Below are 62,673 nucleotides of genomic sequence, written 5' to 3' on the forward strand. Positions count from 1 at the left end.
ATCAATGAAAAAAGATTAAGATATTTTATTTTAGTTGATTTCACTGTAATAAGCAAGAAAGAAATATTTATTGAGACTCACTGTGTTAGGTACTAGGAAAGTTCAAAGTAAAAATTCTTAACTTTGTTGTTTCAAGGATTCATTTCATAGTGCAGTATTAATTTCTTCTTAGAATCATGCTTTTTTTTCGCTTTTTGCTTTTTTTGGAGGGGGCAAGGCAGGGCAGTTGGGGTTAAGTGACTTGACCAAGGTCACATAGCTAGGAAATGGTAAGGGTCTGGGGCCCAATTTGAGCTCAGGTCCTCCTGATTCCAGGGCCAGTGCTCTATTCACTGCACCACCTAGCTGCCCCAGAACCATAATTTTTTAAAAATTCATATTTGAAGTAAATGCAAATTTTCATTTAGAGATTAAATAAAGATGCATTTTTCTGATCCAATATTATAAACCTACTGAAATTAAATGAGAACAAATATATATATATATATATATATATGTACATACATATGCATATATATATTGTGTATATGTATGCATGTAACATCATCTTTGCCTTTAAGGAAAAGCTTTATCTAGGGACACAAGACATAAAGAACCCATTTTAAATTGCAGTATCAGTGGGAGTATTCCTAAAGTGAAAATTTCCTTCTTTGACATAGACCAGCAAGTGCCTTCAAGAATTATCAGTTACCCAGGTCCCTAAGAAGCTAAATGACTTTTCTATGACCCTACAGGGTCAGTGGCATATGTGGCAAAACTTGAACCCGGGTCTTCCTGACTCTAAGGCTTGCCATCCTCTATCCTGCCTTTAAGCTATATATCAGAATAAAGAAATAATTACTGAGAGATGAAATTAAAAAAAAACAAGCATTATCACTTTTCCTGCTCTCTTCCCCTCCTCCCCCCCTCCAAAAAAAGTCATAAACTTGCAAGTAGAATGGGATAAGCTATGAGGACCTACTATAGTCTTCTTCTAGCATCTCTAAAATTAGAGCTAATAGATATCTACTTGAATGATTTATAAAGTGTGTGGGAGAAAGGGAGTGGACTCAATTGTTCCTTGAATCCTATTACAGCCTTAAGATAACAGAATGTCCCCTATATTAAACATAAACCTCTTTCTTCAGATCAGTTAACTTCAACAAATTATTAAGCAAGCTCTGTGTGCTAAATATTATAATGGAAAGAGTTTCATGATGCTCCCAAACGAATCAACTGAGTAAATGCTAAAGTCGGTTCCTAATTATTAACCAGTATCTTATTAACTTCCAGCTATTTTGACTCAGCTACCACCAACACAGTTGATCTTGATGGAGATGTTCCATGTGATTGGATTGAGGAGACAATTATCTGTTGTTTTAAGGCAGGATTTTTCCCATACAAACTGGCTTGTCTTCTAAAAAAAAAAAAGGGTGATAACAAAACTCTCTCTCTCTCTCTCTTTCTCTCTCTCTCTCTCTCCACATACAATATATGTGTATGTGTGTATACACATGTATATGTACATATATTCATACACATACATTTCATGGTACTGAAGAAAGGAAATAAAAAATGCCCATCCATTGGGTAATGGCTAAAAAATTGTGGCACACAAATATAATAAAACATTACTGCTATAAGTAATGACAAACATGATATTGAAAATTAATATGAATTAATACAAAGTGAAAGAAGCAAAACCAGGAAAACAATTCTATGATGAATGTGCAATAGAACATAAATAGAAAGAACAATTTCTATGAAACAATTGAAAATGAAAGCTAAGGAATTACATTTTTAAAAGCTTGACTTTCCAAAGAAGAGATATGAAAATGTACCTCCTTTCCACTCTTTTCACCAAGGTCTATTGCATATAACATCAGATTGTTTGACTATTAATTAATTTAGCTCGATTTTTTTCTTTCCTTCTTTTTCCTTTTTTTTTAGAGTGTTTACCGTATGGGATGATTCTGATACCATCAGATCATTTTTAAGTCTCGATCAATTTTGCTAAATTTTTCTTTTTCTCTTTTTTACAAAAGAATTCTTTGTTATAGCGGATGGATATCGAAGAGGAAAAAGAAGCCGTGTGTCCTAGGGCAAGTCACTGAACCCCAATTGCCCTGCCCCCCAAAAAAAAGAGAGGACAAAGAGAGAGGGATAAAGGGGAGGACATGAATAATGTAAAATATAGGTATATATATATATATATATATATATTCATTCTTCAATTTTTCTAGTCATGTACAACTCTTCATGACCCCATTTGAGTTATCTGAGGCAAACAAGTTAAATTACTTGCCCAGGTTCACACAGTTAATACGTGTCCAAGGCGAGATGTGAATTCAGGTTTTCCTGATGCCAAACCCAGCACTCTATCCACTGTGCACCTAGCTGCCCCAACATATGTGTGTATAACATGTATATGTGTACATGTGTGTGTTTGTGTGTATACACATATACGTACATATAAACACTATATGTATATCAATAAAATATTTTAAACGGGGGGGGGGAAGGAATAACATCCCCAAGAAGGAGCTGGTAGTCATAATTTCTGGCATTGAACTTGGAAGGCGGAAGATAGAATGTACTCAGAAGCACCTTCTTGACAAGATATAATTTAATTTTGTTGCACTCTATTACCTACAGCTAAAAGTGGCGTGAAGACACAAACAGATGCTTTGCTCCATTTCTCTTGGTTTGGCTCCCTTCCAGGAATGAAGCGTCATTTTGTTTTCCTTCTCATGCTTTCCCACACATCCAGGATACACTTCAGGCTGACTCCATCAGGTTGCTATCTGTCATAAATAACATACTTCTCTCTGCTCTGTCTTTCTCTGCCTGGCCAATAACCCAGTCACATCTCACTGTGCACCCTCTGTTTTTTTTTTAATCCCACCTTCTTTTTCTCCTCTTATTAATGGTTTAGATCATAGCTTATTGTCAATTTTTTTCAGTGTTGCAGGAGTATACATATGTATATTTGCCCTTACTATTATTGTTTGAAATATATTCCTCTTCATAAGAAATATATGTAGATACACACACTATTACTGTTATTGCCTAATACATTCTTAATATATAGGAATTATTTTCCACGGACGTTTTGGACTGAGTTAAACATTTCCTTGAATTCTCAGGTTTTCATTAGTGACCCCTTAAAGAACCCATTTTTAAGGTAAGTCATATTTGCCTTGTCTCAGTGAGATCTACTACAACTTCTTATTAGACAAATGTACAGTAAGCCTAAGGATCTTTGTCTGAAAAGCGAAGTTGAATTGTATATCAAATCCTGTCCCCCAGTGGCATCTGTAACAATGACAAAGTGAGATTCTCAGTCACCAATTTGTCTTCATCCATCATTAGCTATGCTACTTGGAGGCTTACAATAATGATATAATCACACTACTCCCATCTTTTTGTTATCAACAAGAAGTTTTGAGTGGCCTTATGTGCCAGACATGTGTCAGTCATACCACTGACCCAGGATAGTACAGATGCCAACCAGAGCCATACTATGATAAGTGGAGTCCATTGTCCCTTTGGCATAGAGTTATAAACTCCCTGAAAGTGGGGACATTTGCAATTTTGTCTTTTTTTATTTCCAGTGACAAAAACATATTAGACACTTAACAAACACTTGGTGAATAAATGGTGCCTCTAAGTCTCCTGCTCAGATTAGCATAATTTTCATTTGCCAAATTTTCTTTAGGAGATTTTTCTGTGCTAAATGATGTAAAGTTATCCTAACAACACTATCCTCTACCTACTTCAAAATGGAGTTTCATCCCACTTAGATGTCTATCAAACATTTTATTTTTCTGGGTATCTGGGATCTCAATTTCTTTTCTCAGACAGATAGCTTTATTTCTGTCCCTTTTTTCCATCATATTCTTCTTAGTCATGGTGTCAGACATACAAACTAAAACCCAAAGAAGTGGCTATTTCCCCCAAGATCACACAGTGAATTAATTAGTGGCAATCTGGATTTTTCCCCACCATTTATATTGTATTGTATAGTATTCAATATTGTATATATTATATAGTATTGTATATATTACATAGTATTATAAATATTATGTAGTATTGCATAGTATTGTATCATATTATATAGTATCATATCATATCATGTCATGTCATACAGCATGGATATGCCCTGACTTAAATTTCACTATATAGAGTACATTTTGGGAGGTGAAGGAAAAGGGGAAGTGAATTATAAGAGAGGTCACTATATCTGTGATTTCATTAATGTACAGAATTCTGTGTGGAATTTTTCCTAATGATATGAATGGGCAACTCTAACTTGTCGATAATTAATGGAGTTATAAAGTAACCTAGCAGATTCAGAGGTGAAATGATTTGTTATAATCATACAGCAAATATGCAAAAAGAACTGGAATGCAGGTTTGCCTCACTGTACTTCCAATCATCTAACCATTAAAACATATTGTTTAAGTTCATGAGTATACACAAAATACATGTCAATATTTTATCTATGCAATAAAAGAAAATGAAATTCAAATCATTTATTTAAAAAGGAGAAAAAATTAGGCTACTCAATTAGTCTAACAATTCCTACAGTATTTATGTAATTGTATTTTTTATTTTTTTCCTATTGCATTTTTAAAAACATACAACATGGGGTGGCTAGGTGGTGCAGTGAATAGAGCACTGGCCCTGGAATCAGGAGGACCTGAGTTCAAATCTGGCCTCAGAAACTTAACTAAAAAAAAAAACTAGCCATGTGACCTTGGGCAAGTCACTTAACCCCAATTGCCCTACCTTTCCCCCTCCAAACTGCAAAATAATAATAATAATACAACAAAGAAAATTATTTGCACCCATGGGCTTGAAAAAGACATTGATCACAAACCAAAATAAAGGTAAACACATGAGACCCAACCCAACATCGCAGTCTTAGAGTTTGCTTCACAAGCATTTGTAGGGGTGTTATAAAGGAAATTCTCCATCAGAAGAATGTTGAATTAGATGACTTTTCAACTCCAAGTTTTTGTGATTCTTAGCAGAAAAAATCTAACCCCTCTCATATGACAAATAGGCATATACATATCATTTCTGTCCTAAGTTTTTTCTTTTTCCTGCTAAACATTCTCATTTCTTTTTTTAAATTTTTAATTATTGGGGTGGCAAGGTAGCACAGTAAGAGCACTGGCCCCAGAGTTGAGATGACCTGGGATCAACTTTGGGCTCAGTAGTAGTAGGCACCACTCCCCCAAAAAATCACTTTTTCTAAAGAGGTCAAAGCTATCATTTTCAAAGAAGTTTTTCAAGGAGTGGACACAAAATTAAAGTTTATTGGAGTAAAAGGTGGGCTAGCACCCACCCAGAAACACCTGGCCATGTAACCGTGAGCAAGTTACTTAACCCCAATCGTTTTAAAAAATTTTTTTTTAATTATTATGAATTTGACAAATGAACATTTCCTCATACACAGAAGAACAGGAAAAGAGGTATTATGCATGATACTGTTAATCTCTACTACATACAACTTGGTATTTAAATACACGAATATGCATAAATATACATATATATCCACATACATGTGTATATGTTCACATGTATGTTCTCTATATGTATATAGATACATGAATTGCATGTGTGTATGTAGGGACATCCAACACAGTGGATTCTCACACTGCCTTGCTTGTCAGTGTCCCTTTCTAAACTTTCTGTACTTTTTCCTTATATATTTTAAATATTTTATTGAAGTTCTTTTCTTTTTTCCTTTTTTCTTTTTTTTCTTCAAAAAGGGAAGGTGTTACTTCCATGTTCCCTGTTATCTCCTACTTCTCCATTAAGAATATGAGCCCCTTGAGGGCAGGGCTTATGTTTTTGCCTCTCTTTTCATCTCTAGTGTTTAGAATTGACCTTGACATATAGAAATACTTATTGACTGACCACCCCCCTCAATACCCATTCCTCCCAAACTCCCTAAAAGAAATTAAAGCAATCACCTAGAACAAATAAGTATTTGTATGCAAAACAGATTCATATACTAGTCATGATTGAAAATTTATGTCTTATTCTGCAACTCTAGCCCATCATTTCTCTGCCAAGAAGTGAGATGATTCAGCATCTTTCTTCTGGTGTTGCAATCGGTTGCTGCACTGATCAAGGTTCTTAAGAATTGTTTTACTTCATAGTAATTTTTGATATCAAGGAGACTTTGGCAGTCTAGTAAAACCTAAAGACCCCTTGCAGAATAATGTATTTAAATGCATGAAATAAAATACAGACGATTACAGAGAAATATAATATTATATAAATATAATTTATATATTTATATTATTATTTAATATATTATTATATAATATATATTTATGTTCTATATAATAAATATAATTTATATAAATAAAATATAAAGCATGATAATGCAGATGTGGACAGACCAACATAGAGGATGGGGAGCTCTCAATATAGGCCTGCATCTCTCTATCTTTTGCACACATGATGTAATGGTGATACTCTCAGTGGTTATCAAGGTACATTGTCTCTGCCCCCATACATCCTTGAGCATGTAAAATCTGTGATTTTCCAATACAGATTACATTCTCATCTATGACTTAGCAGATGCATCTTACAGAGTGGTATATGAAACACTAAAATTAAGTGAATTACCCAGGGTCACCCAGTCAGCAAGTTTAAAGGCTGATTTGGACTCACCTTCCATAACTTTAAAGCTCACACGAAGTTTGGATTCAGTCAAAGGGCTTAGAGGGTCACATGTGGCCTTGAGGCCACAGGTTCCTCAACCCTTCGTGTTAGACTTCCTTTACAATAATGGCCCTAAGTAACAATATTTTTTTTCCATTCTTATATCCATTTTTAAAATTTCTTCTTCACAGTCCTCATCTCCAAGTACAATTAGGAAAGGGGTAGGGTGAGGCAGGAAGGAACAAGGCCAGTCAAAGAAACTGAACTCATCCCTCATAAGCCCCCTGTTACTTTTTACAACATTCTCTATAGCTTCCTGAAATGTTGCTGTTCACTCTTCTTTTCCAAATCATAATTCCTCCCTGGTGCTTGGGCCTCTGGCCTAGGAAGACTTGATCTGCCCTCTCTGAACTACTTGAAGCTAATGAAAAAGACAGAGAGACATCTGCCTCCTCTCTTCTGCCTTAGGGTTCAACTGGAGTTCATGTTCTTGGTGTAGTAAGAAAAACACTAGCCTGAGAATAAGGGGAAATCTAGATTCAGATGCTAGCCCTGGTACTGGCTGGTTGACCACAGCTAGGAAACAAATTTTATGCGTCTTAATTTATGTATATGTAACATGGAAATGAGAGTATTTGTAGTCAGGGACCTCACAGAGTTGTTGGATGGACCAAAAGAGATAATGCATATAATATAAAGTGCTTTGCATAAATGCTACCTATTATTATTGGCCTTTGTTACACCACTTAAGGGACCTCTTTTAGTCTTTACAAAAAAGCAATACTGACTATTATTTGTATAAGTCAGGAGCCAACCAGATTCCCACAAGACTCATTTTTATCTGAATTATTGAAATTATCCCTGCAGAAATGTTTGGGCTTTTGCCCAACCTACCCAGCATCCTTCTCTGCTTGGCTCTCAGCTTTAGAAGTAAATGAAGTTCCAAATGCTAGGTTGTATTGTGCTTCAGAATCCCTCTTTTGCAAAAGTGGGGCTTAATGTGGATTGATTTGGATTCTGGCTCTAATTCATTCTAACTAGCTAACTAGGGGAATCATTATATCAATATAAGTCAATTTCTTCCTTGTAAAATGAGGAAAATAATACTTTCCTCACAACAACCCTGTGAAGTTTTATGTTTTAAAGATCTCTTTGTAAACCTTAAAAGAGCTATACAAATGTTTGTTATTATTATAAGTTTCTATACTAGATGTGAGATTTCTCATTTTTTAAGATGGAAATTGAAGTTTTGGCTTTATTAGCATAATAAATTATATGCAAAGATATAAGAATATTAACTACTTTTTAACAGAAAATAATTAATCTTCCTTCATAGGGGTGAAATGTCAATCCCATAACCTGGGCAAGAGTCTTAATACCTAATAGGAGTTGCAGAAGAAAGCTAGTATTTGGTCAAATGTAGTTGTTCATGGTTGTAATCTCTGATACTAAGGAAACTGAGGCTTGGGAGAAAATGAGCATTTCTATAGTACTTACCACGGATCAGTCACTAAGCCAAGTGATTTGTGAACAGTATTTCATTTGGTTCTTACAATAACCCTATTACATAGGTGCTGTTATTATGCCCATTTTACAGTGGAAGAAATTGCAGCAGGGGGGATGGCCAGGTAGCACAGCGAGTAAGAGCACTGGCTCCAGTGTTGGGATGACCTGGAGATCAAATCCCAGGCTCAGACACTTAGCACCCACCCAGAAACACCTGGCCGTGTAACCTTGAGCAAGTTAATTAACCCCAATTGCTTAGGGGCGGCCAGGTGGTGCAGTGAGGAAGAGCACCAGCTCCAGTATCGGGATGACCTAGGATCGAATCTGGGCTCAGATACTCAATACCACACCCAGAAATAACTGGCTGTGTAACCTTGAGCAAGTTACTTAACCCCAATTGCTTAAAAAAAAAAAGAAATTGAAGCAGGGTCCAGGGTCATGTAGCTAGTAAGTATTTGGACCAGATTTGAACTCGTCTTCCTGGATCTAAACCCAGTGCTCTATATTCTGTGCCACCTCACTGCTTGGTGGATCCCTTGAATTTGAGAGTTATGAGCTAAGAGGGTTAAAATGCATGTTGCATATACAGACCCCAAGTCTGGCATCAATATGATAAACCCCAAAGAACAGTGGACTGCCAGGCCATCCGAGGAAGGATGAAATGAGCCAACTCCAACTTCAAGTGCCAATTAAGAGTGAGATTAAGTCAGTGTGAGTGGTGACTGCATTTCCAGCCTGAGCAAGGTAGGGAGACCCAGTCTCAAAAAACAAACAAATCACATGTATTTATACTCTCACTTTCTTTTCTCTTCTTTACCTTTTGTTTTCTTTCCCTTTTTTGAAGTACAGGAATAAGTACTTTTCAAGTGATTTTGTTAGTCATTTATTCCTCACCCTTTCACCTAATTATAATAAATATCTTATATATTTGGCTTTGATAAGTTATAGGATGGCTGAACACAATAAGAATTCATTGACCTTCTCTAAAAAACTATTTTTTGAAGGCTCTCCCTCAGAGTAATGACAAAAGGCTGGTGCTTATGGATTGATTTCCTTTATACACTTAAAAGCTGGAATAATTGTACCAATATAAAATAGGAAATGATAGGATAGATGTAATTAAAGTGGTAAAATGATCTAAGAGGAAGAGTGGATAATGAGTTGACTATGAGTCAACCATATAATTGCGTTTTTTGAAAAGGAACCATGCTCGTGGGGATTAAACATGTAAGAACCATGAAGCAACCTTCCCATTATACTCATTTGCCAGAATTTTACTCAATTTCCATGTCCATTTCTGGGTCCCACCATATAACAGGCATATGGGAAACAGGAAGGGTTTAGCTAGGAAAATGCTACTCAGCGATCTTTCTTGTTGCTCTGGCTGATTCAACTGCCTGTAGCTAGCTATGGATCCATGGGACATTGTCTGATATTTAGAATAAACTGGTTCTTCTCTAAAAACTTAGCTTCAGGGGCAGCTAGGTGGCTCTGTGAATAGGGCACCAACCTCAGAGTCAGGAGGACCTAAGTTCAAATCGGGCTCCAGACACTTAACACTTACTAGCCAATTGACCTTGGGAAAGCCACTTAACCCCAATTGCCCAGCTTTTCCCCTCCAAAAAGCAAAGAAAAAAACTTAACTTCAGATCAGGATTCAACTCAATGTGAATTTGATAAATACTTCCTATATAGGAGGGTGTGAAACATCATAACAAGCACTTAATAAATTAGTATCCATTCACTCATTCATACAATACACAAAGCATTGGTCTAAGCGCTGAGCACGCAAAGACAAAACCAAAAATAAATCATTCTTGCCCTCAGAGAGTTTACATTCTACTAGGAGAATAACATGTATACATACATGTAAATAAAGTAAAAGGCAAGGTGAATCACTAGCACCTGTGGCAGTTTCCAGACTCCTCAATCCACAGATACCAAAGAGAAAATAAAAATCAGTTGGGAACTCTTTTGTAAGGCTGAAGGAACAGCAGGTTCAGCCCCTGCCCTCAGGGCAAGAAGCAGCAGAGGCACAGCAGAGCCACTTGGCTACTTCAGAGATACTGGCCTGCAAATTGCAAGTGACCATTAAGAGGGTAATTGCTTTTGCTTTGACCTTCCTGGATCTGGTTCACAGTCTTGGGTGGTGGTCCTGGGGTGTGGCCAGGGAGCCAGAGCTTGTGGGAGTTGTAGAGAGGATGCCCAACTAACAGCTCTGGCAGCTGCAAAAACCCCAGCAATTTGGGACAAAACTCTGCTCATTCTGTAAGAAGGGTTTTATTGTGGCAAAGAGCTCAAAAGTCAAGTAATTGGCAAGATGAAGAAATGCAATCAGACCATAGAATCCTTTTTTATGGGACAAAAATGATCAAAGCAAGGAACTGGAGGAGGGCAATGAAGTCAGAACTCCTGCATCAAAAGCTTCCAAGAAAAATATGAACTGATCATGGGCCATGAAGGAGCTCAAAAAGGATTTTGAAAATCAAGTAAGAGAAGTGGAGGAAAAACTGGGAAGAAAAATTAGAATGATGTAAGAAAATCATGAAAAGTGAGTCAACAGCCTGCTAAAGGAGACCCAAAAAAATTCTGAAGAAAATAACACCTTAAAATGTAGACTAACTCAAATGGCAAAAGAGGCCCAAAAAGCCAATGAGGAGAAGAATGCCTTAAAAAGCCAATTTTGCCAGATGGAAAAAGAATTTCAAAAACTCACTGAAGAGAATAATTCCTTCAAAATTAGACTGGGGCAATTGGAATCTAATTGCTTTATGAGAAATCAAGATACTATAAAACAGATCCAAACAAATTAAAGAGTAGAAGGCAATCTGAAATATTTCATTGGAAAAACCACTGACCTGGAAAACACCTCCAGGAGAGATAATTTAAAAATTATTGGACTACCTGAAAGCCATGATCAAAAAAATAACCTAGAAACCATCTTTCAAGAAATTCTCCAGGTAAATTGCCCTGATATTCTAGAACCAGAGGAGGAAATAGAAATTGAAAGAATTCAATAATCACCTCTTGAAAAAGATTCCAAAAAGAAAACTCTTAGGAATATCATAGCCAAATTCCAGAATTCCCAGGTCAAGGAGAAAATAAATAAATACAGAGAACGGTGCCTCTAACCTAGGGGCCAGTGATCTAGACTTGAATTTCCAGGAAAATTCTATAAACGATCATTAAAGACATTGCCAAACAGAAAAGAAAGCAGTTGGGTGGCTAGGTGGTGCAGTGAATAGAGCACTGGCCCTGGAGTCAGGAGGACCTGAGTTCAAATCCGGCCTCAGATAATTAGCACAAAAACTAGCCATGTGACCTTGGTCAAGTCACTTAACCCCAATTGCCCTCCAAAAGGCAAGAAAAAAAAGAAAGCAGTAATTACAATGACCCAACATGGCTTCATCAAGCACAGATCATACCTAGCTTCATTTTCATTTTAATAGGATTACTTATACCAGTAGAAGAGGGGGACATGTTGAATATGGTTTGCCTAGATTTTAGCTAAGCTTTTGATAAAGTAGTTCATGCTATTATTGTGGAGAAGATGGAGAGATACAGATTAGACCATAATACAATCATAATACAATAATGACAATACAGTCATTAGATGACGAGCCTCAAAGAGAAGTTACTAATCATTCATTGTTAGCATAGTAGGAGGTCTCCAGTGGGGTACCCAGGGGATCTATGCTTGACTTTGTGCTATTTATCAGGGTTACCAACAATGAGGATAAAGGCATGGATTGTAAACAGCCAATTTGCAAATGACACAAAGCTAGGAGGGCTAACTTACACTGAAGATGATGAAGTCAAGATCCAAAGAGATCTTAACAGGCTCCAGCACTGAAGTAAATCTAATAAGAGGAAATTCAATAGAGGAGAGATATATAATCTTGCACTTGGGAACAAAAATCAGCCTTACAAATAGAAGACAGGGGAGACACAGATGTTAAAAAAAAAAGATCAATACAGATGGGTTAGTTAGTAGACCATAAGTGCTCTCTCTCTCTCTCTCTCTCTCTCTCTCTCTCTCTCTCTCTCTCTCTCTCTCTCTCTCTCTCTCTCTCTCTCTCTCTCTCTCTTTCTGTGTGTGTATGTATGTGTATCAGCAGTTATGATACAGCAGCCAAAAAAATAAAATAACTAATACAGTCTTGAGCTGAATTAAGAGGAGCAGAGCTTCCAGGAATAGAGATAATAGTTTCTCTTTACTCTGCCCTCACCACATCTCATCTATAGTATTATGTTCTGTTCTGGGAACCATGCTTTAAAAATAATGCACATAATCTGGAAAATGTCTGAAGGATGGCAGCCATGAAAGGCTTTGAGTCTATGTCATACATGTTTAACTTGGAGAAGAGAAGAATTGGAAGAGGAGGGGCAGAGAGAAATGATTGCTCTCTCTAGGCATTTGAAGACCTGCCATATAAAGGAGAAACTGGATTTGTACCATTTGGCCACAGAAAGCAGAACTAGAAGGAATGGGTGGACAGTGAAGAGGTGAATTAGGCTAAATGTCAGGGAAAACTTCCAATTAGAGCTATACTAAGGCAGAATGTGTTCTACTGTTCTGCGTATAGTAAGTACACAGCACTCACTGCCATGCACTCTTCCATCCGCTGACCCTGACTTCCTAGCTTTCCATCTCTCCACTCTGGGCATTTATTTCCTCTCATTGTCTCCCATGCCTAGAACACTCTCCCTCCTCAATTCTGCCTACCAGTTTCCCTGGCTTCCTTTAAATTGACAATAAAAACCCACCTTCTACAGAAAGTCTTCCCCAAACCTTTCTGAATTCTAGTGCCTTTTCTCTATTAATTATTTCCTATTTATCTAAATTAGGGGTAACCTATATATGGTATATATGTGGTATAATATATGGCATATATTACTTGGTTTTGTGTTGTCTCCCCCATTAGACTTTGATATCCTTAAGGACAGAGATTTTTTTGTATCTTTTTGTATCCCTGAGGCTTAGCACAATGCCAAGCACATGATAGGCATCTAACAAAACTTGACTGATTGACTGATACGCAGGTAGGTGGTGAGTTCCCCCTCTTTGGAGGTCTTTAAGCAGAACCCAGGCAAACACCTGACTAGTATATTATACTGAGATTCCTTTTGTTTATGGGTTGGCCTGGATGGAGGGCAACTGAGATCCTCCCAAACTCTCAAATTATGTGATTACTTCTACATCCATATGTTTTGTATATATTTACACATGTACTGTGACCACACATGCACACTCACTTCTTGCAAAAACAAAGTAATGAGGGGCGGCCAGGTGGCTCAGCGAGTAAGAGCCCCGGCTCCAGTGTCAGGACGACCTGGAGATCAAATCCGGGCTCAGCTGCTTAGCACCACACCCAGAAATAACTATCCGTGTAAACTTGAGCAAGTCACTTAACCCCGATTGCTTAAAAAAAGACAAAGTAATGAACAGAGGGAGAGGGCAGCATCTTCTGCAGATTTCAGGAAAGGTTTCATGAAGGAGATAACTCCAGAGCTAATCATGAAGGAAGGCAGAGATCCAAAGACAGAGAGGAAAGGATGGAGTTCATTCCAGGTGTGTGAGACAATTTATGCAAACATGGAGGAGGGAGTCATAATGTGGTATTCAGAGAACACCAAACTGGCCAGATGGGCTGAAACATGGAGGACATGAAAGGAAATAATGCAAAAAAAAATCTGGAACAGTAGGCCAGAGCCAGATCATGAAGGGCTTTAAATAACAAGGGGAAATGAGGAATAGATATACTTTACATTCAAAGACCCATTTGCATCTGGGGTATTTTCTTATTTTAGCATCATTTTTTCCCCCAAAGAAAGCACTCAGTATTGCAATTTAAGCAGTCATTCTCAAAAGCAGCCACATTATCAGTATACAATCAAACTTCCATGTAACGGCATGGTATAATAAAGGAGTCAGCCTTATTTATAATCAGGAAGCCCTCCCTCTGATATTCATTGACTCTATGACCTTTGGAAAGTCACTTAAAACTTTCAGAACCTCAGGCAATTCTTGAAAAATATAAATTGCAAATTAAATTATATTTTTATAAGGATATTCACAAAGCAATGAAATCCTAGGCCCAGTCAAAAAAAAAAAATAACCTACCCTCACACCTCAAATTCTTTTTCTAAAAACAAAAACAAAACAAAACCAGATATAATTGTGTGCTAACATCCAACCATAAAGACATTCTGTAAAATTGGTTGTCTACACATGAAGGTAAATTGAATGAGATAAAGAATGCCTTTCAGCAAGAATGTTTGATGTATGTATGCTGCCATCCAGATATATTTTTTTTATTTTTGTAGCTGGGTACACTCCAAGAATAAAACTTTCACACCTTTCTTCTCAGTGTCTGAGAAATCATTAGTCCTTCAAAACCACTAAGGCAATTAGTAAGAAAAGTGAGATGTGAATAAAGATTTATAGGCTTAGCCAATGTCATACAAAGTGACTTCCAAAGCCAAAAATAGATTGTCTCCAAATAGAAGACCCATGAGACTTTTTCTTTCCCCATTCATCCAGCAAATGCCACATCATTCCAGCCCATTAAGTTAAATTAATACTTATTTTGTTTCTAAGAACTTGAAGGGTTTTGTTTGACCCATCTAAGTCCACTGCAAGCTTATTGTCATGTTGTTGTTTGTCATTTTGAAGTTTCTCTTCTTTTTTAAAGTTCTGGTTTCCAGTTATTAGTTTGTTGGTTGAGAAGATTCCTGAAAATTTTAGGCATAGACTTTGCCAAGAACTCAAACCTGTTTTCCAGACATTTAAGTCCTGTGGAAAACAGCAGACTCTCTTGCAATTCTTTGAAATCGTGTCACAAAATTCCTGTGGAGGTATTTGGAGTCTGGTCTAATGTCATGTTCATTTTACTTAGCTGTGCCTTTTGGCTTGGCTCTGCCTGATCCTCAGATAGCCCTAAACAGAAATGACTTATTTGGGTCTCACCTTGCCTGGCAAAGATGACTAGGGTTGTCCAATTATTCTTCTTGTTCTTGTACTTTTCAAACATCTCTGGAATTGACATTTATGTTCCTTTGTAATTTCTTGTTGCCTTTTCATGGGGCATTTCTTGGCCCATTATTTTTATTCTGTCTACTCGGTTCCATTGATTGCACCTGACAACTAGATGGAACCTTGGATCTATTCACTGTGGAAAACAATGATTTATGTGGTAGATTTAACATCAAATTCCATTTCAGGAATTCTAGGTCTGGAAGGTGAAAGAATGGATGTCTTCTATTTTTTTTTTAAGTTTTCCTGGGGGCAGGTAGGTGGTGCAGTGAATAGAGCACTGGCCCTGGAGTCAGGAGGACCTGAGTTCAAATTTGACCTCAGACTCTTAACACCCACCAGCCATGTGACCTTGGGCAAGTCACTTAACCCCAATTGCTCTGCTCTCCCCCTTCCAAAAAACAAAAAAAAAAAAAAGAAGTTTTACTGATGATTTTTTATACTCTTCACTTTCAAATATATCCCTCCCCACATCTTTATCGAGAAAACACCCTGTATAACTAATAAGAAAAAAAAAATAAATCCAAATACCCAGAAAGGTCTGTGATCTTATCGGACCAATAATGAAATTTATAACCTGTTCAGATGAGCCTTTTTCTATAATCTTCATCAATGCATGTCCTCCCAAAAGTTGGCCACAGGGATACACTCAGTGTGAAAATTTTTAAGAGAAGTAGTTCAAGAAGACTAACCAACCCATCAACTATCACAGTGAATGCAGCAGTACACACACATATGCATAGACACAGATACATACAACACACACACATGCACACTTGCACACGCACACATGCACACACCCTTTTCAAAGGAGGTAGGAAGGTGTATTTTTTCCTTTCTTTGGGGTCAAGTTTCATTCCAGTGTTTAGAATTAATTACATGGTGTTCAGTTTCATTTTTTCCTCTTGTTTACATTGACTTTTTATAGTTTATATATTGATTTCCTGATCTTACTTACGTTACTTAGCACAGATTCATGAATCTTTCTAATACATCTTTGTATTCTTCATATTGTTTCATATGCTATAGCATTATTTCATTATATTTATGTATCACAATTTGTTTAGTCAATCTCTATCCACTTGGATATCTATTGTGTTGTCCCTACATTTAATTTTATCAATGACAAAAAAAATTATATTTGTCCAATCAAAAGATCTTAATCTTAACAGATATCCTTCTCTTAGATCAATGGTTCTTCACCTCTAATTATGAACTTGTTTTTAAATATTGTGTTAATTATATGGTTTTCCTAATAATCCTATATTTTGTGTACTTATAGGAAAGAATCAATAGGCTTGTTTCACCCAAATTCCAAAAGATCCATGGCAAAAACAAGAAACAAAACAAAAAACTTATTTAGATAAAATAAACATCGCCACATGAGCCAGGAAACCTTAATTTGTTGTAGTTTTAAGTCTCCCTGATTTGGTTTCCTGGGCTGATGTGTCAATTCATCATAACCGATTCGTGTTTTTATAAAACTTTAAAACCCTCCAGGGGTCCCTCGGTGATTCTGGTGTTCTCCAAGCAGAACCTCCTTTCCAAAAAGCACTGGAATTATGAGCTGTCAATATCAGAAGATGTCTTTATACACTCTTCGTGATTTGTGCCTCTCTTGAGTTCTTTTACATTTCTAAAACTCTATGACCTATGACTTGAATCAGAATGATTTCCTTAGCTTGAAATAACCTATATGCTTTGTGAAGAAACTTTTGAATTTCCACTTGACTTCTAACCAATTATTGTCCCATGTTTAACTCACACAAATTCTGTGATGCCCCGACCCATTATAAGGTAAGTACTAGGGACTTCCATTTTGAGGCTGAGAAGACTGAGATTAAGAGATGGTGAGTGACCAGCCAAAAGTTATACAGCTAGTAAATATCTGAGACAGGTTTAAAAACCCAGGTCTTCCCAATGAACCTCATACTTTCCAATGAATCACTATACTGATTTATTTACCAGTAAACACTCATCAAAAGGCCAGCCATTGCAATATAGGTGGTTTATACTTCCTCATGCCCTATTAAATTATGGAACAGCAGAAAGAGTCTGGTCTTGGGAGTCAAAGGGCCTGGGTTCCAATTGGGCCTCCAGTATTTATTATCTAAATAATCTTAGACAAATCACAATCTTCTTGGGAATGAGTTTTCTCATAGGTAACAAAAATTAGGTTAGGGACTTCTGCTGTCCCTTCAGGTTCTAAATTTGTGATCTCTGAGTGAATAAAGAGAGCATGGAAGGAGAGTCACTAGATTGAGAACAGAAACAGGCACTGGAGAAGAGGTAGACAGTGCGGTGGGGTAGTCATATGCTGGTGGGCCATAGAACACAACTGACTGGAAGATCTCCCTATTTTGACTGAGTTAGGAATCAGCGGGGCCTGACAGACACTAGCCACTGGGTTAACTATGAGCAGGTAATTTAACCCCTCTGAATTTCAGTTTTCTTATCTATAAAATGAGGGTAGAGCAGGTGGCTAGGTGATGCAGTGAATAGAGCACAGGCCCTGGAGTCAGGAGGACCTGAGTTCAAATCCAGACTCAGACACTTAACACAAAAACTAGCCATGTGACCTTGAGCAAGTCACTTAACCCCAATTGCCCCTCCAAAAAAAAGCAACAAAACAATAAAATGAGGGTAGAGGGTAGATTAGGATGACCTTTAAAGCTCCTTTCAGACCTAAATCTATAATACTATTAACAGGAGATTCAAGAAACCAGGTTTAAGTCCCAAATCTGTCAGACAAACCATTTTGTTGCCCTGAGTAAATCTTTTATGTTACTGATCATTAGTTATTCCCACCATAAAATGAGAAACCTATATTAGATTTCACTACATCAATCCAACCATTTTATACTGAGTACATTTCAAATCACATAAAGCAAATAATTTCATAAAGTTCAGATTTATAACTTCAGATAATTGCTATGTCACTTAGATATCAAGAGTATCCTACCAAATAGTTCTAGATGAATATTTAAAATATATTACCACCTGAATACAATGATCAAAGGAAGCAAGTCAATTGAAACAAAACATGTTTTTATTCTGCATAAAAATATACGTTAATATCACTATTGTCACTTAAAGTCATCTGATGCATAATTAAATTATCCATGGTTTCAGCAAAATGTAGTATTTTATCTAATTGAATATTGCTTTACAAAGTTGTATTTTTTTAAAGAGCAAAGCAAATTGTTAAGAGGAAGATTCAGTGGGTGACAACTTAACTCCTGGAGTTTCATTTTTTCCCGATCTGACGGTATAAGGCCAAAGAAAACGCCAAGCCAAGTAACTAGAAAAAGAAAATGCATGCCATTATGTGGGGGTTTGGGGACAAGGAAAAAATCACTGATTCCAAGAGATCACTGTCAGCTTTCCCCTTATCTTGTCATCTCAACATCATACTACCCAGACACTTACCCCAAAGCACCACCACTTCCCAGATCTCTTTTTTGTTCTCATTTTCCCCCAATAGTCTTTTGAGGCCAGGTATAATCATGCTTATTTGCATAATTATCCATAGCTTGAAACATAGGTAGGAATATTATAAATGTTTCTTCTATCTAGCCATTTATTGATCATCTATATCTTTTCAGCTATTTATCCATATCCATATTTATCATCTATCTGTCCAGTTGAACATGTATCCCCACTAGAACACATAAGCTAAGTATTCATCTAACTTCAGCAAAAGACCCCTTTTCCCTTAATCATGAGAGCAGGGAAAATCCATTTCCTAAGGCAGTCCACTCCACTTCTGTATGGCTACAATTATGGAGTTTCTCTAGGTATCCAGCCTAAATGTTCTATTTCCAACTTCTATTATTCCTGATTCTTTCCCCAAAGGTTGAAAAGAACAAATCTAATCCTTCTTCTGCAAGGCAGTCTTTCAAATATTTTAAAAAGGGCTGTACTAGGCACCTTCAGGACTCAGCATAAAAGCTTCATTAATGAGAAAACAATATAGTGTACTGGAAAAATGACTAGACTTAACAATCAAAAAGACTGACCTTCAAATCCTGACTCTAACACATACTAGCTGTGTGACCATGGAAAAGTCATTTGAGCTATCAGTGACCAATCAGTAAATTAAATTAAGAGTTCTGTCCATAGACAAATCAATCAGTGTTGAGCACCTATTATATGCCAGCCTCTTTCTCTCTATTATTAACAATTGGTATTTACATAGTGCTTTGAAGTTTGCAAAGCACTTTACACATATATCATTTGATCCTTAACAATAACATTGTGAGGTGTTATTTCTAGCATCCCATTTTACAGATGAGGACACTGAAGTTAAGTGACTTGTCCAGAGTCACACAGCTAGTGAATGTCCAAGGCAGGATTTGAACTTACAATCTTTTGACTTCAAGTCCAGTGGCTCTATCCACTGTGCCATCTCACTGCCTCTTCTAAACCCTGTGGGACCTGGTGTCTGACCTCTCATCATTGAACTAAAACTTATCTCTCCAAATTTAACAATGATCTCAACTGACAGATCTAAAAAAACTCTCTTTATATCCTTTTTTTCATCAAATATATATAATTGAATATTTTACATAATAGTGAAACATCTTTGAACAACCTGAAAATAGAAAAATGACAAAGCTATTAACTTTAATAAGTTTTAATATTAGGAGTGAGAAGTTCTGTGAAGTTCCAAACTTTAGCTTAGTGATAAATAATAAAGAAAATAACTGCTCAGAAGCCTGAGTACTATTCATTAGGTTATTATAGAATCCTTTGATATATATCGGGAACAACATGCTAGCTGTCCTTCCTGTACTGGGAATGGCAAAAAGAAATCCCTCTTCCAAGAGGTACCCACAGAAGCAAATCATCAATTTCTGTAAGGCAAGGCAGAATTTTAAAAGGTGATCATTCTAGTGTGTCTTTATCATTCTTGACTCTCTGCAGCATTTGACATCACTGACCACCTAAGACTGGATATAACCCTTTTATGGATTTCTGTGATGCTGTCCTCTCTCTCTTCTTTTATCTGATCATTCTTCTTTAGCCTTCTTTGACTGAATTCCATCCTTGTCATACTTCCTAAATGTGGGTGCCCCTCAATGGGGCTCTCTCCTCTTTGCACTCCAAACCATTTCCTTTACCCTTCTCTTCAGCTCCTAAGCCCTCTGATTTTATATCTATGCAGATGATTCCCAAATTTATATATAAAGCCTTAATCTTTTTTCTGTAACCCCATCATACATCTTCAACTACCTATTATACATTTTCAAATTAAATGTTCTATAGGCATCTAAAAGAGTTACTATGTCCAAACCAGGACTCATTTTTCCATCCAAATCCTCCCCTCTTCCAAATGTCCCTATTTCTGTTTAGGACATCACCCTTACTTAGGCTGCTTCATGAGAAGTGTCAATCTCGATAAATGCCTATATTCAGATTAGAGAGGGTCTGATTCTGAGACTCTGCTCCACATGGAGTGGGGAGGGGTCAGAGTCAGAGACTCTGACCACCCAGGGACACCAAAAACTATTCAGAATGTATTGTGGTGGAACCATCTCAAAGAATTCAGTCAGATCACCTCTAATCCAAGTATAGGAATTTTTTGAGATTGATTCCTCTCATGAAGTAGGCTAAGTTCAAAAAGGAACCAGCAACTTCAGTGAAAGCAACATGGATTTTTGTAGGGTAAAGAAGCAATTAGGTAACAGAAATTGTGAAAAATTTAAAAGGCACAAGGGATTTGTTAAGGGATTATGTAATTGGGGAGGGTCCCAATGGCAGTGGAACTGCACATGCAATTACCCACAATGCATACAGAAAAACCCATTGGGGTGAGGGGGTATGTATAAATGACAATATTATAATAAGCCTCTCTATATCCTAAGTTCACTCTAGGTCAATTCTTTACTATTACTGCACTTAGGGAAAGTCCCTTTCATTGTTTTGAGGTCCACATCCTGCTTGGGCATCCTGGTGGTGCTGCTTTCTGATTGGCTGAATATTGTGGTCTTCTCTGAGACTAAATGGATGTGGTTGTGATTAAGTGCATGGACACACCTGCTGTTTCTGTGGGAAATGAGCAATGGGTCTGGGGGCAGTGGCTAGCTAGAGGCAGTGGCTGAGATCCCATCACATGGACATGTCTACTTTTCTGTGAGAAGTATGAGTTCATGGACACGCTTGTTGTTCTATGAGTAGTGAGACATATATGAAGAAGTTAGGATATTGAGTTGGGGAGTGGGGTAAGTGGCTAACTAGGTAGGGAAAGTGGATCTGCCATTCAATAGGGCCTATCAGGAAGTTAGAATGTTGGAGCTGGGGGAAGTTTTATTAGAATTCCATTGCTTTCATCTGGAAGGAATAGGAAAACCTTCACACAGATATACAAGACAGTGTTTGAACTGCTGAAAGAAACTTGGGATTCCAAGTAGTCGAGATCAGAAATGATTAGGAGTGTCTACTTTTTTCTCTTTAAAAAATGACTTTCCCTCACCAAAATAGGATTTTTAGTTTGAATTTTAGGGAAAAAAATCATTCTGAAAAGTTGTCACTTTGCCTTTGGAGAGCAGGGAAGAAAGAAGAGGGAAAGTAAGACTATGCATAAAAGAATAATGGAAATGAACAGAATGATGGGTAAAGGCAAGATGACAAAACCCCACTACCCCATTCATGAAACAAAAACTGAGCATTCATTAGCTGAAAAGACAAGTAATAACGCAGTTTCTCATATTATACTGTCAGCAGAAGGACAATCTATCATTGTTTGGGGAATGAGCGAACAATTAAGAGACGCTATTCATATGCATGATAAACTAGTAAAAATGTCATGCCTTTCTGTACAAGAAAGGTTTATGCTTTTCAGAAGCATTTTCTGGAGCAATTGTTCAAAGTCATCATTTATCCATGATTGCTAAATTCCTGGCTGGGAATTAATAATAACCATGCTAGCCATTTTTAGGGCCACCTTTCTCTGGGATGTGTTGACTGACAAAGGCTCTTTGTTAGACATGTTGAACATTCATAGGTTAGAGAATGGATCTGATTTTGATGGTATAAGAGATTCCTGGGAGGGGCAACTCCCTTTAACAATACAGGTCACCACCACCTCAGAAATATCGTGTATTAGAGAATCTCTAGAACACTGAGTGATACAACCGCTATGTGTCAAAGGTAGAACTCACACTAGGGTTTTCTGGGTTTGAGACTTGCTCTTCACCCAAACTGCCATACTCCTTGGCTGCAGTAATCAGTTGAGCAGATCTGATAGTCTGATTATTTCTAGTTCCTATTCTGACAAAGGCTCTGGAAATTTCTTTGGAAGGGGAACATCCTTTGCAAACATAGCATTTTAATATGCAAAGGCTTTACATGATTGCATATGTAAAACCCATATCTAATTGCTTACTGTATCAGGGAGGAGGGTGGGAAGATAGGGAGAGAGGGACAGAATTTGGAACGTGAAAAAATGTTAAAAATTGTATTAACATGTAATTGGGGGAAATAAGATATATTAATAAGTATTTTTAAAAGAAAATATATCATTTTAATTGATGTTATATAGTAACTCAAGGGGGCAGATTCAAAATATGGGTCATCAATGTAGTCTCCAACCCTAACAGAGACATCAAAACAAATCAAGGTCTAATTTTCCAGAGCCAATAGGATTTCGGCCTTTTTTTTAGTTTGTTTTTCCTTTGACTTTATCAGAGTGGGAAAATGCAGTATTTGGCATCAGATCCAATAAGTTACTTTAATGTCTCTGGACTCAGTTGCACATCTGTATAGTGAGGGAGCCAAATAAGGTAATTTTCAAGATCTCTTCTAACTTTGACCTTGTGATCGTAATGATGTAAATTCTCTCCACAAATGCAGATTGTAGGCTAGTCTGTAACTTAGAAAATTTTATGGGGTCCTAGGAGATTGAGCTATTTGTCCATAGTGGCATGGCTAGTATGTCAGAGGTAGGAATTCAATACATGTCTTACAGACTAGGACAAATTTTTTCAGGAGCTAGTCTGAGAGTCTAAAACAATGGCTTTCTAAATAACAGCTTTCAACCTGATGTTCATTAACTTAGTTTTAAAATGTGTATCTGTGTACATACTGTATACATACATATATAAAACTATTTCAATGCAATTACTTTCCCTTATAATCTATAATCTACTTTATGGATTTAAAAGCATTTTTTCTGGGAAGGGATCCAGAAGCCTCACCATACTACTAGAAGGGGCTACATAATAGTTAACTAACACAATAAAGTTAAGAATCTCTAATCTAAATGATATCTACACAAACAAAAATATCACTTGTCTTTTCTAATTCCTTTTGAATTGGTGGGATTCTCTGAAGACCATGTAAGATTGGTTTTAAATGAGAAGATCAGAGTTCAAACCCTAATTCTGATACCAAGGAGCTATGTGACCTTAAGCAAACCATTTAACCTCACTGGGTCTCAGTTTCCTCATCTGTAAAATGAAGAATTGGACTAGATGATCCTAAGCTAAATACATTTATTTGTTCCGAATAGAAATTCATATTTTCCCAAATGAGTTATTTTAGCAACAGTAAGAAAAGCTAAGGATGAACTAAGCAATAAGGAGGGAGCTTTAGCAAGTGTGTGAAAGACTAATACTCATTTTATGAGCCAAATTTTCACAAGGAGAATAGCAGAAACTCTTTCCAAGGCTGTCCTAAAACAGGGAGTCAAATATAGCCAGGAAAGACACCTGAGGGACTACAAAATAAAATAACCTTGATTAATGGCTGAAAAACAGGTTCAATTTAATGAATTGAGCAAAATATAGTTTTTTTATATGGGTCCTTTTTTTAACTCTACTAACAACCATTTTAGTGACTACTAGAAAGACCTAACCTCCCACTTTATTTATGTGGCATGTCTCAGAACATAGTCACACCTCATTTCCATTGTGGAGCTGCTATAAAGTGCCTTCCTTCTCCCTCCTCACCCCCTTGAATAACCTGATCTGTGTTTAAAAGATATTTCCCTGTACTGCTGCTCTCCTTGGGGCAACTAAGAAAATATCCCATGTGCTCATGGCTCTCATGTACTACTCCTTATGTACTGCCCCTTTAATTTAAGGATTGCTATAGAAAGAGTGAAGTCTCCAAGGTGGGGATTTGTTCATTTATCATCTGCCAAAAGCATAACTGAGAATCTGGAGCCTGGATTTTCTAGCTATCCCCTCATTTCTGTAACCAATAGTTTCTGCTTCCATATTGACTGGGAGAAAGGCAATTATGATGCTGTGGATGGCAGTGGTGTTGGGAAAGTCTGGGTATAAATCCTGTTTCTAATAAATAATATTTGTTATGAGGTATATAATGATGTAATTATGTAATGATGGCAAGATACTTGCTGATCTAATAACTTAGGAAAATCTTGAAGACTACAAATTATACAGTAGTTATTGATCTATCCCAGTAAAGGGGTTGATGTTTTTATATCAGAATTTTCTCTACACAGATGAAATCACAAGTGAGGTCAAAAATAAAATAAAAGAAGCATACTCATGAATCAGAAGAAAGGACAAGTTGAGAAAATACTAAGATGAGAAAACCAAGATGATATTTCATTTAGTTCATGGATTGGGAATACCAGAGGTATCCAACCCTTCATTTTACAGATGAGGAAACTGAGGCCTAGAGAGGTTAAATTATTTACCTAAGGTCACACAGCTATTTAGTATCAGAATTAGCTCTAGCCCTTAGAATTCAACCAACAGGGAATTTATTAGGCTTTCTTCCCTCAAGTTAGTGTTTATTATGTATCCCCTTCCCCAGAAAACTTGACTGGGAAATGACATCATTTTTTAAAGTCACCTAAGTGGCATCCTTTCTAAACAATCCCCAGTGAAACTCCTCCCTGTGTACACACTATGCTTCCAATGAGAGATTAACAAGATGCAAAAACCCTGGGGAGAAAATTGCCTGGTATTCCCTGTGAGTGAAGTTGACATTCTGAAGGCATGTCTATAGCTGCCACAAAACAATGGTCCCAAATTTGCAATGGGGGTGAGGAGAGGAAGTCAGGGGAGGAAGAAAAGAACCTCTGTATATGTCAGGACTATATAAATGAATAATGGATTTTCCAAGGTTTGGAAAAAATTGCAAAATACAACTCTCTAAATGATTCCTCTTTTATTCTCTTAGACATGAAAAAAAAATATCCATCAAGGATGTGTAAACCTCAAAAAGAAAATGTATAAAAATAAAATCCCATTCAGAAAGGTATGGATACAGGGTGGTGCAGAGGATAGAGAGCTGTTTTCAAAGACAGGAAGAATTAAGCACACATCTCACCTCTAACACTAACACTGCCTAGGTTTGTGACCTTTGGCCAGTCACAATAACTCTAAGTGGTATAGAAAATACTGCACTGTACTGGTAGAGGAAATTTTAACTCTTGGGAGTTCCCTGTGCTAATGAAGTAACAGGTCTAGTCCTTAACCCCAGCAAGGTATGGTATATTCTTATATTAACATTGGTAAATGATTGAGAGGGATTAATTAACCTTAGCTGTCCAGGAAGTATATTCAGAAGCTCATTGGAATGAACACATGCTCCTTCCTCTAAGATGAGGGTTGGGCATGAGATGGCAATGTTCTACTTAACTTCTATTGCCTTGACTAAAATTAAATCGAGGGGGAAGGGGAAGATGAGTCTTGCAATGGTTCAAGTTTCATTTTTTTATTCCCAAATCAGGGAGATGAGAAAGTGTAATCTTTTTCTCTAAATGTATAAAAGTTGGGTTCACTTTTGATTGTTTCCCATTGGAAAGAAAAATTGAGATTAAGAACAAAGGAGACATCTAGGCTAATTCCTTGATTTTAATACTGAAATCACATGAAGGAGCTTTCTCCCTACCTTTCATTGATCAAATCTGAAAGACAAAGCTATAAACAAAAGTAAAAAGTAAGTTCCACTCACCTCAATCACTGCCACTCCAAATGCAATTCCAGCAACAACAAGCAAATTTTTCTTTAAAAATTGTATAATGTAGTCACCACATGTCTGTGAAAAAAAAAGAGTGTAGGGGTAATACTATGAAAGATTTATTTCTATGTTAGCTTTGTTAGTACAAAAGTGTCACAATGGACAAATAATCATGAATGGATTACAATCCACATTACTGGGAAGAGACAAACCTCCATTGATGATGAGTGGCTAGAGATGCACTGGAAAATTGGAAGAGTGTAAGAGTAGAATTGAAGCTCATCAAAGACAAGGATTGTGGGATGTTCCATCTTTTTGCCTATCCAGTGTCTTCAATGAAATGTACTTAAAAATTTGTTTAATTTTGAGATTAAACTGAGCTTGATCTACTGAAACTCATTGGAACAAAGACAAATTGGATTGCTAGAAAGGAAAGGACTGTATCTTGCTTTGTTCACACTAGCTAAGTTCCAATCTACTCTCTATATCTTCTCTATACATAGTTGTTTGCATGTTTCCCCCATTAGACTGAAAGCTCCCTGAGCACAGGCACTATTTTCCCTTCTTTGTATCCTTACTTCCTACCACAGTGTCTGACACATAGTAAGTGCTTAAAAATGCTTCATCAACTGACTAAAAGGAACAACAAACTGAACCTATACAAGAATTAAACTGAGGCATTTTTTCTTTGGAATTAAGTGGAAATATAGGAGTTCTTTTTCTGTCTGTTCTTAAGTTGTATTTTTTGTTCTAAATCTTCTAAATCAGTTGATCAATCCATAGGCATTAAATGAGTACCCACCATGTACTAGGTCCTGTGCCTAAGACTGAAAACATAGAGACAAATGCATAACAGTCCTTGCCCTGCTTAAAGCTTATATTCCATCTAAAAAAGAAATCTTTCTTTGGATTGCTAACTTATGATTTATCCCAATCAATTCCTAATTTAAATGGAATTTAAAATATTTTATATTCTTATTTTTACATTGAAATTTCTGTAAATCTCTTGTTAGTCCTCATATTTGTTGTCTTTAAAAACAGAGAGGAAGTTCTAGGTATCACACTTGTGCTAAAGTCCTAGTTGGACACTTTATTGAGGTAAGAGGTGAAAACAGTAGTTTACAAAGACTAAACCAAAGGGAGACCAGCCCTGGAGGGTCCTACCAGTCTGGGAAGAGTAGGGATCCCGAAAGAGACATAGAATGGAGCCAGAAGATTTGATTGCATAGACCAGGTGATGAATTTCTTTTGAGGACAGCAGCTTATAAAACCATCTTTTTCCAAATCATACTAGTTTTGATTCTAACTAATCTAACACACCCAAGTCTCTCCCCTCTCTACATAGCTGACAGTTGTTTTTTATTCTGAATTTACACAGGAAATATACATAGCAGAAAGGAATGAGAATTGCACAAGAATCCATGAATCTCTATTTCCTACCATTTGTTCCAAATGCCTTTTTTTTTGCTTCACTACTTCACTGTTATTAACCTCCCTCCCTTCCAATTAAAATGGCGAGGAAGAGAGAGAGAGGAAGAGGGAGAGGGAGAGAGAGAGAGAAAATCAGAATCAATCCATAGTGGTCATATTCAAAAATGTGTCTCTTTCTGGAGCTTAAGACCATCACCTCTTTGTCAGAAGTTGGGTAACATGTTTCATCAAAGACTTTTTTCAGGTTGTTTTTCACAACAGTGTTGTTTTCCTCACATAAGTCGTTCTAATTGTTCTACTCACTTCACTATGCATCAGTTTTATACTTTTCAGGGTGCTCAGAAATCATCCTTCTTTGTTACATCCTATGGCATAGTAATATTTCACTACATTCATCTAACGCTGTAGGCTTAGTCATTCTCCACTGGATATTTGCATTTTTTTTCCTTTTAATTCCTATTTCAAAACTAGGAAGTTTGCTTTGCTTATAACCACTTCCTCCTTGATCTGTGTTCCACCTTCCATTGTCCATTTCAGAGAAAAGCAGTTTTTTTGATGCCTACTTCTCCATTTTCTTTTTGTATACCTTTCTTCTCATCTACCCCAAATGTCAGCAATATCAAGTCACATTCTGTTATTCTTCCATTTTGACTATAATATATTCCTTTTACTCTATTCCCCTCTTAAAATCTTCAGAACAAAAATCAATCCATATCCCTCAGATCCTTTCTGAACTCCTTCAATACCCTCTGAAGATATTAAGATTCAGAAATACACTTGTTTCTGAATTCCCTCCGTAGAATTTGACTGTTACATTATCTTGTGGCTCCTTCGACTGCTCAAATAAATTGGCTTTTCTAGGTTTTGCTTAACTCATGTCTGCACTTCAAAGATGCTACTCAACTCTGGTCTTTTTCTCATCAAGTATAACTAAATGCTCTCTATTTCATTATAGGCTATTTTTCCCACTGTAGGATTCATAATAAGGTATTCTGGGTTGGAAGTCTGTAACAGGTTAATAAAGAAACCTCCAGGTCATATGATGCTGCCAATGATCCTTGCTACATAAAACTCCTCCCTTTCTGGTTGCTTAAAAGTATATTTTTCCTTCACCACAAGAGCTTTTGACTGTGGCCATGAAATTCTTGTGACATTTTGGGGGGAATTTCTTTTAGGAAGTGATCAGTGAATTCTTTCTGCTCTTTGTCCTGTGCTCCCAGGAAATATTGGAAGTGTTCATTTATGATTTCTGGAACTGTAACTGGGGGTCTTTTTACAAAAATCATAGGTTTTAGGGAATCAGATGAGACTGAAATTGTCTTTCCTTGACCTGTCTTCTAGGTAGTTATTTTCAGTATGTCTATTTTTTTTATAATTTTTTTCTGTTCCTTATGGTTTTGTAAAGTCATAATTTTCAGGGATTCCATTTATTGGAAACTTTCTTTCATTTTTTCTAAGTATTCATGAATTCCTTGTAAGGAAAATCCATCTTTTTCCCCTTTTAGCTGAGTTAGTCTGGAGTTATTGAGTGACTCTCCTGTGTTGAGATTTTGGGTTATGTCTGGATCTAAAATGATTCTTTATGGTGATAGATGACTTCGGTTTAATAATCTCTCTAACATCTCCCATTGGGTCATACACCTTTGGGTGGTGTAGTTACTTATGTTGGGCTTCGATCTTAGTCACCTGAGCTCAAACATTGACCTTTACCTCCTGGGTTTAGGTTCCCTTGATTTTTCAATTTCAGATCACTTGACCTTCAAGCCCCTCTATGGCATCTCAGGAAAAAAATCCTAAGAGCTCCTCCTTTGGGAAATGTCCAATAGAGAAATTTTCTCAGGTTTGAGTTTGGGGGCTTGAGCCAAGTGAAATAAACATGGCTCCCCCACCAAGCAGATATAGACATTTTTGACACAAGGATTAGTATGTAATCATTATAAATATGTGAACAACTAACTTTTTTTTAACTTAATGCTATTCCATTTGCTTTTTAAATGCCCCTACAAGACTACATTAGATAATCTTCATCCTTTCACAAAATTTGCTGTTTTCCCACTCATATGGAATCCACATTTTAGAAAACTTACAATTCATTCAAAGCTAACTAGGAAACTAATGAACATGTCAAACAAGAATCACATTTTTATTTCCCAGACAGCTCAGTTATCTTACAAAAATTAAAAACAAAAACAAAACAAACATGAATTACGACCATTCCAGGATTTGTAGTTTTCCAGATTTCTCACAAATGATATGAGGCAGATGGAAATATTTGCTAATTTATGCCCTGCCTTTTGGGAAAGTGATATATCAGTGAGCCTATATCCAACTGAATTATGTGTGAACTTACGTGGTTTTTTTTAATGGTTGTAGAATCATTGTAGAAGTTTTCAAAATCTTAAAGGATTAGGAATAGAAATAGGAATAAAGCCTTAGGAATAAATCTTTAATAGGAGAAAAATGTCATTATTAATAGTACACTTATTTACTTTCCCAAAAGCCTAGCTAGAAAATGTTAAATAATTCTAGATTTACTTCCATAGCTTAGCTCTTTTCCCACAAAAGTGGGTGGTAGGACTAGAAAATTGGTCATGTGATACTCAAGGTAAAGCATCAGTGCTCCTTTGTGAGTTATTGTAATTGAAGGCAGCAGTATGAAGTTCTTCAGAACAGACCTGCTAATGTCTTGATAAGAGCAGATAAAAAGATTGGAAGAATTTTGTTGTTTTTTTTTTCTTTTCCACTCAATTTTTTTTGTCCTTGCTTTTTCAATCCACCATTAGGGTAGCCAGTAGTGGGAAAGATGCCACTGCCAAATATAACCTTCTGTCATTATAGAATGCAATCTTATTAATGTCAGTTATCAATTATGTATAAATTATATTTTCTATTTAAAAGATCCCGTAAACTCATCTTTGTATTACAAAACATCAAGAAAGTGCTAGAATTCAATAGTTCCCTAATTAACTACTTATCTAGGGCCAATGACTCTAAAGTGCCAAATAAATGTGCTGAAACTCAAAATTCTACATATACATGAAAATCCTTCCCAATTTCTCACTAAGAATCAACAGTTATTTCTTTAAAATATGTTTTGAAGTTTCCAATGGATAGGTTTCTTTTGTTCTAAATTATGTGGCAAAAACCTTGAAGCAAACTTCAAAAATATAGTAATACAGTTCACTGTAGGGAATAGACCATTTCTCTTAGATCATTTTTAATGTTTCTCCTCCCTTCCTACTGTAGAAAACATCTCTAGTATTGTTCCCAGTTGGCTAGAAATGAAGCCAAGTTCATGGGAAAAAGTGGTTCCATTCACCTACTCTTATTTTAATGTCTGCCTTAATACTTTTGATCTTTCCAAAAAGACTCTTTGATGCATAAAATTCTGAATTTTTGCACTGTTTGAACTGTTTAAAATTTTCTTTGTGATAAATATTTTCACTTAAAGAGAAGAGCTACTTACTCATGATGCCAAATTCATCTGGCTCTTACCTTTTTGTAAACTTGTTTTCCCATATAGTCTACACAAAGATCTGTGGTAGCATTTGTATTATTATCACTTTTACATTCACATGATTCAGAATATTTGTCGAAGTTCGTTCCCCAGTCAGCAGCTCCTTCAATCAAGCCACAGCACTTAAACTGTGAGGTAAAAAGACAGAGAGAGATGAAAGCTTACCTCTATAACTAATAGTATCTTTCTTATATGATGTTGTTCACAAGTAATCCCACTCCATCCCATTTCTTTGACTCCTTGTCCATTCAATATTTACATAGAAAATAGCCGACTAGTTTGCCTGTTCTGTAATATCTATCTCCATGTCTTTGAATAATCCCTTCACCATAGAAATTGCAGTCTACTTCAAAGCTCAACTGAAAAATCATTTACCTTCCATACAAAGCCTTTCCTAATCCCACCAGCTGCAAGTGTCAAACCCCAGCCAACCAGCAATGACAACAAAAAATGTATTTATTTGATATAAATTTTGTATATATTTACACATGTGTATTGCTTTCTCCAATAAAATGTAAGCTCCTTGAGGGCAGGAACCATTTTGTATTTGTCTTTGTATACCTGGTACCCTAGCACAGCACTGGGCATAAAGTAGGTTCTTAATAAATGTCTTTTAATTGTTCAATATGTCCCAGAATGGTAAAGAGGCTCTTTAGATGATCTAGGCAAATCCTGTCATTTTAGACATTTGATCTAGAGAGATGGACAGGAACTTGACCAGAGAGGGTAAGAGATAGAACAGATATCATGTCTTCAACTCCCAGTTCAATGTTCTTTCTATTAGGAAGTTGTACGCCAAGCTGTCTTTGGTATGCCCATTCACCCATATATTGGATTTGGTTTTAGAAGACCTAGTTCAGATCCTGACAAGACCCTTACCAACAGTATCACTTCAAAGAAAGCTTTGAGTCTCAGTTTCCTCCTATATGAAATGGAAAAAAATGATATTCCCAGTCTTTACATCAAAGGGGTGAGTTGTCTTCAGTATTCATTAAGAACAATCATCCTTCCATCTCAGCCTTTGTCTTAGCTCCTGCAAGCTCTGCAATTAGCTTGGATTCAGCTTGACATCCCGTGGCCTCCTTGTTGCAGAGTGTTCTCATGCTCTAGAGGCCTTTCCAGTGTTAGACCTTGATTTGCCTTCCCTAGACTGCATCTTTACCAACTCTTACTTACTGGGAATTGAGTGCCTTAGGCCTCACAGAACTTAATTACAAGAACCTTCCAGACTAAGGGCTCCCCACAATGCTGAACTCACAAGTCTCAACTCCAAACTACCTCCATGAAATTAAGCTTATAATAAAAAGTATTAAAATCAGTAAACATTATGTGTTAATAAAACTTTTGACAGGCAGTCTTGTATATAATAGAGAGACCTGGCCTCAAAATCAGGATGACCTAGATTCAAAAGTCCTACCTCTGAGACACGTGACTCTTGGCAAGTCACAACTTTTCGGTACCCTCAGACAACTCTCTAAGATTATGGACAGCAGAATAGTTGTTGGCCTATGTTAGGAAAGGTAGGGGAAAAAGGAAGGAAATAAACATAAAGCACCTATTATATGCCAGACATTGTGCTAAATTGCTTTTTTTTTTACAAATATTATTTCATTTGATCCTCACAAAAGAACCCTGTGAGGGAGGTGCTAGTATCTGAGGTTGGATTTGAATTCAGGTCTTCCTGACTTGAGACCCAGTGCTCTGCATGCTAAGTGCTACCAAGCAGCCTCAAAAAAGAAGTAATACAAGAGGGCCCTCCACCCTGATAAAAATCACAGGTCTGACCAAAAGTAAAAAAATACTAAAATATTTTATAACACACAGCTTATCCAATTAAAGTTTAAATTATAAAAATAAAAGTATATTTTTTACAATTACCTTCTTCCAAACCATGGCCATGGCAATCCTTGGTCTCAGGGCCTGTTCTCAGAATAATATTTTTTTCCATCCTTTTTTTTTGGGGGGGGGGGGAGTGGAGGCAATGAGGGTTAAATGATTTGAAAGGGGTTAGGCAGCTTTTAAGTGCCTGAGGCTAGATTTGAACCCAGGTCCTCCTGACTCCAGGACCAGTTCACCATGCACTGTACCACCCAGCTGCCCCTTGGAATAACATTCTTAAAATTATTGAATGAAATGCTGAATTTCAATTTGAGGTTAATGAAAAATGTTTTTCCCATCTACAGTTTGACCACAGAAATCTCTCCATGGGTCTCTACTATGGATCCCAGGTTAAGAACCCCTGTATTCATCATTTTCAATTTAATTGTATAAAATGTTAATATCCTCCTACCGTGTTTCACCGGTAATAAGACCTATCCCGAAAATAAGCCCTCCCCTTACTGTGTACGATTCCTCTAAAATAAGCCCTCCCCTGAAAATAAGCCCTATTGAGATTGCTACTTTAGTGAAGGTGATCTCCTGCGCTACACGCTACATTACGGTACCTTCTGTATGCACCATCCCCCCCCAACCCCCGTGAAACGCACGCCGTGCTCCGAGCTGCATCCAATCAGAGCTGCAGCAGTGAGCACGTCATCCTGTTCTTCCCCGGTGATTTGCTTGCTGGCGCCATTGAGAGCAGTGCCGCGGAGGAGAGCTGAGGCAGGACAGCATAAAAACCCGGTATGTAAGCGGGAGTGAGGGGGCATGATGGAGGATAAAAAGGGCATGATGGAGGAAAAAAGAAGAACTCAGGGGGCATGGTGGAGTGAAAAGAAGGACTGATGGTCATAATTTTATTATTCTGTCTGTTTTGACCCCCAGACATGAGTACAAAAAGGAAGAGCTACAGTATACTGTTGAGTATAAGAAAGCAATTGTAGAGGAGTCACATGGCAAGAATCTTGCAGTTTTCTGTAAAGAAAAACTTTTGGATCTTCGAATGGTCAGAAAATGGAGAGCAGATTATAATAACCTCAATCAACAGGTGGATGAGGGAAAAGGGAAAAAGCGCAGGTCTGGATCAGGTCGGCAGCCCTTATATCCTGACTTGGAGATCCTCATTGGTGAATGGATTGATGACAGGAGAGCAAAGGCCTTGGTTGTGCGCAGGGCTGATATTCAAGCATTTGCCCTTTCAATAGCACCAGAGTTTGAAATGGTCTCAGAAGGATTCAAAGCATCACAACACTGGTTGGACGGTTTCCTTCAACGGTATGAACTGTCCCTAAGAAGATCAACAACACTGTTTAAGCTGGAAGATGCTGAAGTTGTTAAACGTGCACTTGCATTCAAGTCCTTTATTGATAGGATCGACATTTCCAAGTACCAAACCTGCAATATGATTGCTATGGATGAAACTGCAGTGTTTATGTGACAAGGATCTCAAACAACAATTCATCACAGGGGTGCAACGTCAATCTACATTCTCACCACTGGCTATGAAAGTGCACGGGTCACCTGTGTTTTGGCAATTCGTTTGGATGGAAAGAAAGCCACACCTCTAATCATCAGTAAGGGCAAGAAAGATAAGATTGAACGTGTATCTGGCATTTACGTTCTTGAAACCGAAAAAGCCTGGTGTACACAAGCCGTTATAAGAAAGTGGGTTGATTTAATGCTGCCACTTGTTACGCGAGGTAACCAAAGAGGTCTGATAGTCTGGGATTCAGCCAGCACTCACCGCGCTAAAGAAATGAAGAACTTCCTTGCAGAGAGAAGAATAGATCAAGTAATGATTCCTGCAGGAATGACTGCCTATCTCCAGACCCTTGATATTGCAATAAAGAAGCCATGCAAGGACCATTTGCACATGGAAGTCAATGACTACATTGAAAATAGAATGGAAAAAAATCAGCGTGGAAACTTTGTGAAGCCCTGTCTGCAAGAAGTCGTGACTTGGGTGAAGAAGTCATGGGATAAAATTACTGACAGCTGTGTTGCCAAGGCACTACGAGCAGGTTACCTGGACAAGACATATTCATTTAAAGAGAGCTATATTGCTGGACATGACAGATTGGGTCCACTTCTTCTGAAGGAAATGGAGGCGCAAGACATCCAGGATGGAATTCAGGGTATGGACACTTATGACGATGTTGTTGAAGAAGATGACATGATCATTATTGAATAAAGGTACATTTTTTGTTTACATTTACCTGTTCATTAAAATAAGCCCTCCCCTGAAAATAAGCCCTCTGGTGTTTTTCTGTCCAAAAAAATTAATAAGACAGTGTCTTATTATCGGGGAAACATGGTATGTACAAGGTACTGTACAAAGGATTGTAGAGCCAAAAATCAAATGGTCCCCTCCCTCATTGAATTATATCTAAAAAAATCATGGCTTATAATTGCTTATCTTTTTCTCCCAGTCAGTGAATTAGCATTTTTTAAGTTCCCAGGTGCTATGTTAAATACTAGGGGTTCAAAGACAGGCAAAAGTCCCTGCACTCAAGGAGCTCACAGTCTAATCATAGACTGTCCTACAATCTGTAAAATGGACATTCTGATGCTCCTCTAAAAGCAACAGACAAGATGGAAATTGAAAAGCTGAGAAGAATCATGCTTCACCCCCAGTATCTCCAGTGAAGCTCTCCAATTACCTGCTTTTGAAAATGGTCCAAGTTCTTTCTAAATATTTCAAATTCACTACCTTCTTTGGTCAAAGTTTTCACTTGTTCTTTGAAAAGCATTTTAAATGTTTCTTCAATCTGTACAATAAAATCAAATATAAAAAGTGAGCCAAGGCAGTGAGTTGTACCACAGTTGGCCTAATGTGGCATCATCCACCTTCCATATACCCACCTTGGATTTGTAGACAACACCTACTACACCTGCAGCAATCTGAAGAATTACAATGAAAAGTAGTCCAATGAAGAACTAAAGAGAAAAGCAACAGTGAGCAAATAATAGTCCCGTTTCATCCAATAATAACCCAAGGTCATGCTAACCTGGCAATAACATCACTTCATGGTCAACTCAGGATACTATTAGTCCACAAATGGTATATTACCAAACATGTCACTTTTCCCTTCCTTCCACTTCTCCTAAAAATGGTTTTGTTTTTCCATTTCACTTCTCAGTAATACTTTGACAGAAGAGGAAGGCTTTGAAACAGCATAGTATCTGGGCCACAGAAAGGGCTTAAAAAATGTCTGTTGACTGATTGAATGAAACCAAAATGCATCATTAAGTTTCCTTACCAATTCCAGGAATGGCTTGACAAAAGAGAAGGTTGAAGCTATAGGCCAATGTTTGGGGATTAAATTGTAAAAATGAAATTCATAGATTGAAATTCATAGATATGCTTCCTCCTCCCCTCACATCCCAACCTTCCTCAACATCTGCATAGTTTGTGAGAATGAGTCAACCCTGAGTCACATTTGCAGAAAAATTGTATGATAAATACAATGAAATTTTTTTAAAAAGGTAATTTTTCCTAAGGCTTAAGAAAGTATAAAAGAGGGGCAGCCAGGTAGCACAGTGAGTAAGAGCACTGGCTCCAGGTTGGGATGACCTGGGGATCGAATCTGGGCTCCGACACTAAACACCTACACAGAAACACCTGGCCGTGTAACCTTCAGCAAGTTACTTAACCCCAATTGCTTAGGGGTGTCCAGGTGGTTCAGCAAGTAAGAGCACTGGCTCCAGTGTCGGGATGACCTGGGGATCAAATCCAGGCTCAGATACTTAACACCACACCCAGAAATAACTGGCCTTGTAACCTTGAGCAAGGTACTTACCCCTGATTGCTTTAAAACAAAAAAGAAAGTAGAAAAGAAAGTCACAAATCCCCTTCCCGCTGAATAGGCTTTGTTCCACCAAAAAAAAAAAATTAATAAAACTTTAGAGTTGATGAGTTTCATTTAACTCTTACCTACATCCTAAGTCTTGGAACAATAAGAAATAAATCTTATAATAAACTTTCTTTTGGTGGAAAAACAATTAGGGAATTGCTAAATTGATGTCAGACAACTAGGTGGAGCTGGGCTGTGCCTAGAATCAGGAAGACTCATCTTCTTGAGTTCAAATCTGGCCTCAGACATTTACCATGTATGACCCTAGACAAATCACTTATTTGCCTCAGTTTCCTCATCTGTAAAATAAGATAGAGGAAGCTTCAAACCACACCAGTATCTTTGCCAACAAAACCACAAATGGAGTCACAAAGAGTCACACAACCAAAAAATCACTCAACAACAGCAAATACAGCAGGAAGTGAAGCTCAAGTGAGATCAGAGGACTTGGAATTGAATCCCAGCTCTGATATTTACCACAATTGGGACTCTGAGCCTTGGGTTTTGTCATCTATAAAATGAGGACAAGGGACTAAACGACCGAGTTCCATTTTAGCCCTCATTCTATAATCTCCTGATCTCCTAGAAATGACTTTACCTTTCTCCCTCCTAAATTACATCTTATTGAGCCTGCCACAATATTCTGGACTCTCAAGATATTTTTTTAAACAGCATCAGTTGAAAGCAGTTGCCAGTGCAAATGATCCTCACCCAACTGGTGAAATATTGAAAAAGGTAATAAGTTTTTACATAGTACCTACTATATACCAGAGATTGCACTAAGCACTTTCACAAATTTTCCCTCATTTGATCCTTATGACAACCTTAAGAGGTAGGTGCTATTGTTAATGCCATTTTACAGTTGAGGAAACTGAGTCAAACTGAGGTTAAGTGATTTGCCCAAGATGACACAACTAGTAAGTATCTGAGACTAGATTTGAACTCAGATCTTCCTGATTCCAGGTCAAGGACTCTATCCCCTACACCACCCAGCAAGACATGGGAACTGGAACTGAAGACAGTTTTCACAGGTCTCTGTTCCAATAATCTTTCTGTGTGAAACATCGCCACAGATATCTCAATTCCCATATTCTATCCTTAAGTACAAATGTAAATACTGTATAGATCTTTCTAAGTTTGCTAAGGGAAAAAAAAAAAGATAAGTGTCATCAGACTTCCCAAAATCCAGGACAGAGACCAGGGCATTGAAACCTACCAATAGCAGCATGAAACGATTTTCTTTCACAGCACCACAGCATCCCAGGAAACCAAGGACCATGATTATGGCACCCACAGATATCAAGAGATTTGCAGCGGCATGTACTTCCACCATATCTTCTTCTACACTGATGATCTGGAGACAAAAGATAAGTTAGTCACAATATAGCCCTTTCCTTAAGCTATTCCAATCATTTTCCAAGCATACTTCCCAACCCACCACAAATACTTTTAGACAGCTAAATGGTACAGTACATAGAGGGTTGGACCTGGGGTCAGGAAGAACTGGGTTCATATCTGGCTTCAGGCTATTACTAGCTATGGAACTCTGGGCAAATCACTAAATCTCTGTAGGCTTCATTTTTCTCATCTATTAAAAAAAATAGATCAACTACCTCACAGGATTGTTGTGAGGACAAAATGAGATATTTCTAAAGCACTTTGCAAATCTTAAGTCATTAGAGATAAATGCTAGTTATTATCTCAATTATCATCATTACTAGAGTTGAATAGGAAAGATGCAGTGACTAGGAAAGCTTTGAAAACAATTTCATCATAGCTAATGTAATTTTTAGTTCATATGATCTGTGACTTACAGTCATATATTAGACCAGTTATACACTTAGCTTGAGCACAATATCAAGATTTGGTGACATTGAATTCGTGAATTGGCTAGCAAAATAAAAAAATCTTTTACAGAGAGACCTAGGCAGTGCAGTGGATAGAATGCTGGACCTGGAATCAGGAAGACCTGAGTTTAAATCCAGCCTAAGACATTTACTATCTGTGTGACCCTGGGTGAGTTACTTAAACCTGTTTGCCTCAGTTTCCTCATCTGTAAATAGACATAATTAATAGCACCTACCTCCCAGGGTTGTCGTGAGAATGAAAGTATTTAACATTTGTAAAAGTACTTTGAAAACCTTAACACGCTATATAAATGCTGGATTAAAGACATCAAAGAGACAAAAACTTTAAAAAGGATTTGGGTTGGCAGTTTTTCCTGGGCCAGTCATTCACTGGGACAGCCTTAGTTTGGTAACAACAGCAACTTCCCATGAAAATCAGAGTCATAGCTAAAGAACTAACCCCCTTTCTTGGCTCTGATTTATATGGAATTTGTAATGGCACAAAGCATGCATTTAGTTCATAAAAGCAATCAGCCAAAGAATAATACCCTAATATAATAATAATAAAACAAGCCTGGGTATTCCAAGTCTTCATGATATCTACCCTGACTCACTAAGTCATGAGACCTATTCAACAACCTTTGCACCAAAGAACTGGAAAGAACTCAAGTGATCCCAAGAGAAAGCCATCTAGCCCAACCAACCACCTCATTTTTCAAGTCAAAGTAGAATCTGTTTCACTCTCTGTCATTGTCATCCCAGTATACAGAAAAGTAACTTCACTTGTAGTAAGTAGTTAGTAAATGCTTGGTGACTTGTCTAAGCTTGTAAGTGAAAAAAATTGAATTAGCACCAAGGCCTGCTCTCCTTACTCTACCACCATTTTTTATTCTAGACAGGATTCATAATGCATTTTCCTTCGAGACATTTTTGTACATACTAAGTAGAGAATCTTCTCAAAATACCACAAAATTCCCCTTCCCTACACCTTGAGAATCTATTATCCTTAACATCTTCCATCAGTATTTTATTTTACCTTTCTAAAAAGAAAATTAAATCATGCCTATGGTTTCATTGGTGTTTCAAAAGAGTGAATTTCCAGTGAAGAATTCTTTTCACCAATGAAGATTCATTCCTATTCTAGTTTTAGAGTTTCCTGGGTCACTAACATGATCATTATTCAGAGGCAGGCTTCCAACTCAGGTCTTCCTGTCTCTAAGGCCAGTTCTTTATCCACTATGCCATACATAATTTCACATATCCTTAATATACTTAAACATTGCTTTTGTTGATTTTTAATGTGGTTGTTGCTACTGACTATGGCACTTTACACATAAAATGTGTGTGTTCCTTTTAGTCTTTCCTTATTCAAGGACCAGAGAAGAAATGCCCTGTGACTTGCTTGGTATGTCCTTTCACATTCATCACCCACCTCTCCTCCACCCTAGGCCTCAAGATTCTTATCTTTAAAATGTTGGCTTTTCCTAGATAATCTCTAATGTCCCTTTCATTATGAAACACCAAAACAGATTTTTAGCAAGAATCTAGAATTAGATTAATTCTCATGTGATGTTTATGACTGGCCATTAACTCATTAGAGTACTATATCTAATTCTGGCATTTCCCTCTTGGAATCATCCTGAAGATGATCCTGAGTGTTAGAGGAGAATAATGAATGGGAATTTGTCTAATTAAGGAGTATAACTTATTTAGAAATCATGAGCTTAACTTTCATCTGACTTCCTAAAATTATGGTTGGTTAAGTACTAGCCCTAATTTTCTATGAAGCTGGAAGGTCATATGACCCCACTGAGAAATTTAGGTGGCAAGAAAAAGGAGGGATTTTTTTCTTTTTTGGAAAAAAAAAAGGATGTTGACTCTTGTTACTTTCCTGTTCTTAAGGAAAGCTTAAGGAAGAGCTAGTAGAATGGGAAGAATGAATACAAATATAAGTGAAAAAGAATGCAGAGGTTTGCTCCCAAAGAATAGTTAAGTTGTCTTGTGATTAAACCCTGTTTTCATGCTCCCATATAAAAGCATGGGTCTCAGGGCAGTGCGAGAGTTTCTAAGCAAGATGAGTGGGTCTGAGTTAAGAGGCGGTCAATTACCATCAGTCAAGATGTACTGAAATGAAAGAAGCCATATCAAAGTGAAGGTGTACTTTTTGGCAATGATGGAGGTTGGTCCTGAGGGAAAACAAGAATCTCTGGGAACTGTAACAGTCAATAAACATTTATCATGTTACTATGTAGTGTGCTAACACTGGGTATACCAAAAAATAGGTCAATAGACAGTCCCTTATCTCAAGCTGCTATATCACTATTTTAAGGGGGAAACAATATGCAAACAACCAAGCTACATATGATAAATTTGAAATAGTTAACAAAGGGAAGGCACTGAAATGAAAAGGGATTAGGAAAGGCTTCCTTGTAGAAGGTAGGATTTTAGCTGGGACTTGAAGGAAGCCAGGGAGGCCAGGAAGTACAGATGAGAAGGGAGAATATTCCAGACATGGAAGGACCATAAAATTTATATCCTGGTAAGGAGAAATTCTCCACCTGCAACTTTCTTTTTTCCCGTGATTCTTGATTTTGTGTCTGTCTGTCTTTCCTAAAACCCTAACACTTTAAAATGTGTATTTTTTACACAGTTAAGTTGGTTTTTTTTATTCAAATAAAGCTACATTTCCTCCACGAAAATCTGTTTAGCAGCAAGTGTCTTAGTGTGGACTTGCTTGCTTGTTCCTGGAGATTCAGATTTAGCTCAGTAATCATGAACATCACATGAGAATTAATGGAATTCTAGATTGTTGCTAAAAATATACTTCGGTGTTCTATAATGGAGGGGGCATTATAGAGGTTATCTATGAAAACTCAACACATTTTAGATAAGAACTTTGAGGCCTAGAGTAGAGGAGAGTCAGGTGATAAAGTACATACCAAGCAAGACATAGCCTCACAGGGACAGAAATCCTTCTTTAATATATTAAGCAGGTGTGACATACTAACAGATATAACAGCAATTTTTTTTCATTAACAAGTACTAGTGGGAGGAAAATTAAAAAAAAAACTAGTGGAGAAAGAAGAAATGAATAATGTTTTCATATCATTAATATCTTCCATGAAAAAGCAGCCCAATTATCTCCCATAAGCCAGAGTTCCCTCAATGGATACCTTTTATCTCTAGGATAGTTATTGGTTTTAAGTTAGCCCTCAAACCATTTTCTTTACTCTATAACCTTTAAGCACCCTTCTCTAGACTCATAACCCACACCTAAGATCAACAGGAAACCAGGATTGCTTGATGAGGGGAAAAATGTGTAATAGAACCATCAGTATTCAACCACTGTAATCTCATGCATTCAATAAATACAACCTCTGATTCTGCCCCTCTAATAGGCAACTGATGGGCTAGATTTGGGAAATAAATGATTCTCAGGGCCAAAATGGAGTACAAGAAAAGAAGGACAGTTGGGTAATGTATAATATCCCCTCCATCCCCTAGTGGCATCTTCCCTAGCCAAAGGACTTGGGAGTAATCATCTGCTTATGTCTTCATAGGTTTATTGAGGAAGGTTAGTTTATGATATGTCCAGTTCAGCCCAATATAATCCAATAAGCATGTAACTACACACCTGCCATTGTGCTAGGTGTTACAGGTACAAAAATAAAATTTTAAAAATCCCTGCCCTCAAAGGGTTTATATTCTACTCCAGATTATCTGTGGGACTCATGGTTACTAAAATGGACCATTCTATGGCCAATCTGTTCCTTGAGCCTGTATTATTAGTGCCATGTATCACCGGCATATTTTCAACATTCACCTACAACTTATTAGTAGCTAGCATTTACATAGAGCTTCCAAGTTTGCAGAGGGCTTTACAAATATTATTTCATCTTAAAACAACCTTTGGAGGGTAGATACTATTATTATCTCCATTTTACAGATGAGGAAACTGAGGCTGAGAGGTTTAAGGGACATGCTATGGGTCACACTGATGTCAAGTGACTGAAGGCCACATTTAACTTCAGATCTTCCTCTCTCCAGGTACAACACTTTATCCATTACACCACCTAGCTATGTATATAACTATGATAGGCAACCATTTGTCCTCAAGAAGCTTACATCTTATCGTGGAGTGGGGTGGTTAGATGCCATGGACAATAAATAAGCTAATATAAAGTAAATGTGAAATAATAGGGGCTGGGTAAAGTGAATCAGTAATGATCTCATGGAGATATCACTTGAACTGGACCTTCAAGGCAGAAAGGGATCTCTTCCTTTTTTCTTTTCCCTTTTCCTTCCTTGTTCCTTTGCCCAGAACATCCAGCCCCCATTGAGTGACCAACTATGCACTTAATAAAGGCTTCCTGGAGGAGATCTAACTTATTTGTTCATACTCAGAATAGAATTTTGCTCTCGGTTATTTTTTACAAACAAGAATGGAATCGTTGTGGAGGAAACTTTAACTTACATCTCTGCCATGTTTGTTGACACGTACATATATTGACACTCCCAGGATAACGCAGCCACATAACTACAGGTAAAAGAAAAAATGTCATATTAGAGTAAATTGATACTTGAGATCAGATCTTTGATTTCACAGCTAGGTCTTAATTACTGGGAAGAAGAATCTCCTGAAGTGGTTGAATTATTAGAATTTACACGGTATATCTTCTTTGTTCTGGAAATAATTACCATACTTGACACATAATTTTGTATAGTACAAATTCTTATACATACTACCATGCCCAGGGGGGTTCGTTATTCACACTAATCATGACCTAGTATGTTCCATGGAAATCCTAGAAAAGGGAAGCTACTTCAATGAGCCAGTCAATGAAGGGCAGGACCTACTCTTCGATAACTCTTTTTCAAATTACCATTTTTTTCAAATCAACAAAAATCTGTCTTCTCTCCTTCCCTCCCACCTAACTACCCATCCCCAGTTCATGATGAAATAAAAACAAAACCCCTAATATAGAAGTGTATAATCAAGAAAAATAAATTTTGGGGGCAGAGCGGCTAGGTGGTGCAGTGAATAGAGCATTGGCTCTGGAGTCAGGAAGTCCTGGGTTCAAGTCCAGCCTCAGATACTTAACACAAAAAACTAGCAATGTGACCTTGGGCAAGTCACTTAACCCCAATTGCCCTCCAAAAATCAAAAAAAGAAAAGAAAAAGAAATTTCTCCATTGACTAAGTCCAAAACAATATGTAGATCCCATTCTGCACTCAGGCCTTCATCCCTCTATCAGGAAGTAGGTAACATGTTTCATCGTTAGCCCTCTGGGGCAATGGTTGGCCATTATGTTGATTAGAGCTCCTGAGTCTTAGAGAATTGCCAAGAGCTCTCAGGGCAAAGTGACTTACTTGCCCAGGATCACACAGCAGAGGCAAGAATTGAAAGCCAGCTCTATCCGCTGTGCCATGTTGCCCCAAGAGGAAAGTTATCCTCTAATTCTATGGTATCTAACTGCAGCAATTAGAAAAGATTGTTCTTATATAGGTTATAGATTAGATTAGATTAGATAGATGAGAGATTCATAAATGACTATGTGTGGGGTTAGGACCTGTTAATCCTTCTCTGCTTCATACACAGTTTATGTGTCTGTGGAAGTGAAATCACCTCAAATTGAAATGCAAATGTGTGTATATGTATGTGTGTATACATCTATAATATATATATATATATAAATAACAGTAAGACTATGTTGTCTTTAAATGTCTTTAAATATAATATATATTAGAAAAATTATGTTATCTTTAAATACACACAATGTATATATGCAAAACATACAATATTTTGTGTGAATGAGTGTGTATATATATATATATACATTTATATATACACATGTACACACACAAACACACACACACGTACATATCCAATACTGTTTCTAATAGACAGTACCAAGTCAAAATAAGTTCCAGCCATTTAAAGACAACCTAGTCATACTAATTCCAGAAGTTCATCTCCAAGGCAGTTTTCCAGAGCAAGAATGAAATGAAGTGCACTAATTGCCAACTATTCATTTGTGATACAAGAAACAGGGCACTGTTTTGGGGAAGGCAGGAGACAAGAAGGTATTCACAAAATTCGGTGTTAAGCAACTATGACCTGAGTTTCAGGCTTGTGTCTTCCAATAAAATTAATGCCTGCATTTTTTGTTCCCCCTTTCTTTGGTCCTAGAATTCACTAGTAAAAGAAACAATGAGGAACAGTACTTAGAGTCTTCCACTTCTGAATGACTTTAGCAGATTATTTCATTTGGACCACAGCCACTATATAAAATGTAAAACACATTGACTTATTTTAAGTAAAATTCTAGTATTTGGGGGAGCAGGGTGAGTTAAGATGTATATTATGGTTTCCAAAAAAATGAATAAATCATGGAAACTTTATTGGTAAGAGATTCTGAGGTGTCTGTTGAAGTACAATGCAATGGGCAGAAAGAAGTGGCAATGGACTATAGCTGCCCTGGCCTTGTTAATAGATTCATAGGAGAAATAGAAAGTTAAAATTCAGTAACTTACCTTTCCCTGACATTCCTCCCTCCCTAATGAACTATGATCCATAATTTTTGGTTTTAAATTTTAAGTTTCTGTGTTTATTTCCTGGTAATATTAGCAAAAAGCATTTGTGGTGCCACATTCTAGGGGACTTCAGAGGGGACTTATACCCTGCTGACCTCCCCACCACACACACACACACACACACACACACACACATTTTATGAGGCTTAGAAATAGATATTCCTTTAAACTCTTAGGATTCTAGTGTCCACCACTTTCCATTTCTTTCTTTAAAAAAAATGAGGGGGCAAGTAGGTAACACAATGGATAGAGCACCAATTTTGCAGTCAGGAGACCCTGAGTTCAAATTTGACCCCAGACACTTGACATTTACTAACTGTGTGACCTTGGGCAAGTCACTTAATCCACATTGCCTCACAGACAAAAAAAGTTGGGTTTTTTTTATTCTGAACCTAAACACAAGACAGACAAAGGCATAGAGTTATAGAGAAACAAGTAAAGAGAGAGAGATAAAAAGAAATAGAATTCACATGCACACAGCAACACTCATTGAACAATGTCTCCATTTCATACCTCACTTTAAAAAATAGCATATAATAACTCCCTTCTTTGCATTCTTAAATACTATTTCAATGGCCCTCTTTTGGGGTTGTATCAACTGTGCTAATCCTTCCTCACTCCCTACTCCCAATTAAATACAGAGGCAGGATTTGAAACCAGTTCCTCTGACAAGAGTCAGTGCTTTTTACATTGTAACAAAATTTAAATTCTCACATTTTAAAGTTAAAATGAAATTTTTCCATTTTTTAAATTTTCATATTTTTGAAAATTAATTTAAAATAAGTTTACATTTGGATATAGCACAAAATTATAACATTTCCAACTAGATTTATTCAAACAAGCAATGGATAATGAATACAATGAGAAATGGTTCAAGGAAAATATGTAAACATGGATTACCACCATTTCTTATGGTAGTTTAACTAATATAAATCAGTCACCACAATGAGAAGGCCAAGAGGACCTAGAAAATACCACAACTAGCAAGTAACTGATCTTCTTCCCAGGGAGAAAAATATAATAAACAAGAGAGAAAAAATGTTAAAAAAAAAAAACTCACAGAAAAGAATGGCATAAAATTATGAGGAATATTTCTTCATAAACAAGTAGAAGAAAGAATGAAAATTGTAGGAAGCTTAGTATGAGATAAAGTAAACTAGATCAACACAAGTTATACATTTGAAGGTTAACCTAGAAGAATTGTAAGTAGATTAAATATGAACCAGACCTGTTAACATTTCTATGATAAACTCTTTTCTTCATCTGTGACAATTACAATATTTGCACTTTCTCAGGCCTCATGATGATAGGAAAGTGGAAATGGTCCCTTAAAAGGGGGGCCTAAACTAGACCAAATATACAGAGCTAGCCCATGCTGAATGTGGAACAACTTTGGGGTCCTTTTGGGACAGCTTCTCAAAAATGAAACTGAGGAAGATGCCAAGAGATTGGGAAAAAATTACATATGGTATTACCACCAAAAAGGGGGATAGATCATATCAATTAAGTACTGACATATATACTCACTATCTTATAGTAATTTTAAAAACTCTTTATTAGAATAATCTACATATACACCAAGTATATCTTGATGAAAATATAGAGGCAGACTTTTGCAATTGACCGGACTATTGGCTTATTTTCACACAATTGAAAAATAGAGAAAATAAAAGATCTTACTATGCTTATTATTTTAAAGTCAATTAATTGAATAGAGTAAGACACATTTATTTTTCTGCCACTTATATTAGCAATTCTATTTTTTGAAATCATGGGACAATGAATGGAATCTGATAAGATGCTTCTTATGGACATCATATGTCATGAGATTCCTTGATAGGAACAAATATAAATGACATCTAAGTTGGAGAACCAAATGGAAAAATTCTCTATCCATGATAAAATATTCTAGATATTCTTCTTTGTGGATCACATTATGTTGATTTCACTAAGCTTAGAACACTGAATTTTAAAAATGAGATCTACAAATACACAAGAGCATTTAAACCAATGTCAAATCCATATAGTAGAAACTAAATGTATAGAGTCAGTCTTGAGTCTACAACATTTAGTGAGGTGGACAGATCTTAGAGCTGATCCCTCTGTAGGTGTATCTTGGAAAGAGACTGACAATGAGCAATAGGCTGGGCCCAGTTAGAATTTAATAAGATGAGAATGAATTAGATGATTTTAGGGAAATTGTGCAATGCTTTCAAAGATTCATGAGTAGTTTTCTTATACAAAAACCTATCTTTTTTAACATCAATATTTTTTGGACTATTCTTTATGGTTCTGAATCCTTTTACACCATAGTCTCTGACCCATTAAAACTATGGAGAGGGGATGGCGCCAGGTGGCCCAGTGAATAGAGTACCAGCCCTGGAGTCAGGAGGACTTGAGTTCAAATCCGGCTTCAGACACTTAACACAAAAACTGGCTTGTGACCTTGGGCAAGTCACTTAACCCAAATTGCCCTCCAAAAAGCAAAAAAAAAAAAATGTGGAAGACCCAAGGGTAATAGAGGTGCATGGTAAGCTTATATAGACTGCAGTATGTTACAAATATTGACCTGTACACAATAAATGAACTAAAAACGATATCCTCCAGGAGATGAACAACTGTGAAATTACATAACCAGAGTAAGAGATAACATAAGTAGGACTGATAAGTGCTGGCTTACTAATATCAGAATAAAGTTAATTGACCTAAAAGAGGTCCTCTGTCATACTCACTAGACCCCCTATTGGGGATTTCTGAGAGCACATAGACAAGAGTCATATAGGACAAGAACATGAAGACATTTCAATTAATATCATTAGAGGGAGTATCCATAGGAATGAAACACACTCCCAGAAATCCTGAAATAAAACCAATTTAATTAAATCTCCTAACAACTTTGAAGATCAAACTATGCATAAAGGTAATGAAAACAACTCTTTTTCCTATTTATGAGAACTTTCTAGCCATGGGAAAAATAAATGTAAACTAAGAATTAAAAGAGTAATTATCTAAATATTTTAGAAACTAAGATTGTTTTGCTCAAGCTGCAACCTTCCAAAATAGCTACAATTTCTTGTGACTAAACAAGCTAGTTTTGCCTACCACAGTTTTATTGCCACAGTTCAATGGGTTTCATAAATGAAAAGATTAGGGGCCTATTTATTCTAAACAAAATTTAAAGCTATTATTTATTTTAAAGGTATTACTTATTTTAAAGGTATTATTTATTCACTCATACCAGTGATCACTGATGAAACTGATTAAATTCTTGCATTAAGTTTTGGTGACATGAAATTAACCATATAGTTTTTTCTGATATTTCTTAAAGCTCATTTCTCTTCTATTTTTCTTAAAAGTTACCATTGGGTCATAATTGATATTAGCCTAAAAAAAGACCTCAATCATAGTCAAAATTGGATTCTATTATGGGAAGGAAGTATATTTCAATCCTTTCTTTGGTATAACCTCAGCAATTTTTAAGCTTTTTCTATGACATTTTCAGTGTTCTCACAGTTGGGGGACTAACACTGACATCATTCCTTGTTAGGTTGTATTTTATTTTATTACTGGAGAATTTTTGTAATTTTTAATCTTATTCTTTCCTTCAACAGTGAGGTAGAAGATAGTACATTGACTTTCTGATTCTTCTTTTTTGCTCTTTTTTTTCATTTTGTAGAACAGAATCTCATTGAAAACTCCACAAATTCATATTTGGCAGCATTGGACCTGAGTAGTCTTACTTATGTAGAAAGAATTCCCAAAATGAATTAGTGCGTGATTAATCAATGAAAACTTACCTAATGCCTATTCTTTACTAGAAACTATGCTATGTTTAAATGAAAAATAAAATAACCCACACCCTCCTAATAGAGGGAGATGACATGTGCATATACAAGTAAATATAAATAAATACAAGGTGATTTGGAGGAGGGGGTCAGTAGCAAATGAAGGGGGGGATCAGGTTATGTGTAATGTATTTAAAGGAGTACACTGTTTCACTTTGTGGAAACTTTTAGGTGGTTTAATACTAAACTTGGGGTAAGGGACACCTGAGTTTGAATCTTACTTTTGTATGGCCCTGGATAAGTCATGTCATTCCTCTCAGCCTCTCATCTGTAAGATGAGGATAATAACACCATATAGGTCATAGGATTGATTTAAGAATATTTATCAAGATATTTATCATAATAGTCAATGAAATAATAATTTTTATTATTATCATAATATCATGTGTAGGATTTTGTAAACTTTGCTGCATTGTTGTGGTAATTTTCACAACTTCAATATTGAAAAGCATCACCAACTGTTTATAACCTTTCTCCTGCCTATCTTTCTTGTCTTTTAATAATTACTCTGGGGAGTCAAGATGGCGGAGTAGAAGCGAGTCTTCCACGTGGCTCCCAGTTTCCATCTTCCCCAATCCATGTAAAACAGGACCCTAAACAAACTATGGAGCTACAGAACCCACAAAATGACATAGAGAAGCTAACCTCCCACTGTGGACAGCCCGGCAGGCTAGCAAGAATCAGCCAGCACAGCACTCTGGGGGCTGAGCCCAGGCCCATGTGAGCCAGAGGTTTTAGCCCCAGGGAGGGCCTGACCAGCCACCAGCTGGAGGGACTCCAGATCACCAGATTTATCAACACATAGATGCAAAGGACAAAGTGAGAGATAAGTCCAGTATCGACTTTGGGACCCAGTAGTTGGGAGTGCCTCGGCTTTTGCCCCTGGGGCGAGAAGCCACCTAGGGCTGTGGTGCAGCTGCAGCTGCCACGTGCCAGCTTCAGCTCCTGGCCTGCAGAGTATAGGGGGACCAAGCAACCAGTCTGAGGGGCAATCACTCTTGCTTTAACCTGCTTGGATATGGATTACAGTCTAGGATGGAGGTCCTGGGGTCTGTGTCCAGCTTGCTGGAGCATGTGGAGGTTTCAGCAAGGGCTCCCAACTAATATCTCCAGCAGCTGAGAAAACCGCAGTGTTTGGTACGAAGCTCCCCTGTTTGGTAGCAGAGTCCTACTGTGGCAAAAAGCCCAAGTAATGGAGTGGCAACATGCCCAGGCAAAGGGAACAAAGCAAACAGAAGAACCCAATATTAGACTCCTATTTTGGGGACAAAAAGGATCAAAGCATGGAACAGGAGGAAGACCAGTGAAGTCAGAACTCCTGCACCAAAAACATCAAAGGAAAATATGAGCTGGTTACAGGCGATAGAGGACATTCAGAAGCAAATAAGAGAAGTGGAGGAAAAATTGGGAAGAGAAATGAGAACAATGCAAAAAAATTATGAAATAAGAGTCAACAGCCTGACTGAGGAAAATCACACCTTAAAAAACAGACTAACTCAAATGGCAAAAGGCAATGAGGAGAAGAATGGCTTAAAAAGCCAAATTTGCCAGATGGAAAAAGAATCTCAAAAGCTCAATGAGGAGAATCATTCCTTCAGAATTAGATTGGAGCAAATGGAATCTAATGACTTTATGAGAAATCAAGATGCTGTTAAACAGATCCAAACAAATGAAAGAATAGAAGGTAATATGAAATATCTCATTGGAAAAACCACTGACCTGGAAAATAGATCCAGGAGAGATAATTTAAAAATTATTGGACTACCTGAAAGCCACAATCAAAGAAAGAACCTAGAAATCATCCTCCAAGAAATTCTCAAGAAAAACTATCCTGATGTTTTAAAACCAGAGGACAAAATAGAGCTTGAAAGAATCCACCGATCACCTCCTAAAAAAGATCTCAAAAAGTAAATGCCTATGAATATTACAGCCATGTTCAGAAATTTTGAGATCAAGGAGAGAATATTACAAGCAGCCAGGAAGAAACAATTTGAATATTGTGGAAACACAATTGGATAACCCAGGATCTGGCAGCTTCTACACTGAGGGATTGAAGGGCTTGGAATATGATATTCCGGAGGGCAAAAGAGCTGGGATTAAAACCAAGAATCACCTACCCCGCAAAACTGAGTATCATGTTTCAGGGGAAAATATGGCAATTCAGTGGAATAGAGGACTTTCAAGCATTCTGGATGAAAGAAACAGAGTTGAATAGAAAATCTGATATCCAGATATAAGAAGCAAGAGAAGCATGAGAAGGTAAACGGGGAAAAGAAACCATAAGGAACCTATCAAAGTGAAACTATTAACATTCCTACATGGATAAATGATAATTGTAATTGATGAAACTTTTCTCAGTATGAAAATAGTTGAAGGAATATATATATATATATATATATGTTTATATTTATATATATATGTGTCTATATCAGAGGGTATATGGACGTATGAATATATATGTGAATATGTTTACAGGTAGGCATAGATAGAGGGCACAGGACCAACTTAATAGGAAGGGATGATACTTAAAAGGTGAAATTCAGAGGTGAGAGAGGAATATAATGAGAGGAGATGGAGAGTGACAGAATGGGGTAAACTATCTCATATAGAAGAGGCAAGGTAAAATGGTTACAATGGAAGGGAAGAATAAGGAGGCAAAAGGGAATGGGTCAACCTTATTCTCATTTAATTTGGCTTAGGGAGGGAACTAAATACACACTAAATAGGGTATCTTACCCTACAGGAGAGTAGGGGGGGAAGGGGATGAGAGGGGGGATGATGGAAGGAAGGGCAGGCTGGGGAGGAGGGAAGTTGTTAGCACCCACTTTTGAAAAGGGATGGGATCAAAGTACAGTATAGAACTAGTGGGAGGTGGGATAGGAGGGAGGGAAATATAGTCAGTCTTTTACAATATATCAGCTATGTTAATGTTTTGCATAAGCTACAACTGTACAACCTATACTGAACTGCTTATCTTTCCAGTAGGGGCAGGTGACAAAGGAGGAAGGAAGTGAATCTGGAATTCAAAGTTTTAGAATTAAATGTTTAAATATGTATGTGTATATATATATACTATTAATAATATTATCTTACATGTAATTGGGAAATAAGATATACAGGCACTGGGGCATAGAGATCCCCCTGCCCTACTGGAAAAGTCAAAGGGGGTATGAGAGAAAATATGGGAAAGAGCAGATTGAAGGAGAGGATATCCTGTGGGACTGCTATTTTTGGGGGGTGGTAGGGGAAAAACGGGGAGAAAATGTGTAACTCAAAATCTGGCAGAAATGAATGATGTAAATCAGAAGTTAATAAAGCATTTGCAAAAAGAAAAAAAAATTACTCTGCCATTGCTCCAACCTCCCTACTCACAATCCAGACATACTGGCCCAATAACTGTCCCTCATGCACATTTCTGTCCCTTTTGCACTGGTTGAACTGTCCTCCCTCCCAACCTCCAATTCCTAAATTCCCTAGCTTCCTTCCAGACTTACCTCATGTTTCACCTACAAAAGATCATTCCAGGTCTTCACAACTTTTCCCAATAAGACTACCTTCCATCGATTCAGTTTTTTTTTTTATCTTGTATATACTGATTTCAAAATTATTGTCTCCCTCATTGGAATTTAAACTCCTTGAGGGTGGGAATATTTTTTTAATTTCTCTAATGTTTAGTACAGTACCTAGTACATAGTGCTTAGTAAATACTTGTTAATTTATTTATAAATTGAATATATAAGGACAACTAGGTGGCGCAGCAAATAGAGCACTGGAGTCAGGAGGACCTGAGTTCAAATTTAGCCTCAGACACCTGACACATTCATTAGCTACGTGATCTTGGGAAAGTAATTTAATTCCAATTGCCTTGCCTTACCCCCTCCAAAAAATGAATATATAGTACGCAAAATAAAAATAGGCCTTAATAAGCCTATGCAAGAGTTCTGATTGGGACAAATTGTGTTAGCAATTAAAGTCAAGTTACTAAATATGATAAGACAGTGTGGGACAATGGAAAAAGTCTCAAATGGACTAAGTCTCTTGTTATTAACTAGCTGTGTGATCTTAAATCACTTTACCAGTTCTAGGCTTCACTTTCCAGGTCTGTAAAATGGGAATAATAATAAAATTTACCCTAGTTATTTTATAGGGCTATTGTGAGTATCAAGTTATATAATATATATGCCAGTGCTTTGAAAACTGTAAAGTGTCATGCAAACTTATGGCTTAAGAAGACTATTATAGTATTTTTATCAAATCCCTCTACAAATAGCAATAAAACATAATCTATTTATTGGAGTTATTCTCATAAATGATTTGTCTGTCAAACAAGTGATTCAAATGCCAGGGGGGAAAACTGGACAAGGATTCTTAACTTTTTGTTGTGTCATGAACCCTTTTGGAAGTCTAGTGAAGTCTGTGGTCCCCTTCCCAGAATTCAATGCATCTAATACAATATATAAGATAACAAAGGAAATATTACATTGAAATATATCTATCAAAATGTTCATTAAAAATGAGTTTGAGAACTGAATGTTAAGAATTCCTGTGCCTTAAGGAAAAAACATTGTTCACATCTTAATTATGATTAGCCCATTTCATTGTGATCCAAATTCAGACATAGAACATCTCTCTGAACTAGGTATAGATGGTTCATGTTTAAAGATACATCATCAAGCCCTGCTTCCTAATATTTCAAAAACTTAACACATTTTAGCTATACTCAAACTTAACAATGGGGCATTTCAGCAGCAGGGTCACTGCACCTGAAAGGCCATGAGATTCTGTCAGCAACAACTCCTTTCTTGGAAACTCCCAGGAAATGTCCATCTTTGACTTAGTGTATAAAGTCCCAGAGAGTGATTTGAAATACAAAATGCCTTGGCCAGTCACACAGAAGGATCATGTGTTAAAAGACATACACACACACACACACACTTTATTTTGTTAATCAATATTCCACAGAAAACATGTTTGGGCAGCTGCATTTGTAGGGAGAGTCATGTAGTCAGGTTTTGGAGAGCCATGTAGAGCCAGATTTTAGAGTATTTGAAGGTCCAAAAAAATCAGAATTGGAAACATCAGTTTTAACTCCTAACAAATCAAATGGTTCAGAACTGACATCTACTCAGCATATATAGTTCCAAGAGATATAAATCAGGATATTATAGTGAGTGATAAGTAATGGTTTTTTTACTCTCTTTTCATGATTTGTCCGTGTTTCTATAAAATAGAAAGCACAAAAAACTTACATGACCTATCATGTCCTCTCCCTTCAAAGACATCAACATATATTGATATACTGAATCTATTATCTTGAAAATATCCAAACAGCTACCTGGTCTTACAAGCTCTAGCTAAGCAATCACCCTAGAAACAATGTGATTGTGAAAATATAAGGTGATAAGGATTTTCAAGAAAAACCATGTCAATCTAACCTTTATATTATTTGTAATTTCAATAAATGTTAGGACTGTGACAAATTGTTAATTTCCTTGGAAGGATTTTTCTTTTTAAATCCCAATGTTAACTGTGAGTGGGTCCATTCTAAAAGGAAAAAAAAATAACTGTGGGGAAATGAGTGGGAAGGTTTGAAATATTTGTTCCATAAACTCTCCACATTCCCCATGCTGTGCTTTAATTTCAGGTACTGACATCATATATTGGCTGAAAAGATATATTGTTAGTCCTCACAACTGTTCCTTTCACTCAAAAGCTACACTGCATGAACTTACAGTCAGCGTAGGGTATGTCTCAAAACACCATGAGAAAGGAAATCTACACTGTCACTCTCCAGGGAAATTAGAAGTATCAAACTGTGTGTAGGTGATATACCTTTGTTAGCTCTAAATAGCTGTAAGATAATGTATCTTTATTAGCATAGCACTGAGGAGTAGGAAATAACCATAAAAATAAAGCAATAAAAGTACCACAGAATAAAAGACTGTATGGTTCAGCTTTAAACCATCCTGTATATCTATTATCTAAGCCCCATCCTTTGGCCAATTTCAGATAATGAATGCATTATAGGATTTGTAATTGAAGTTTTAAGGTTATATAAAGTACTCTAGAAAACAGAAATTATTTTCAGGGCTGGTTCATTGCCATATACTATCTCTAACCTGGGTTTGTGACAAGTATAATGACCCATTATTAATAATAATGGTAGTAGTAAAACACTGAGTCTAACATCCTACTGAATGTATAGAAACAGAAGGTTTCCTCCTCAAAAATAAGGGAGAGGATTGGCATTCGCAGAGCATACAAGAAGCATGATAGAACCTTATAGGAAAACTTTTGAAACAAGCATCACGTGAATGAGCAATAGCAAAAGGTGATCATAGATCCATGTCACTGGATTTATCTCATGTAACTACAAGTTGTTCGTCTCAGAATGAAGCCTATAAATGACTAAGATAAAAGATCAAAATGTCTCTCATGGGTAACACCCCCATAAAATGGCTAAGTAAAAGATAAAAATGCCTTGCACTGGTAGCATCTGTATTAATTCAACCAGTATTGTTTTTAATAAAGAAACAGTGAACAAATAACTGAGTCATTTTCTTGAATCAGAAAGGTTTACAATGGCAATTCAACATCAGGTCATGGATTATCCTCAAAGAGCTTAGATTTGCAAACCAATGCATATTGTGCATAGAAATGAAAGAAACTGCTTACTGGAGGCTAAAAAGATTTAGCACATATATAAACATAGGAAGACACAATCCTATATATATATACATATATATGTATGTATATCAGGGATTCATTATATTGTACAAGTTAACAAAGGGCAAATTGTTTGTACGACAAACGGAGGCTTCAAAATTTCCTATAGAATCCAACTGATAACCTCCTGTGGAACCTGAGTGTTATCACAAGCACAACTTTGACCACAATTACCCAGACATACCATTGATCCATAATAACTTAAGAGCAGTGGTTTTAATAGACATTGGCAAACCCCCAAAATATCATCATTTCTAAGCAATGTGGAAAGAAAGCCTAGCAGAAAGCTTAACAGGAGAAATCAAAATCATTTGGGAATAGGATGAGTCACATATCATCCTTGGCATGCTATTAGAGTGGTCTAGAAGATACGATCAGCTATCCTAAAGAAAATGCAGTGAGAGCTCAATACAGTTTTTTTTTTCCAATTGCAGAAAGCAATGTCAAAAACAAGAGAAGAATGGAGAGGAGGAGAATGACAATGGGAATGGTGATGATAAATGAAGATTATGATAAAGATGGGCAACCAGACCTGGGATTGATATAGGAAATTCCCAGGTGAAGAAACTCCTGCCAATATAGCTCAGTATTTTCGTGCAACTTATGATCTTGAAAAGTTGTGTGGAACACTGACAGTAAACTTCCTTTTTCAGAGACAGCACTTAAACAAGTGCCTTCCTCTCATAATAATAACAACAATAATAAAATAATACCTGTATGTGTAGATGTTATTTTCCTCAATAGAAGGTGAGTGAAAGCAGGGACTATTTCACCTTTGTCTTTTCATTTCTTCACCTAGCATAGAACCTGGCATCTAAGTAGGTACCTAATTTTTCTCTGATTCAATACTCACCCCTCTCCAATTCATCTTCCACATAATTACAGAAGTACCATCCATAATCCACATGCCTTGCTCACTAATCTCTAGTATTCTCTTCTGCTTCTAGGATACATAATCTCTTCTGTTAGACATTTAAAGCATTTGTCACCCTTCTCCAACCTTCTTTTCCAAGTATATTTTACACATTATTTCTATTCTCATACCCTTTGGTTCAACCAAAATGACCTTTTTATTAATTCCAGTGGTTTACATAAGGCATTCTCTATGTCTAGAATGTACCCCCATCTTAATTCTTTCTCTTAGAATTACTACATTTTTTCAAAGTTCAACTCAAATACCACCCCCTTTATGAGACCATTCAGGATCCCACAAAATGCTGTCTCATCCTTAAAATTATCTTGGATTTACATGGTATATATTTGGAATATTATTTGTATATATTTTTCACATGCATAAATGTTACTTCCCCCAGTTAGTTATTTGAGGCAGAGGCCTTTTCATTTTCTTTTTATCTTCAGTACCTGGCCATAATAAGTGTTTAATAAATGCTTATGGATTGATGGTTCACAAACTGGGCAGCTTTGGTTAAGTCACACTTAAACTCTATGTTATGCATTTTTCTCCATTCTGAGACAGATAAGATATCTGTCCTATTTACCTCAAGATTCTGTGTGAGGAAAACAGTTTGTAAGATGCAAAATATTTCATTGATGTGAGCTATTATCACACCTCATTTATTTTCTAAATTCCACTATTGAGATAAAAACAAGACAGTAATAATACTAATAACTTGTGTTAATTATTTTACATCTTAAAAATCAATTTCTTTACTATCCTGGGTGAAAGGTACTGAGAGTTTAAATTAGGGTGGCTGCCATATGAGTGAAAAGAAGGGAATGGATTCAAGAGTGTTATGAAGGTCACATAAAAACCAGAATCCAGTGTGCTTCCCACTTCATCTGGCAGGCTTTCATGAAGGAGAGACAAACATGTCTTCTGATATACACTGTTGGGTTCATCTGTCTCCAAGGTTTCATAGACCACACAGAAACTCATATATGTGCACAGAACTTTCATTTAAGAGTTATAATGTTGACATTCTTCCTCTTAGAGAAAGATAATTCTTTATATTAAATGTCTTAGAAACAAGATGTTTTGAAAAAGGACAACCCTGATTGAGGGACTTGCTATTTTTTACTCAGGCCCTATCTCCAAACAGTATCTTCCAAATAACTGCCAATATATTCTTCCTAAAATCCTGTGACACTTCTCAAATCTCTAGTAGCTCCTTCTGTTCCTAGATTAAAACAATGTATTTAAAGTCCCTAGGAAATGCAACAAATTCCTCACCTTGCATTTAATGACCAAGATTTTAAAAAATCCCTTGCTTTGTATTTAATGCCCTTTCCAAGTTTAAGACCTATTATTACCCTTCATGCACCCTGTGTTCTAGACAAATTGGCTTATTTATAGTTCCCTAAACTTGACCTTTCACTTCTTACCTCAGTGAATGTGCAAGCATTCATTAAGAGCTAACAATGTGCCAAGAATTGTGATACAATCTGGGGATAATGGGACAGCTAGGTAGCACAGTGAATAGAGCACCAGCTCTGGAGACAGGAGGACCTGAATTCAAATCTGGTCTCAGACACTTGACACACTTACTAGCTGTGTGACCTTGGGCAAGTCACTTAACCCCAATTGCCCTGCCTTCCCCTCTCAAAAAAAATGGGGGATACTGATAGAAATGGTGAGATAGTCCCACATTCCAAAAGAAATCACATTCTAATAGGGGAAGACAGCCCATAAAAGAAGCTTCAATGTATAGAAAGGGCTGGAAGCCTTAGGGGTTCAATGATTAGGACCCAAGGATTTTTAAGGTTTTAGACCACTCACTTAAAAATCATCTCTAAAAGTATTTACAAAGAACTTTCATAGTCATTTCCCCTTCCTACCACCATCTACATCTACTGAAGTGACCCATGCTACTAGTGTTTACATATAGGTTTTCCAGTGCTCTTTGGATTGTTTTTACCACTTGATTTTGGTTTATACCAAGGAACTTTCTAATTTGGAAAGTACAGTGTCATGACTGAAAAACAAAACTTGTTTCAATTTTAAAGGCAGTATTTAAAAAGATATATTGCTCAACCTCAAGGTGATAATGCTTTTATTACTTTTAGGATTAAAGTAATAATTATATCTTTTTTTCCCCAATGACTTCCAATCCGTTGTTTTTATTTGACTGTCACCATTTTCTTCCTGTATGTATTTTCATTCTATAACCTCACCTACATGCTTGTTTGTATCCTACTTAGGTGAGAAGGTTTGGGAGGAGAAATGAATGGGATGGAAATAGGATCAGAGATTTTTCTGTGCAATGGTGTTCACCTTTTGGACTGATCACTTTAGGATTGATAGGTACAAAGAACTTTCATTACTGGTCCTAGCCATCATCAATTTTATATCTATATTATCAAAAACATTTATGAAATTCTTACATTGGGCATTCTGAAAAATCTTTCATGTCACAAACTCAAAATAGCCAAAGAATTACTTTCTAAAACAAAATAAAAATAAATCCATAGAATATAGTTTTCCCTTTTGTTTCTCTAGCTTTCAGTCAAGATTCATCCATAATGGTGTGTGTGCCTCTTTTCTATCATGAAATTGTTTTTAAAAATATACACTTACCCAGAATATGAAGTTGAAGATAAACATAGTATATTTCATAAATCCACTGACAAGTCCCATTTTTAAAGGTGTCTAAAGCAAGCAACCCAAGAACTCAAGAGAATTTTCTTTAACAGCAGTGTCCAGCAGTGTCTGCAAGGTGCCAGATGGCTTTTCTGTATACTCTGTCACAAAGGAGAAAAGAAAACATCTCTTTCAATCAATGAGGTAGATAAAAATTAACTAGCAAATTTAAATATCACAAGGTACTATCTGTAGCTGTGCATGTTTCCTTTCATGAACTAGACCAGTATATTTTTGTTCTGCTCTCAGAGATTACCACCCTAAAGTAAATAGATATGAAATTACTCAGAGGGATGGGAGAAGGAAGTAGTGCCATGAGGTTTTTGTAGCAGATTTCAAAAGTCAACAACCTCCTGACTATATCTTATACTATTTGCATGATTTCACAGTGATTTTTTTTCATTTAAAGAAAGATACTTAGTGGATTTTATTTCATTTAATTCAGGAAAAGAGGACTTTTTTATTTGCAATGAGACAGTTTTCTCATCATAGGAAAACAATTGCACCTCTGTTTCATTATTCCCAATGTCATTTACTTAAGAAAACAGATTCTGTTTCAATATCACATTTTCTTGGGGGAATGAAGGGGAAATCAACTTTTCAGAAACAAAAACAGCCATTAAAGGTATAACAAAATATATTTAGAAGGTTTGAAAATATTTTAGATAGATGCCAAATTAACATCTGTGAAACTGTGCTGAAAAAACAATTCACTTCTATAGTTCTTTAAGTTTAAGCAAAAATTAAATTCAAACATTTATTAAGTGCCTCTATGTGCTAGGCCCTAAGAACTCAAAGACCAAAAAGAAAAAAAAGATGGTCTTTGCTCTTAAAGGACACATCCCACATCTTCCAAATAACTCATTTTCCTCATAGCAGCCTTATAAAGCTAGCCCTGTGAATATTATGATTTTCATTTATAGATGAGAAAACTGAAGTTTAGAGATTATGAGCTTTGCTATTAATTGTTGGTTATATTGTTAATTGGTTATTATAATTATTAATTATTAGTTAATAGCTATTAATTATGAGATACTGTTTATATGAAGCAAAATTCAAACCCATGTCTTCGGATTTCAACTTCAAAAGCTCTTCTCACTAGTATACACAGGAGAGCATGGAAGGAAAAAGTGTGATATTTTTGCCCCATGCTTATTTCTTGAATCATATTCAGCACATGCCTCTGGAGCCACTTATATCTAATGGAGGTCTGTGGAAGAAGAGGAGGAGGGGGCTAGCATCTTTAGACTATTCAGTTTATTGCTTATTTTTCTGGAAAAGGCACAATAATCCTTCCCATTTGTTACCCATCTGCCCCTAGAATTCCCATGTAATGGTCTGCAGTTATTTTGATACATTGGCTTGCTATCTAAGTGTGGTTTCACCTACTTCCTATGCTACCTGGTACCTGGCAATTTCTTTTCTCCCACCTCTTTCTTCAAATTCTTTTCAGTATTCCTAACTTGATGTGAAGTAGGGATATCCTACAGGAGTCAATGACCACATATTGATTATCTCTTTCTAATAGTAATAGAAGGAAGATGTGGTATCTGTTGCAGTGAAAAGCAGTTCCCTGGCCTATTCAGAGTTAGAGGACACCATTCTGTAGCCTGAGATTAGTGACTGTCTTAGAAGAAATATGTTGACTAGAGAGTTGGTCTCAGATTCAAGAAGGGCTGGCTCTCATACCTACTAGCTGTGTCACCCTGGGCAAGTCACTTAAGCACTCTCTAACTCAGTCTCCTTACCTGTAAAATGGGGATAATAACTACAGTGTATACATACCTCACCCAGGCACTCTGAGGCTCAGATGAAATCATTTGCATTAAGTGTTTTGTGAGTCTTAAAATGTTAGTCATTAATGTGATCTGCCTAGTCAGTTTGGAATCTGCATAATGGGGGTAAGGGATAATCAGCAGAAATTCTGATCAATTTGAGACCTTCTGATAGTCTGGATGAGATTACAAGGTGCACAATGTTGTTACAGTACAAATGAATAACTTTGAAAGATTTGAAAATGTTGATCCTTAACACACACACACACACACACACAAACTAGCTGTGTGACCTTAGGCAAGTCACTTTACCCCAATTGCCCTCCAAAAAGCAAAAAAAAAAATGTTGATCATAGTAATAACCAATGAAAATTTCAAAGGATGGACAATGAAGAATACTACCTGTGTCCTGACAGAAATATAAAGAAGTGAATATGCAATTTTTTAATTTAATTTTTTAAAAATTTCAAATTTGCAGCATATTTTCAAGGATTGTTTCCCATCCACCCCATGGAGGAGTAGGTAGAAGGAAAGAAAAATGTATTCTCCTTTGTGATCTTTAAGTCATCTGTGAAATAGCCCACCAATTTTACTATTCTTATAGACTTTCTTTCTTCCAAATTGGAATAAAAATGGAGTATTTCTCCTTCTCATGCTCTCTACATATTCCCTCTCTATCACAAGAGAAAAAGAATGGCAACTTATGTATGGGACAAACACATGATGAGTCACTTATGCTTACCCAAAGGAGCTTGAAAGGTGACCTAGACTTCTAAATTATGGCCTTTGTTTTCTTTTCTAAGTACAAATCAGAGATTATCTATTCAGAAAATGGACCTTTCTAGCCAAAAGGCTTACCTCAGTGATAATTCTGATTATGAAAGTTAGTGTGTTTTAGTTGGGCATTAGCCTCTTAAAAGGTATATTTGCTTAACAAGATACTCCTCACAGAAAAGAATGCTGAAGCTGGAAGTCTAAAACCATACTTTGAAGGGCCTGGAGGTGAAGGTCAAAGGTATATGTTTAGCAGCTCCCCAAAGTATCTACTTTATGGAGGGAGTCTCATGACTATAATGGGCTACTTGAGTATTTTATGCATCCTTTATTTGTTCATAGAAGTCTGAATCATGGTTCATATAGGAATCCTAGGATTCTGTGTCATGTTTTTCTCTGATTGAAGAAATAAAAGCATATCCCATACCTGATAACTATGCTGCACACTGAGTACTTCTGTAGGAAGGAAGCTTATTACTCATTGGGGTAAACCCTAGATGTGAGCCATAGTTAAGCTTTGTTTTAGAGATTTCTTTAGAACTGGGAGTAGAGGCATAATAAAGAAAAGGGGTTGGCTCCAAGGTTTAAACCTAGTCCAAGCACCCAGAGTCCTTTGGAAAGTAGGAGACTCAGGCCAGGGGTATGTAATGGGAATGCAAATTTGGAAGATCTTCCCTGCCCCTAGGCTAA

The 62,673-nt window shown here is 36.7% G+C and overlaps 1 protein-coding gene across 1 annotated transcript; it reads right to left on the reverse strand.

Annotated features, from left to right (window-relative positions):
- Positions 1-18,255: 18,255 nt before the first annotated feature.
- TSPAN8 (tetraspanin 8) lies at positions 18,256-59,529 on the reverse strand. The gene is made up of 8 exons (XM_069082168.1): positions 59,372-59,529; positions 43,145-43,207; positions 38,040-38,177; positions 35,832-35,906; positions 35,630-35,737; positions 31,070-31,219; positions 26,138-26,221; positions 18,256-18,506 (listed from the first exon to the last, which is right to left on the reverse strand). The coding sequence occupies exons 1-8, from the start codon at positions 59,429-59,431 to the stop codon at positions 18,453-18,455; spliced, it is 732 nt and encodes a 243-aa protein (XP_068938269.1). The 5' UTR covers positions 59,432-59,529; the 3' UTR covers positions 18,256-18,452.
- Positions 59,530-62,673: the final 3,144 nt, after the last annotated feature.

This window comes from Petaurus breviceps, unplaced genomic scaffold (assembly GCF_028583685.1).
Source record: "Petaurus breviceps papuanus isolate PSGF00001 unplaced genomic scaffold, PetGlider_PUasm1.0 156, whole genome shotgun sequence".
Taxonomy (NCBI): domain Eukaryota; kingdom Metazoa; phylum Chordata; class Mammalia; order Diprotodontia; family Petauridae; genus Petaurus; species Petaurus breviceps.

Bases quoted from the DNA above. Each gene is read 5' to 3' on its own strand.
- TSPAN8 (XM_069082168.1), bottom strand. From the start codon at position 59,431: ATGGGACTTGTCAGTGGATTTATGAAATATACTATGTTTATCTTCAAC. The intron at 43,208-59,371 runs GTAAGTGTATAT...TTTTACCTGTAG, and splicing joins TCTTCAACTTCATATTCTGG to TTATGTGGCTGCGTTATCCT. The intron at 35,738-35,831 runs GTGGGTATATGG...TTTATTGTACAG, and splicing joins GTGTTGTCTACAAATCCAAG to ATTGAAGAAACATTTAAAAT.